This window comes from Strigops habroptila, chromosome 21 (assembly GCF_004027225.2).
Source record: "Strigops habroptila isolate Jane chromosome 21, bStrHab1.2.pri, whole genome shotgun sequence".
Lineage (NCBI taxonomy): Eukaryota > Metazoa > Chordata > Aves > Psittaciformes > Psittacidae > Strigops > Strigops habroptila.
The window spans coordinates 4579759-4651502 of NC_044297.2; the positions used below are offsets into that span (position 1 = coordinate 4579759).

At 43.3% G+C, this 71744-nt stretch overlaps 1 protein-coding gene across 2 annotated transcripts; it reads right to left on the reverse strand.

The window, feature by feature from the left end:
• Positions 1-7332: 7332 nt before the first annotated feature.
• ADAM28 (ADAM metallopeptidase domain 28) lies at positions 7333-29804 on the reverse strand. Of its 2 annotated transcripts, XM_030510171.1 has the most exons (24): positions 29642-29804; positions 26613-26713; positions 26162-26238; positions 24583-24661; positions 23511-23587; positions 22265-22460; positions 21688-21750; positions 21395-21466; positions 20690-20859; positions 19276-19360; positions 17860-17990; positions 16885-17062; positions 16035-16124; positions 15403-15598; positions 14590-14692; positions 13864-14020; positions 13137-13217; positions 12491-12569; positions 11770-11860; positions 11324-11423; positions 11005-11070; positions 10612-10689; positions 9556-9618; positions 7333-9456 (listed from the first exon to the last, which is right to left on the reverse strand). In XM_030510171.1, the coding sequence occupies exons 1-24, from the start codon at positions 29691-29693 to the stop codon at positions 9424-9426; spliced, it is 2418 nt and encodes an 805-aa protein (XP_030366031.1). In that variant the 5' UTR covers positions 29694-29804; the 3' UTR covers positions 7333-9423. The 2 variants fall into 2 exon arrangements, with proteins under 2 accessions (XP_030366031.1, XP_030366032.1); XM_030510172.1 differs by lacking the exon at positions 10612-10689.
• Positions 29805-71744: the final 41940 nt, after the last annotated feature.

Consider the following 71744-nt stretch of genomic DNA (forward strand, 5'->3'; position numbering starts at 1 on the left):
TGAATATAGTCTAAATTAATTTATCTTCATTTTTCATGTCCTTTCGAGATCCCTTCTGAAGTGGGTTTTGGAATGTATTTCTTGTTTTCAGGAGCCTGTGTCCCCACCTTCTAATGTGTTTAATACAAATTCCCTGTGTCTGTCCTTGCAGCTTACATTATGCAGTCTGGGGTTGATGGACTTCTTAATAAAGTGAGTATGGGAGACAGATTTGATAAAAGACATGCCACATCTAATGATGTTTAATGAAAATAAAAGCTTTTGGGGTTTGGTGTCCTGCCCATTAACTTAAGTGTGATTATATTTATTGTCCGTCAGGCAGCTCCAACACAAGCTAAGTCAGAAAATGAGATCTTAGTGATGCAGTAAAAATGGAAACAGGATCAATGCTCTGGTTGGGGGTTTGTGAAAGTCACGTTAGATCCATGGAGCCATTGCCACTGGCTTCAGCAGGAGTCACACTGGATTGTAAATATTGCCAGAGAAGAAACAAGAATAACCCTGCAAATATTGGTGGTTATGGTTGAAGCTGTGTGTTTGTTGTATAACCAGAACCTTATGTTTCCCCTGGTGGTCTCTACCTGTTTCTGGTGGCTAGTTCTGGATATACTGGAGTGTCTGGACATGGCTTGTTCCACTTCTCACGTTGCTTTCCCAGCTGTGATGAAGACCATGGGCTTGGCAGGTTACAGTCACAGCTGAAGGCACTCTGTAAAACAGGCAAATAAAGACAGATAAGTGAAAGCAATGGTACTACAGAGAACGAGAAGGATTTCTTATAAGTTCTAAGTATCTGCTTAAACCAAGGCCAGGTTGGACGGGGCTTGGTGCAACCTGGTCTAGTGGAAGGTGTCCCTGCCCATGGCAGGGGGTTAGAGCTAGATCATTTTGGGGAGGAGGGGAGAGGCCTGATGTGCTCTTTGTCTTTCCTCCTCCATTTTTCTTTGTGTAAAAGAAGTGATAAAACAGCACTATAGACACCAAGGAAAGGGAAATGGAGGAGCCTGGGAAACTGGGAATCGAACTGCTCTGATTGTCCCTTCAAACCAGAGAAAGTCTGCAGGAATTGAAAACGCCTCAACAATCATGTTGAAAAAAGGGACCATTTTTTCCACTGGATAAAAATGAGCATTTCAAAACTACCACAAGATGAAGTAAGTTTTGTCCAGCTGAGCATAGTGAGCCGAATCACATGCATGGGGAAAATCAGAAAAGAAAATGGTCAGGAGGTTCTCTTTGAAGTGTAACAATTATTCAGCTCATCGGGTTCAGAAGTGATGAGAGATTCTGGTTTTCAGAGAAATCAAATGCAGAGTAATTTAAAATAAACCCTGTTGAAGGCTTTTTATAAATGTCATTTACAAAACCAGGTCCCACTGGTCAGATTTCAAAGGGTTGGCTGGAAGAAATAGTAGCTGGCTATAAAGGAGGAATTAACAACTTGAATAATACATGGGATAGAAAGAAATGAGGTTGACCCAAAACTGTAACACTATAAAAACATTCTGAAATGAAGATTTCCATGTTATATTAAGTATTTTCTAAATTATTATCTTCTATACATAGAGATGGCATTAAATACCCAGTGAGTTCTACCTTCCACATGGTTTATATCGGATACCGCAGCTATAGATGAGTATGTCACACTTATCACATGCAGCAGCCTTTATTTTCATGTGCCAAAATATTCTAGGAGTGAACACAGCATGGTCTACACATATTCATACATAAATCTGAATACATATTTCACATGAATACATAAAGCACCTTTGAATCTTTCACACCGTGGGGATACACAACACTTTTCCAGAACAGAGTAATGCTTATAAATAATAAAAGCACTACCTCTTGCTTTATTCCATGAGCAAAGATAGCAGCAAGCATCTCTCAGTGTGTTCTTGCCCTTGGGTGAGCTGAGCTGGTGTCTGGCTGGTGGGTCCCACTGGCTGTGGGAGGGATGAGGATCCCTGGTGGTACCCGGGAGGGAAAGGAGATGCTTTTGTGGCTTCCTGGTAGGAAGATGAGTCAAATCAATGTCTTAGATTAGACCTGCTCCAAAATTGGGTGGATTTGCAAGGCAAACCTTGGCTGGAGGGGATGGGATGTGCCCTTAGTGACAGCCCCAGCTCACTGGAAAATGAGCAATGGCAGTGCTGCCAACTGGGTTGGTTTCTGCTGAGATTCGCAGTGACAGGACTGCACCACCCACACCTCACAGCAGGGTCAGGCACCAGCAGCTCTCACTTATGGAGTAAGGGTGGTCCAAATCACCAGCTTTTGCAAAGCCTCCCACTATCTGCGTTCTACTGCAGCTCCTGAGATACGCTTTGCATAAATACAGTTTGCTGAACACATCAAAATCAGTCCGAATGAACAATGCTGTGCAACTTTGAGACAGCTTCGTCTACCCAGGGTGATGTGACTTTCCTAATAAGACATGATGCATAAACTCAGCAGGCCAAATATTAGCACCTTTTTTCATTCTGAGTAACACTTACTAACAGGTTTATTTCTGGTGCAGAGAAGCAACTGCTGGCCCATGAATTATTTAAACTAATATTGAAGCTTCTATGCTACTCCTACGTGCTGTGGGGTACTCTGCAGATGTCAGTAGATGTATATGGGGTTTTTTCCCCCTTTCCATTAGGCGTAATATATATATTTCACAAATATATATATTTCACATACATATATTTCATAAACATCTATGCTGCTTGGCACGTTTTAAATAAGTAATGAGATGCCACCATTCTTCTGATTGCAGCATTCCTAATGATGGCAGTGATGAAGTAAATGGCTCTAACCCCATGCCAGGATGGCTTTTAAGGCAAGGAAATGGTGACATGAATAAGGAATAGGTGTGAAATTAGTAATGTGATCATTCAAGGGAAACAAAACCTGTGTGGTTGGTGTGAATTGGAGCTCTCCTTTCTGACAGAGGTTTTGTGTTTCCACTCTGGGTAAATTTACAGAGTTTTGGGTCAGGTCTTATCAGTGAGAGAGGGAAGTCTGTCTGCTGGCTTGTAATGGGTAGACAGCCACTGAGTTATCTCCATCAGTGCACAATGAGATCTCCTCCCCCTTCCCCTGCTCTATCGGCTTTGTTTGCCTTGTGCTCCTCAGACCCATAGTTAGGAAGGAGACTACTTTTGGCACAGTGGGTGCTAATCCAGGCCAAGCTATGGCTGAGAAGCTCCAGTGGCAACCAGGAAGGTTTACCTAACCCACATTGTGTGCCACAAACCAAGTGCTGAACACCCCAAAACCTGGAGCCCAGTGGTGTTCCTCCCTAGTGCCCCTGGACAGTGGGTGCTCGTGGTAACTCGCCTGTGTTTTGGACAAAGAGGGAGCAGCTCCACTGGGCTGTCTAAGGTTCCCTGTCCTCATTTGCACATCTTTGCCTGCCTGCGCTCTGCAGTGGGTCATTAATATTTCAGGTTGATTTTTCCATCTGGCTCCGTGCCTGCAGCCGATTCCAGCATGAAAAATTCACAGCAAGTTACAGCTCTCTGGAGGTGCAGAGATGGCCGGATGTGCCAGGGCCAGGCTCCCGCTGCTGCTTCTCCCTCTTCTTCTCCCCTTGTTTGGGTGCTGTGTGCTTGGACCTGTGCAAGGTTATTTGTTTGCCTTCAGCATAGGGATTGTCAAATGAAGATCAATCCCAGCAGAGTGGTGCGTCAGTAGATAGTGTGTTGAGAGGTGGTGGCATCAAAGGTTTTTAATACATGCTTTAGTGTTGTTATTGCAAGTCATTCTTGCTGTTATAGCCTGAAAAAGACCAATGCAGGCCACTTTGTGTGGGCTACTATAAATGCACAAGAAAGAGAATGGGGATCCAGAAAGGTACATATAGCATGGAGGCTGGATAACTGGTCCCAGTGGGCTCAGCCCCAAACTGGGGTTGAGCATCTCCTCTGCAGTGGAGGCAAGTGAGAGCCTCTGAGTTTTGGGAGATGAGGCAGATGGGGGGAGGAAAAATGAACCAGTGTCCTTATTTTGAGCATGCAAAGCTGAAGCACAGAGAACTCAAGGCTGGAATTGAGTTTCCAGGTGAGTGAGCTCAACGTGCTGGGTGTGTGGAAGATGCTAAACTCTCCTGAAAAGTCAACCCTTGATTCCTATGTGCTGAGAGATCTGACCACTGCTGTGGGAGTCAGTCCTGTAGCACCATCTGAGAATCAAAGAGGGACTTGCCTTGAAATCTGGTTTGAAGCTACATGAGCAATGCCACTTGGGCAGTGGGAATTCTCTTCCTGTTCTCAGGTGTGTGTGTGTGTGTCAGGAGCAGAGGTGTAGTAAGCAAAGAATGGAGAGGGATGGACTCATAACGGAGTTAGATGCCTGCAGCAAAGCGTCTCTGAAGGGAGTGAATCATGTTAATCTCTTTCAGTACCTTGACTAGGAGACTAGGCTGTGTTTTCTTTGTTTTCTCCTCTGTTCAAGTCATCTCATGGGTTTTCTACTGTTATGAAGCCTCCTCACAGATTGGGGTTGGGGAGCAGGGATTTTTGGATGAGCTAATTTATAAAACATGCCTAGAAATTCACTGCAGCACTTTGACGGGATGTACCCACTGATGGGATTCAGGGACATGTCTCTCAGTGATAGCTGCAGTAAGTAACATGGAAAATACATTACTTCAGTGCACTTCAGGACATGAAGAAGTAGAGTTAGTGTATGGCAGAGAGCTGCTCATCTCTCTGTCCATGCATGAAGATGTGAGAGAGATCTCTGTATCTGCAGCACAGAGTGAGTGCGCTTGAGCTCTGTCCTCACCTGTACTGAGGCTTGCTAGAGAAGTCCTCCAGCCTTCCGCAATGGATTTCATCTTCGGAAGGGGGATGCCTTCGCTTCCAAAGTCCTGCTGAAGTTGTGTTGTTCTTTGCATTTATCCCGTTGCCTGGTGCTGTGCGCTCAGATCTGTTTTGTCAGGCTTGTGACCCTCTGGTGCTGGGTGCAGTGGCTTAAACCAATCCCATGGGAATTGCTTTCCCTTTTTTAATAGCTCTTGCAGACACATCTATCAATATTTCAGCCTCTTTTTTTCCCCTAGACCTTCTAAAGGCCGGAGCCACGCATTATGTGGAATTATTTATGGCTCTAATGTCAGTAACAGCCTGTTAATATCTGTGCCACTTCTCTCAAGATTGCTTTCAAGTGATCCAGGGCCCAGGGTAGTTGCTGGCAACCTGAGAACCACCCCTGTCCCTTTCCCTGGCACCAGGGGAAGATGAGAATCATCCAGCAATGCTGTACTCCATAAGGTTATAAATAAACTGGTGGTTAAAGACTGGCACTTCTCAATAAGAAACTCGGAGTAGCTGATGGCTGAGGTTTGCATTTACTGATGCTATCAGATGGTAGCAAAGGCCATTGTAGGAAGAGCCATTTGTTTCCTAGCACTGGAGAGCCATTAGGTCCGTTGGGTGGTAGACAGACAGTAAGGTCTGAATCTTCAGGGCCTGTCAACTAGGAAATCTTCAGTATTTCCATGAGATTTCACTGATTTGCATAGAAGTGGATTCAGCCTGAAGCATTTTATTCACTTATTTAAGACAGTAATGATTTATGCAGTACTAGGAGGCTACGAGAGATGATAGAATCATAGAATAGTTAGGGTTGGAAGGGACCTTAAGATCATCTAGTTTCAAGCATAAGGAAGCAAAGGGGGAAGAAAATTCTTAATTCCAAGTTACAAGTGATAAATATTATTCATTTTGATAAGGGCTGGTAGGACAACAGTTTGTTTTCTGGTCAGTAAAACCCGAATCAATCAGGACTGCTTCTTGCTGCAAAAAGCTTAAAGCATGCACTGTCTGTGGTGTCATGTTGGAAGGGTTGGGTTTAGCCTATTTATTAGTTGTCTGGTGCCTTTGTGTCTGAAAAGCTGAATGTGCTCTAATCTCCCCACTCTTCCTGGCTTATGGCATCCTTGTTAATGTCTCCTGAATCTATAGCCCAAGGTCAGAGGATGCAGTAAATGCAGAATTGATTCGTTTGAGGCGATAGCAGTCATCCGATAGCAAGCAAGAGGAATTTCTTTTCTATGCCCCATTGCCCTCTAATGGCCAGTGTTGAATTTGCACAGCGAAGTGGACAATTCAGAGGGCCAGATAGGGAATGAGTGGGGAAACTGGTGTGTACTGATGATGCCTTATTTCCAAGAGCCCCCCAAAACCGTTCACAGTGAAGACTGGTTTGGGGTGAAAAGAGCAACAGATTCGCTCCTTCTTGGTAGCGCTATCCCTCAGAGACAGATGGAGGGAGGGAAAAGAGGGATGAAAGAGGATGGTAAATTCAGAGATGATTGAAAAGAAACAGGAAAAAAAGCTATTTTTGTGTTCTCATGAGTAAGGGGAGATAGAGAAGTTCTCACTCATACTAAAAAAAACACTCCACAACCAGTGGTAAACTGCTTTGTTCTTGGGATGGGAACTAAAGAAGGGTCCAGCATGCAGCTCCTGCATAGCAGATCCAAATTCAGCCAGTGTCAGTGGTGCTCGTGCTGTGTCAAAATCCCTTCTGATTCTTACTATGTGATGCTGAGAGGTGGGTTTGCTGCTCTGCTGTACCGTGTGTGTGTCAAATCCTGCTGAGCAAGGAAACCTGAACCAGAAATAAGCGAATTGCTGGACCCAGATCAAACTATTGCAATTGTGTGAGACCACAGAAGGAAATGCATCTGATGATGTACTCACCCTTTGGAGCTATGTACTGCAGGCTCCTGACAGCTGGAGTGCTGAACATGTCTTCAGTATTCGTGGGTTCACTTTTCTCTTGCAGTAGAGGCTTTTTAACAGTAGATGTCATGTTTGCATAAGGGAACAATAGATTGTAACCCCTTGTGCAAGGCCTGGCTACAGCCAAAGAACATGTGCTCCAGCGCAGAGGATGCTGTTGCCTGCCCTATGGATGCTGGGGCCAAGAGAAGCTGTAAATCATAAAATACTATAGTTGCATGTTCCTATGTATTTGTCCTAGGTTGGTACTGCAGGTCACTGCTCAGGATGGATGTGTGGTGTCAGAACAGCACTCACATTCTGCTTGGGTGCTGGAGTGCAGGCTTTACTTTCAGGAAGTGTTCAGAAACTGGATGATCTTAAGGTCCTTTCCAGCCCAAACCATTCTATGATTCTATAACCCTTATAAATCTAATTCAGCTTTCCTGGCTAACTTGGCAGGGTTTGTCAATACCTGTGAATAATCCTTTTGGTCCAACTTTAGAGTTGTAGGGATTTGGCAATGTTCTAAATGATCCCACTTTACACTGTTCTCATGTGTTTCATGTGCAAAATGCTGATCTTTAAAAAAACCACCCAACTACCTCCAGTGTAGATAGAATACTTTTAATACAGAAATCTTTGTAAATACCTTAATTACAGTCCATAAAAAATAAGTTCTGAATCTTTACACCATAGTCAAATACAGACAGACTAAAATCCATTTCTGACTCAAATAAAGAAGCATTTATCTAACGTGGAAGAAAGCTATACTCTTCCAATAAGATTTATCCTAAACCACAAAGACCCACCTCACTCCTCAAGCTGTAATTTCACCACATCAGTGTTTTGCAGCACATACAGTACTTGTTTGGCAACCTCAAAGCAATCTGGGCAAAGCAAGCCCAGAAGAAGAAATTGGGGGTTTTAATATTCATTTTGGTATTGGAGATGATGGATCTGCAGCGTGTGGCTGCAGTAACAGTGACCGTACATAGCAGGGCTCTGCATTTGAAACGTAGCTGTACAGTTGTGTGTTCAGTATCTGAACAGGATGATGTGGATCAGGGTTTCAGCAGGTGAGAGCTGGTCTGTGAACTTGTAGAAAGTGTCAGGTCCTCTAAGGATTGGGCTGGTAGGCCCTGGTGAGAACCAGGCACAGGTCAAGATTGGTGTGTGCAGTGCTGGCCCAGGGCCCCAGGTCTGCTTTGGCAGTTTGGCAGTCAAAGTGATCTTCTCCAGCAAAGCCACTACGCCCAAGGGCTGGAAACTGCCTTCCTGAGCCACCCTGTAATTGATTTGGATCTGTGTTCTGATTTTGATCCTGATCCAAACCCAAATCCAGTTCAAACTGGAATGTCTATAAAATCTGGAGCACTTTTGGTCCAGGGCAATTTTATTTTTCTCTTTTATTTCTTTTTCTTTTTTTTCCTGGTAAAATTTTTTATTCCTTGAAAAACACTTCTGTGTGCTTAAACTTAAAACTCTTGATGCCAACCACTGATGAATATCATCAGTGCCAAGGGTAACAATAGCATCAGTGCCAGCACCCTCACAGTATCATTAACATCAATGCCAACAGTATCGTGCACATCTATGCCAGCAGACCAATACTGTCAACAGTGTTGATGCCAACAGGAGTGAACGAATGAAGAACCTCTCAGTCATAAACCCTCATGCAAAGACTCATGCTGTGATGCTGTCCCATAATAACAATCCCCCGTGCCCAGCCTGGTTCTCATTAGCAACTTTACAATAACACACACTGGCACAAGAGCAATTAGACGAGAACACCAAGGTGTGTATATCCTGGAAGGGAGAAATACTCAGATATTTCTGGAGCCGAGGGGCAAATGAACTCAATGATGAAGGAGTTTGTTGACTCTGCTTTTCTAAACCCTTCTGTCCAAGTGCAGTGGTGGCAGCTGGAGCTCTTTTTCAACTGGCACAGCCAGAACGCTGGGAGCACTTGCAAGCAGCAAGTGGTTTGACTCCTGCGTGCTTTGCTTTGGAGCACGTCTCCAGCTCTACCTACTTAACAGAGGAATCTTGTTTCACAGGTAATCTAAGGGATTAATAAAAGAATTCAATCCAAAAGGATCTTTCCAGAATCAGTGCGTTTCCAGTGCATAATCTCATTATTCCAAGGCTAGTTCAGGTTTGAGGACACAAACTATTCTCCGAAGAGGGCAAGAGGGATTTTTCTTTTCTCAGAACTTGCAACTTGCACTTGAAGGACAAGGTCTGGTCTGATGCTGAAAAGCAGGCTGTAAAGATCCAGAAATGGAGCAAAGAGTTTACAATTTACAAGCCTGGAGTATCTATACTTCCCTGATCTTCTCAGGTCTGTACCCAGGAAAGCTGTGTAGGTGCAGAGCATCCCAGTGCAGCCACATCTTGCAGCGGTGGCCTAGGAGTTAGAATGTGCTAAGCAGCTTTCATAACTTACTCCCAGTCTACACCTCAGTGCAAGTAGCGATTCTGCTTCCGTTTCCTTTTGGACAGTAGCTTGGTGTCATCACCAAAGAGTTCCTTGCTCTTTGCAAACCAGACCTGTTCTTTCAAAGCTGTCAGTCAGTTGTTCTTCTATTAAAGAGAACAGGAAGACATTCTTGTTTGTCTTTGCCAGAAGTGGAGGAATGAAGGGACAAAAAACTTGCCCCTGAGAATTTCAGGTATCTCGATCAGCCCAACTTCAGAAGCTTCATACTCTGGGGTTAATTGGAGGTTTTAAAGCCTACATGAAAAAGAAAAGAGTTAAATCACAATGTGCCTGGTGCTGTTTCAATGAATTACATCCCAAAAGAACAGCTGTTCACAGTGAAACTCAGGTTACCTTTGGTGGAGGTGGAGGTTTGCCTTTGGGAACTGGAAGATGAGCCGGTTTTCTCTCTGGTGCCTGAACAAAAATGTAGTTTAAATGTCACTAGGCTTCCCTGTCTGAGCAGCTGTAGAACCTCCACAGAGTTCTGCTCCTACTATTCTCTCATGTATTTTCTACAGCATTTTCCTAGTGGAAAAGCTAGGGGTCAACTAGATTAATCTGTCCACATACAAGATGTCAACCATAATGCACAAGGGGTATAGAGCTCCTGTTCCAGAAGACCACGGAGCTACTCTTAGTGTTTGGATTCATGTGTATCTAATATCCATGCTCTGCTTGGGAAGTTAAAGCTGGTCACATGCTCAAGGTGCATGTTGAGGAAAACATCTCCAAAGACAGGGGGATTTAAACGTCTTTTTATAATCCAGCTGATATGTGGTGTTTAGTCCTGATCCATCATTCTTTAGGCAGGCAGTACCATGCAATTACGTTTCTGGTATGAAGATGGTTTCTGTACCCTTCTATCAGATGGCCAGGGGGCTCAAATGAGATGGTAGATATTTGAGGGAGGCATTTTCATTTTAGTAGGATGCATTAGGTTGATTAATGGCAAATATTTGCATTTTCCTGGTTTCCAAATTTTTGTAAGAATTTAAAATACATATATATATACACACACACATACATTGATGGAGATCCTCTCACAGGTGGCATCTTTAGAGAACTGCCTCAATACAGGGGCCATTGCAGGCATCTGCAGTAGCAAAGATGCTCATCATTTGCATTGTGTTTACACCTGAAATCCCTGTTGGTTTGGACTCTATGTACTATTGCTCGTGAGATGTTCTTGTGACAGTTTACAGGACCCCTTGGCACAGATTAAGAGTATCTAGTGCAGTTTAGGATCACGTGGCAAAAAAGGTGACTCCTACCCTAAAGAATATGTGGTTTGAATGTCTGTGAGTTATGGGGTGTTTAATCAGAGTCAGAAAATGAAAATCCTAATGACATCTGATAGTCCTTTGCAACTCAGATGGAAGGTGTGAAAAGTTACAGGGTTATACTTACAAAGATCTCTTCAGTGTGAAAAGAGGCTGGTTTCATAGAAGGAACAGGAGGTGGGGGACCTCTTGGCCTTTTGGCAGGCTGTGGAGGCAGAGAATATAGAACATATTGACCCTATATACATACTGTGAATGTATGCATCTGTGAGTTCCCATGGGAATGTGCAGGCTTGTGTTCTGTATAAAAAGTGCATTAATAGGGACAAAAGGATTCATTCTTTTCAGAAGCAGGGATGCTTTATGCTATCTGGCCCTGAGAAAGCACTCAGGGTCTTATTGGGAGTGCAGGGATTTCTCCAGCCTTCGGGGTTGGGGTTCTCCACCATGGCATGAAATGGTGTGTGCTGTCTTCCCCAAAGACAGTGTGGAAGCAAAGACATTGTTGGGAAGCACTTACGATCTGGAGGTGTGGTTTGTTCTCTTGCAGTGGAGGTACAGGAAGGAGAAGTTTCTTATCGTTCATCTGAAAACAGGGAACAGTTAAATCCCATGGAGCCTTTGTCTTGTTCATTATCTTTGCATGCTGCTTTACTACACACAGATTGCTCTGGGACTTAGTGCCATGTTCTTTCCCCATGCTGGGATTCACAGCACTGTCCTCAGCCCCAGAGAAGCGTTTTGAAACCCTCGTAGAAGTGTAGCACACTTTGATGAGTTTTGATGTTCCAACCCCTCCGTTACAGTCCATAGGAGACCAGAGCTGACCCAGCTTTTACCTTCTGGGCAGGTACAGCCAGGACAGGGTGTTCTCTGTGTCGTTGTTCTTGATCTGCAAAGACTTGGTTTGTGGCTCCAGGTCCCCTTCTGGTCTGGCAGCTAAACAAAGATTACATATAACTGTAAATCTTAACCTGACTGAAGTGACAAGAACTTGCTGAAGTAAATTGAATTTGCTGCCTTATTCCTATTGGTCTGTTATGTAGCCATGTCCTTTCTTCCCCTTATTTTAATTATTTAGGATTAATCTTGAGAGCTAGAGTTTCAAGTCTTCAGTCCTCTCCCAACTATGAGATTTCTGTCATGGATCAACTTCCTTGGCTTTCCAGTGTCCAATTCCCTCTACCCCCTTTGAAAATCTTTGCTTAAAACCTGTCCAGGAGTTGCTTGGCTTTAGGTTTTGGTTGCGTGGGGTTTTTTGACTCAGTGGGGGTAAGTGTTTTACCTTTTCTTGAACACTCGGAAACGGATAAGGAACACTGCTCCTGTTGCTGTGACAGCAAGGACAACCAGCACACCAGCAACTATAGCAAAACCTGCCAGGGAGAGAAAACACAAGGTGCTATTTCTTAAAAGATCTGCTATTACGAAGCAGTTTCCCATCATACTGGCAAAGTAATATTTGTCACAAGGCCTAGAGCCTATTTGTCCTCACTATTGCTCAAGCTTATGGCTGCTTCTCCTTTCCATGGTGATGGAAAGAGATGTGTTCTTGCCATTTTTGCTGTATTTGAAGACTGTGGTTGTTGCTTGAGCTGTCCTGGGGCTAAGTAAACCTAGCCCTTGCCATCCATCCATCCATCCATCCATCCATCCATCCACCCACCCTCAAAGACCATTTCATTGTCATTCCTCTCCTCTTCCTCAAAGATTATTACCCAAAACTGGGTGCATCCCTTTGGCATTGTATACAAGTAAGGCTTCACAATTTTCCTTCAACAAAGCTATTGTAAAGCCTCAATCAAGCCACAAAGTTGAGAACTGATGGTGCTTTAGTGAGGGCAGAGAGAGGACAAAAATATGTAGTAAATAACTTGCTCTAGTTGTTCATACAAGCTGCAGCAACTTAAAGATGTGCAGAAATCAGAGACCTTGACATGCAAGGCAGGGTTTTTCACTCGGGTTGAAGGATAACAGTACCCAGTGTGAGGCTATGCAGCACTTACTGGTAACTGCTGAGGAGCTGTCACAGGTTGGTGGTGCCCATCCTTCCTCACACTGGCATTGCAGCTCGTGGTCACACACCTGGGGAAGCACAAAGCCAGGAATAACTTCAGGATGGGGATATGAGTGAAGCTGTCAGTGGCTCCTGATAAGCTTATTGAAGCTAGGTCTGGAAACCCTCTCATTTTACTTGCACTAAGATTTAGCGCAGAGAATAGGGTTTGTACAGTAAGGGATAGGCCTGGTTGTCTGCTACCATGTGCCTTTTGCAGGTGTTTCTGCAGTAAAAGCTACAGTACAAGGCACAAAGCAGCAGTTATTCTTGTAGGTCTCTATATGTTCAAATGGGATGAGCACAATTATCTTCCTAAAACAGAAGACCTGAAAGAGAATAGTTGTGATACTGTGGCTTAGAGGCAGGGCCAGGCACAGAATCTTTGTCCATCTCTTGTTGTCTCCTTAGCAAAAACATTGATGCTCTATCAGTTTAGATTTACTTTCATAAAAATATAGAAAGCTTCTGATTCCACAGCTTTTGCAAATCCCTATCCCAGTGATCTAAATACTGTCATCAGTAAGTTCTGTAGCTGACATGCATGATTTTCGTGGGGTATTCTAAGATAATAGCATCAAACACTGGTATCTTACAGCATGTCCGGGACACTTGGCAGAGCAGTTGGTTGATCTAAAGACATCTTCAATGTAGACACATTCTCCATTGCTGCACACCTGAAATGCACAGAGCAAATGGTAACAAAGTGATTTACAGCTTTCAGAACACACAGAGCTTGCACTTCTTTGCGTGGAGTGATGAAGAGTAAAAGGAGGCATAGAAGCAGGTCTGCAAATCACTTAAACCTACACTAGAAGCTTGATATGTGGATGTAATGGTGTGACCTTTGGGTGTTTTACAGCAAAGGGGAGTGACAAAGATGTCCAGACATCACTGCTTTCCACTCCTTTGCAATCCTTCACCCTTCGTGGCCTTTGCTATATAGAAATATATAGCAAAGAAATTGGGAATAGCACTCGGTGACACCTAGCACACCCATTATGGAAAGAATTAAAAACATAATACAAATATGACCTTTTAGCCTTCATACAAAGGTTTGTTCCTATTGCCATGTGTATTCTGTCAGTAAAAAATAAGACAGCTGTCAAGTGTAAGGAAATGGGAAAGATAGCAGTTCTGTTTGTTTTGCTGCTGGTTTGTGATGGATGTAAGGCAGAAGATATGGCAAATTGGATCAGCAGAAGTTTAGGGTCTACTTCAGCCTTCCCAATTTAAAATGTCTCTTGTCTGGTAACAGAGCTGAGGATGTAAGCAAGATTGAAAGAGGGGAAACAATAAGGAGAAAAGCTATTCCCTACTAACCATCCCATTCCCGCACTTAGTTCCATTGAGAATCATCCCTTGGTCTGGTTCTCCATTTCTAGGAAAACTTGCTTTGCAGGACTCAAAAGTCACCAGGCTCCCATCGCGAGGCATCTCATTCCCTCCAGCACAGAACAACTTCCCACACATTATATCTCTGGAAAGAGAACAAGAGCTGCTATAGAACAACGGTACGGCACAGCAGAACTATTTGAGTTGGTTTCTCCTCCAGCCTGAATTTGTTGTGTGCAGGAACTCCAACGATAAAGCTGCAGAAAGGGATTTTGGTTTGTGGTGTTTCCAGGTTGGTTTGTGAGCAGAAGGTGGCAGGTTCTTAATTCCTCTTGAGATTATTAGGGAGCCCACAATGATTTGCAGAAATGAGTATTTAACTGTCCTCGACTTTGGAGGTTCACCTGCAGTGCAAGTTCCCTATCCAAAAATCCCTTCCCTGTACGCACCTGCACATGCATGAACATGCACGCGGGCTTGCATGTATATATATATGCACACATACATATGCACTAGCTCTTTCTCAGATTGATTTCATGATTTGGAAACCAGTTTTCTTAGAATTGGCTTTACCACAACATTTAAACTGAACCAGATGGGACACATGGACATCAGTGCAATCTAAAACAGTGTACTCTTTGCTTCTGTCTCTTAACTGGAATAGGAATGGTCTCTCTTCCCAGATCCCAGCAGATTCTGTAACACAGTGCTTACTTTTTTTTACATGGGACGTGACTACCTTTTTCTTTTCCGCAGTATCCATAATATACCCCTTTCTCGTTCATTCGGTAACAGGACGCTGCACCGTCAGTGGCCTCTGCGAAAGAGGAAAATTCAGTGGGATTAGTTTAGGTTCTCTGCCTGTGAGAACTCACAACATTCAGTTTCCTTTACCTGGTTAGGAAATAGCCTTTCCCAGTGAAGTTACCCATGGGCATAAATGATGCTCTGGCACTTCATGCATTAATGCTTGCAGTGCTGCTCTGTGCACTAAGCAGAACCTGTCCTGTGTGTTCTCCCTATGAACAATCAGACCTCGCCTAAGAGAAGGGACATAGTCAGGACTGGAGATGGTTTAGGACTGGGAAGAGGATAAGCCACCACACGCCTTCAGAAACATAAAGGCATGACAAATTTGGACATTAATTTAAAATACAGACATTTCCTCTTCCTAACAAGCAAAGAACCAGCTCCATTCCAAAGTTCTCTTAAAAGCATTGTGTGAAAGAGGAATACACTTACCACTTCCCATTTCTCTAGAAATACTTGGCATTGTAAGCTCTGCACTTCAGCTCAGTGATTATAACCACTTACTGTTACATATAAATATAAAAATTGAGTAGATGTTACAAGCTAGAAATCATATACACTATATAAAGCATAAGTAGCATATATGCTATATAAAGCATAAAGATGCACTGTTCCTGCTTTGCAAAAGGTCTTTGATTTGCTTGCAAACAAAGCCTTTCCCTTTATCTCTCCTTTGACCTATGCAAACTGTTTTTCCCAGTCCCCAGTTGTACTCACCTGATCCAAAAGCAGCTTTGCACTGGTTTTCCCGGGTGGGACAGTGTCCCATGTAGCAGTAGCCCTCGCCATTGTTGCAGGGATATCCATTCACACGGAATCGATCCGCTGGGCAGTGTTCAGAGAAGCCAGTGCACATCTCAGCCAGGTCACAGTCATGCTTAACTGCTCTGCAGATAGCTCCTGATTTCTTATACTGCAATGGGGGGGAAGGCAATGCCACACTTTAACATGTGCTCCTCCATCCTGTTTAAAAATCACACTGAACCAGAGGTTAAACCAAGGGAGACAAATCTCAACCTCACTGTGCAGGATGCATGGGGAGCCAGATCCGTATCTAAGATCAGTTATGTCAATTGACAAGGTTTTTACCTGGTTGTGCCTCAGCTTTTCTTTCCAGGAGAAAATGGATAATCAAAGCGCTCATTTCTCCAGGATGTTGAAAGATTGAGTGAATTGGTAGTTGTGGTGTGGTTTGGGATAGACAAAGTGCTCTTTGATTACAGGGCTGGGTCAGTAATCACAGTTAAAGGGGATTGGCTCTTTTGAGAGGTGTATTACTGCTTTCTCACGGGGGGAAAAATACTGTACCCTCGAAAATACGAGAAGCTGGAGATGAGAAGGAGTCTTACCTGGCAGTTTTCACAGCACTCTCCATGTGCACACGTGGAACCTGCTGTCAGTTTGCATGACTCGGCGTGGCAGCACTCATTTGTGCACTCCTGTGACAGAATCAGTAATCAGAGGTCTGGTATGTGCTTCAGGGTTTGGTCCTCTCTGCACTGCATTCCCAATGATCCACCCTGCACTTGGTTACTGAGGGAGGGAGGGATACATTGGACTTGCACTTGGGTTTTCTGAGAACCATTTTCACTAGAAGCCAGGCCAGCCATCGTGAGTGAGCACGTAAAGAATACCAAGTGTGTTGGATTGTGCAAGTGATGATAGAAGTTGTGCAGGGAACTTGCTTATTTCTGCTCAGACAGTTTCATATGTGTGGCTTTTCCTCACTCTCAGTTCCTCTGTTACAGAATCATAGAAATGTGTAGGTTGGAAAAGACCTTTGAGATCATTGAGTCCAACCACTAACCCAGCACTGCCAAGCGCCACATCCACAGGTCTTTTAAATCTCTCCAGGGACAGTGACTCCACCACTGCCTGGGCAGCCTGTTCCAATGCCTGAAAACCCTTTGGGGAAGAAGTTTTCCCTAATATGCAGTCTAAACCTCCCGTGGTGTAACTTGAGGCCATTTACACAACAGCACAACAAACCATGCAGTCATCTTTCCCACCATTTGGCACGTACTGTATAGGGGTGACTACACTGAAGATCAGCAATTTGGTAGCCACAGTTTCTACCACAATATTTCAGCTAGCTTTGAACTGGCTACTTGAGAAACTAACAGAAACCAGCTCCTAAACAGCCTGAATAAAGCTCTTTGCCTCTTCCAAGTATTGTTTTATTCCCATTTATACTGATACCTCAGGAGTACCACAGTCGCATTCCTCTCCTTTCTCCACAAAGCCATTCCCACAGGATGGAGGTGCTATGATGCTGTTTTTATCTGGGATGTTAGTTAAGCATTTGGGCATGTCACTCAGCATGTATTTCTCAAAACTTTGGAGGCTGCAAGAGCTGAATTTCTTGGGGATGATGGAACTATATTGAGAAAGTAGGAAGGTTTACGTTAGGGTGAGTGTAGGCAAGGAGAAGCAATACTCTTTACAAGAGAAATTAAACAAGTGACCATCCCCTTAACTACTAGGTGCAGCCATTTTTATATATATATATTAATAAGTACAGTGGCTATCTCCTATGGGAAAACAAAGTGGAAACAGACAGATGAGAAATAGTTAATGTACTAAATGTAAAGATTGCATGTAATAAATGTAAAGATTTAAGCCTGATCTATGCAGACTGTGCTTGGATGCTTCAGGCATTAGGAGTTTTCCACTAGGACATCCAGCAGAGGCTCAGGATGTTCAACTGGAGGTGAAAATTGAGCTAAATTCCTGTCTAATGGGTGTTTATTGCAGGTACGAACACTTGACGTGGCTTTCACAGGAGTCATCAGGGTAGAGAATGAAAACATACTGTAGGTTAATCTTGGGGAAGCTCTGTCATCTGAGATCCCACAGCCAGTATGTGCTGTCCTCATTTTAAGGGAAAAATGCTGTAATGTGAAGGCCTTCACCTCATGTGCAAAGCTAATGTTACCCAAAAGTGACTAAAGTTGGTTTTGGTTTGCGTTGGGATTTTTTTGAACGGGGTGTGTCTGCCTGGGAATATCTTACAAGGGCCTGGAATTTCTTCATTTTTCTGTTTGTATAATTTGAATGGAATAATCTTAGACGAAACAATAATTACTAGTCCATTTGGAAACTGGCAGCTTGTCCAAAGCCCACCATGAACTGCCCCATGTGTTAGTGCCCTCACCTTTTCATCCTAACTCCTACCTGACAGTGTCTGTCATGATACAAACTTCAGCACTGCATGTGCAGGCTTTGGTGTCATGACTCATGCCAAGGTTGTGTCCCATCTCGTGTGCCATGGTCGCTGCAACTGCAATTTCATTTCTGTTATGATCCTGGAGAGATAAGAACAAAGTATTATTTCCAAATAATACTTTTAGAACAAGTATTCTTGTTTACTAATACTTTAGAACAAGTATTTAGAACAAGAACAATAACGCATTTCAGAACAAGTAGGAACATCTGAGAAACCACGTGGCTAAGAAAAGGACAATTCAAGTGCAGCTATACTCGCTGCTACATAAGGATTGATGTAGTGTTCAACCCATGAATGCATCTACTCCACGCTTTATGCTCTACTATGTTGTAATAGCAATGAGATGATACCAGTAATGAACATGAGTAAATTGGTATAACTAGTGTTTAGATCAGCAGGAGGAAGTTAGGCTGCCAAGTAACAGTGTTAAGGGGAACTGAACATCTGAAACCCTTCATCCTCTTTCTGGATAGATGCCTCTGTGCTTAGGGCAATTATGTGGGTGCGATATAATTATTACTCATTACACCAAGGTAACTATTGTGTACAGTGCTGTGCATGCATGGTAAGGAAAGGCAGATGCTGTGCTCCATCTTTGCTCTTAGCTTGGCGTTTTGTGCCACTTGGAGAGAGGAAAGGAAAAGCTCTGTTCTTTTAAGCAAAATCCAGAGGTATAAACCCCAGGTGATAGCGGAAAGGCATAAAGCACACGACAGTGTACTGGCCATGCTCTTCCAGCACAGCGCTGCAGATCATGCTGCTCTCAAATGTATCCCTGCACCCTGTGAAGCATTCCGGTTTTATGTCCATCCTAGGATTTCCTAATGCTGTGGGAAAGCTGGAATTTCTTGTGGGTAATTCCTCTCAGAAACAGGCCCAGCCTCTGAAGCTGGGTGCAGCAGCTGAGTTCCCGGTGCTGTTGGTGAAGTTTGGGATTTGTGTTCCTATTTAGGCTGAAGTTCACATACAGTGGTTCAGTCAGGTGAAATTTGGTGGCTAAACTGATGATATTAATTATGACAGAAACAATTTCCCATTCAAAACAGGGAACCTTAAGGTAGAGGCACAAACCCACTTATTTCTCTCTTCTAACTCTAATGGAGCCTGGTATTCCAAATACCAGGCTGTATTTGTGTGTCTGAGTTTGATGCTGGTATTTAGGTAACACAGACACTTTGTGCTTTGTGTGTGCTTCCTTTATCCTCTGCACCTAATTTCAAATAAAATCTGACTGTGTATTTCTACAGTCTCATAAAATAATGACACGCACTGAAAGTGTTGTACACCCCACAGTGTTCACGAGCATTCTTTGCTGGTTGAGTAAGAAAACCTTTAAGAATAATATAAACAAAAAGAAATCAGACCTGAATAATACCTGCAGAATATATATCACTGCAGATGGATTTTAGAAAGGCTAATCCAATCGTTGTCCCCTCAAAGTCATAGCCTCTGTAAGGAAGAAGAAAGAGTGAAATGCAACGCTGTGACCAGGGAGCAGATCTGAAGTCAAGTTGGCTTTATTAAAAACAGGCTGAAGGCTTTAAGCATATTCTCATTTTCAGCTCTGGTTTTCATCCCTGATTTAATACAATATTTGAAAATGTGTTTAAAATCACTGCAAATAGAACAGAATTGAACAGTCTTTTCATTTTAATTTTTAACTTAAAATATGTTGCAGTTATCAGGCTTAAGGCATCTGTTTGAGTGTAAAGAGCTTGATGAAGTGCTCTAAATGCAGCAAAGTGCTCGGATGAATCAGGGCCACTGAACGTGAGCCAGAAGAGCCAAGTGAGTGCTGGTTTAGTTTGGCCATGTGCATTTCCCAGCTGCTAAACTTCATGTCATGGCTCTGGAGGTGTTAGACCATGCTGCAATCTTCAGGGCACTCAGCTGTGCCAGAGCAGGGAAAAGGGAGAGACTGAGATGGAGCACAAGTGTTTGCAAGGATTCACATAGAAAGGGGAGATTCTGTGTCTTAACTGGTGATTGTGCTCCAGAAGGAAAGTAAAGGTAAGAAAAGAGAGCTTGCATTTCTTATTTTTTTTTTTTTGCCTTAGAATTAGTACAACCTGGTATTGAAAAGCATAAAATCCGGTTCAGTATTTCAGTATAGGCAGAGCCTCTGACTGGTTGGGAACAGTTTTTAAAGGACCAATTCCTTGAAGGTATATCAAAAGAAGCGTGAGCAGCAGGTCGAAGGAGGTGATCCTGCCCCTCTGCTCTTGTGAGACCCCACTTGAAGCACTGTGTGCAATTCTGGTGTCCTCAAGATAAGAAGGACATGGAGCTGTTGGAGCAAGTCCAGAGGAGGCCATGGGGATGATAAGGGAGCTGGAGCACCTCCTGTATAGAGACAGGCTGAGAACACTGGAGCTGTTCAGCCTGGAGAAGAGAAGCTGCGTGGAGACCTCAGAGCAGCTTCCAGTGTCTGAAGGGGGCTACAAGGGTGCTGGAGAGGGACTCTTCATTGGGGACTGTAGCGATAGGACAAGGGGTGATGGGTTCAAACTGAAACAGGGGAAATTCAGGTTAGTGTAAGGAAGAAGTTCTTTACTGTGAGGGTGGTGAGGCACTGTCACAGGTTGCCCAAGGATGTTGTGAATGCTCCATCCCCAGCAGTGTTCAAGGCCAGGTTGGATGGAGTCTTGGGCGACATGGTTTAGTGTGTGGTGCTCCTGCCCATGGCAGGCGGGTTGGAACTAGATGAACTTAAGGTCCTTTCCAACCCTAACTATTCTATGATTTGGAAATGTGAATGGGAAGGGGAATGATACGCACGTGATCAGCTGAGCATTGTCATTTCTTTTCCTCTTTAACAAATCTGAGAGCCTCCACTTTGAGAAACTGTCCAGTGTGAATCCTGCCGCGTGGCTCAGGAGGCATTTGTCACCGTCTGTCCAGATTTCCAGGCCTATTAAAGCCACATAGATGTTTATGGCCTTATAAACCTGCAGAAGAGAAACAGTGTTGCTGTAAAAATGAAGGATGTTACAAAGACGTCTGAAACAAACACTTATCCTGGTAGTTGGTTCCATTTGTCACTTGCAAGAGTCCACTCCAGGCCTGATTTCAGCTTTTCCACGCTTTAAAGTTGCAAAAAATCTCAACAAACAGAACATGAAATCTTTTTTTTCTCCACATTTAAAGCAACTACAAAAATTGGCTTTAAAGTATTTGGAAATTCCAGCAATATTTTGAAAGAAATTTGACTTGCAAAAGAAATCAAGAATCACTGAAGTTGTTTTGATAGATTTCAATCATTTTAACAAGTGTTAAGAAAATACAGTATAAATCTTTATCAAAATCTCATATGTGAAGGCAAAGAGCAGGATAATGTGAACATGTGTGTTAAAATTGTTTCATAAATGATAATTTTCAGTTCAGTTTTCTTTCTTGTCTGTAATAATGGAAATTCATGATGCAAAAGAAAAGAAATTATTAATCGCTTGTATTTTAGTCTCATTTTGCCATGTTTGCTCTTACCGTGTTGATGTAATTGACTATTCCAAATATCCTTTGTCTTATAGTTTTCACGTTTTCGTCATACTTCTTATACTAGAAAAGTAAACGTAGTGTGTTAGGAAAAGGAGAGGTAAAAAATGATGAATCAGAACTAGCCCACAGAAGATTGCCTTGCAAACCACCCCATGCCTGGCTACTTGCTGTTATCTTTTCAATGTAGTGTTTTATCAGATAATGTGTTTTAAGATCAGGCCCTTTTCAAACGTGTATCTATGAGTAGGATGCAGAAGAGGACAAGTCATTTCAATACTCACCAGACTGTTGTCTGCAACTATGTAGACTTCCAGATACTTTTTTGCTTTCAGGTATGCTTTCATCTAGAGAAAAGAGACATTTCAATGGCTTGTAAGACCTGTTTCAGTCTCAACCTTTGCAATTTCAAACCTGAATCGTAAAATGGTCTGGGTTGGAATAGACCTTACAGATCATCTAGTTATGAGGGTATTTCAGATCATCTAGTTATGAGGGTGTTTCTTTAGCCTAGCCATTTAGAATGGGACTGCCTTGTTTAAAAATGATGAAAGGTAGGCTGGATATTAAAATGATTAAGATTATGAAAGATAGGCTAGATATCAAGAAGTATTTAGCTGTTGAAGGATGCACATGGGCCCCTATTAGTACATGCAGGAGGGCTTAGCTCAAGTGGTGACTCTGAAATCAAGATCTGTGAGATTTTGCACTGGTTCTACAAGATCTGATTATGCTTCACTGTTTGCGATTGTGAGGTGCCAGCAGAAAAGGTGGGACTTCTGCTACTCATAGAGTTTCTCTATGGCCACGGTTTCTTTCCTTACATGTACTTAAGGGACTGTTGCTTGACTAAGTACTTACTTCTGGGCTGTTGCTGGATTTGAAGATGTGATCAATGGGGTCATTTGAATCTTCTTCCCAGGTATTATTGACTAGACCACAGGTTTTGATGGACTTCTGTTTGAGTTTCTCATACTTGTAGACCGCATGTTCGTCTCTGTCTGAGGTTCCCAAGGGTTCAATGAGGTACTTCTGACCACGGGTCTCAAAATATCCACTAAGAAAAGGAGTTAAACTGTCACCTTTTGAATCCGCAGGGCTGAATCAAGACAACAATGTTATCTCTAACAGCATTTAGCTCAGGCATACACACCACTGCCCACACTGACACAACAGAATGGTTTGGTAGCGTGCAGGCAAAGGGTACAGCAATTTAAAAGCAGAAATCAAAGCGGCTGAGTCAATTGGAAGATTTGGCTGGTCAGTGCATCTCCGAGTAGGAGACGGTCAGTCAAAAATAAACTGGTTTAGCAATTAATTACATTTAAATTTGGGGCTTTCGTGCTTAACAGATGTGACTGAAAAGTGAATTTCACTTCAGTGGGGAATTCAAATGTGTATTTTCATCTTTCACTGAGATGAAAAGCTGAAGTATTGAAAGGAATTAAGAGTTCTGAATCATTTTGAGCAGCAAATGTCAAAATAAGTGCTTCATGTTCACATGTAAACACCACAAGACATGCAAGAATTGTTCAGAGACAGTCTGGGGTTTGGCCACATGCCACTAACCATGGGGAAAATGTTCTGCTGCAGCTTCTCAGACTTGAAAGCCATCCTCTTCCCTTTTTATATTGCACTGCTGTGTCTTCAGGGATTAGAAAAGAGCAGATTCTCCTAACTGAGCTTTTAATATAAAAGCTTGAGCTTCCTGACCCTGTAACTGCTGTGGCACTGAAAATTGTGCAGCCTTCTCTCGAAGTGTCAGTGGAGCTTCCTACAGCTTAGAAGCATCAATCCCAAATGTTAATTGTGAGCACCACCAAGTGCTGTGAGTCCTAATCTAATATGGAATCTGTTATATAGATTTATTGTTACAGATGTTTCTTCAGCTTCGAATTTAGAAACTCTGAAAGCTTAGAAAGGCAATTTTTTTTCTCCCTTTTTTCCTTTTTCTTTTTTGGTAGTTCCCTTACAGGCATGAATAAAAGGTAACACCACTTATTTACTTATATGCTGATACACACATATCCTGATTCTTTTTATACTGGAAAATCTATCCTCATAGAGAATGCACATTCTGCCATTGGGAATTAAACCTCCAACTTACCTTAGGCCATTGCAAGCACTGATGCTCGCTATGGAATCAGCATCATTCTGAATGTAACCTTCATAATAACAGTGATCCTGTTTAGAAAGAAAAGATATATTGAAATCATTGGATTCAGGCCAATTCATTGCAGTCAATGAGACACAGCCCAATTTGACAGATGATGAACCACATTAGCTACAAGCTACAACAAACTATGAATTAAGGTCCATACAGAATAGGTGCTGTTTGCTTTTCACAGGATCCATTCAGGGGGTAAAAGTAATTGGAGCAGTTGGAAATGGCATCTTTTCCCACCAAAAAACACCCAACCTATAATTCTTTATGCACATTTATTTCACTCAGGATCCTCCTGTTCTTGTTACTAGCTCCGTTACAAAGAATATTAGACCTTGTATTCCAAAGCACATGTGTTAAAACACGTTGGACACTGGACAAAGAGCTTCAGGTGAGAGCTTTGTTGAAGATAAGACCCATGAGTGCACACTTAACTAAAACATAACGAGTACAGTGACTTCCTTTGTGTCTGCATCTGAATGCCTCATTTGTCATGGCTCAGAGAAACCACCTGGGGTGACCGGCAGTGCATTTGTGGGGAGCGTGGGTGCTAACAGGAACCAGTGAGGAGATGTGTCTTTATCAGGATCTATGATCTCACCGAGATTAAGGGGAAAAAGCAAGTCATGGAGTTGTGCAGAATAAGCATAGTCAGGAGAGCAAAGTCAGAAGGTAGAAAGCAATGGAATGGCCCTGGTTCTGCTCCCTTTTCTGACAAAAGAGGGAAATTTGGCTCAGCAAATGTGTTTATCAGCCATTAAGGTAAATGGTGGTTGTCTTTTGAAAGGCAAACTGTGTGTCTGATTGGCAACAGGTATAAATCAGTGCAGCTCTGCCAAAGTCACAAGTTGCATCTCCTCTGTCCCTTCAGAGGCATCCTGAATTACAGTGCTTAAACCTTGCTTTAAAATCTTTTCTTTCTGACTCATACCTGCTATTATTTTATGGACCCATGAATCTCACATTGACCTCCTCAAGACTGCAAGCATGAAGGAAGGAAACCTTTCTTTATTACCTTGATCTGAGGACTTGTGGTTATTTGTTGACCGTCATCAGAATAAACTGTTTCAGTGTAGTCTCTAGCCAATAGGTGCCTGCAAAGAGTCAAGTGTAGTTATTATTCAAAATGAATTGTAGTCATCTAGAAATGAGGCAATTACGTAGCACACGAAGTATGGAGGGAATTCAAATGGTTACTCAGGGTATTATTAGGATGATAAAAAACTAGGGAAGCAAAGCTGCTGGGTGGGGAATTCTGCCTGTTTGTAATCCTTACTCAAACAAAGGGACGGTTCTAAAATAAGCAGGCAATTAAAGCCTACTTATTTCATTGCTATAAACTAATCTCCTTGTAGATCTGAAAGTAAATGCATAATTACATAGGCAGTATTGATCCTTTTTTGGCTTCTAATTTGTGTAGGCATTTCCACCACTCCACGTGTGAAGTGGTGTTGCTCTGGTGTCTGCCCACTTCACCTCTACTGATTTTAAATAGCAAAGATCCAGGTGAACGATTTTCTGTCTAAAGAAAGCTCTTTTTGTTCACATACGTGTTGCTGAACTGCCAAAGACAGACATCATGACTACAGAAGAAATGACTGTATTTCTGCTGGGAAAGGTGCTTTGGGTTTCTTGTTTGCAGACACCTTTATGATTTGCCATGGAAGGCCAGATCCTGCAAGGCTCTGTGCACTCAGACTCCTGCGCAGGAGAGCACTAAGCAGGTGCTTAACTTTAAGCCAGGTCTGTAGTATTACTAAACCTAGCAGCAAAGCAAGTCTACATTCACTTCTGTTTGGGCAACTACTGCAAATTGCCCCAATCCTGTTTCTTTTTAGAGTGGGATTTAGTCCAATATAATTCCCTCCTCCCCCAAATATTTAGATTAGATTGAAACAGGAGTGAACAGTTAATTATAGTCTCTATTTAACATGAACTGATTATAGTACTATTGTATTTACACAACCATTTGAAAAGTACCTATTACAGCAGATTTGTTTGATCCCATGTTAAATATTATGGTGGAGCCAGCAAGCAGAAAATCATGGGTATGCATTCGGTCAATGCCAGTGTACATTTGGTTACTCGAAGTCCAGCAGCATTAGTGTTAAGGTAGGCAAGGCTGGAAGCTGAATTATTAAGGATTTTACATTTATTATTACTATTTTCCATTTTTGCTAAGCATACAGAGCCAACACAGCCCCATTGCGTGGATATCTTGTTCTTCTCTGTAGTTTCTCCCAGCATAGAGCAAATAAATATAACCCATAGGCACAGAAAACATGTGAAATACTATTAAAGCATTAAATGTTCGGTGGATTTAGCCATTTAGGAAATAAACAGGAGAGCAGTTAGCAGTATAGACAGGTCACTCCATCATGGTAACATTGTGTGCATGTGTAGTTATTCACACTATCAGAACAGTGACATGATGCTTTATCCCCCCTCTTCTTGCATTGGAGGTGAAAAGTTGCCTTTACCAAAACACCTCTGTCTTACAGGAGCCAAAGTGCTGTTTCTTTATATCCCCAATGCCCTACAGAGCCATTGACAGTGAGGAATAATGCTCAAGGAAAATGTTAAACTGAACCTACTTATTTTTTTGTAAATGCAGTATGACTTCCTCTCCATTGGCTTTGATTCCATACTCCATTGTGTCATCATATTTGGTCTGTAAACAGAGTGAAGTGTTAGAGTGTGTACTGTTACAATTTATGGCTCTTACCAAGTTGCCAACTGCCTCCTTTTCTCCTCTTCCCACCAAAAATAAGTATTCTGGCAGTTCTAGAATAAGCAGGAGGTCACTGTGCTTCATATATTTGAATTAGAGGAACAAATTCAACTTTGCAAATGCATTTCCACAAGCATGAGCACATATCCAGCTTTACCCAACATGAGATCACTCTTCTAGCTCTTCTCTTTCATTTCCTTTTGCAAAATCAAGTGTCTGGCTCCAAATTCTTTTACCCTTGAAAACCAAGGGCACTCTGACTCCAGAAAACCTTCCCCATCTCCCAGCAAGAAAAATGGTATCTCTTTCAATACCTCTTTATTTCTCTCTACGTCTCTTTTATGTACTGTGTGCAGTTTCCGTGGATAAACTATTTCATATTGCTCAACTTCAGGTAGTTTCTTGCTCGTGCTCCCTAGGGAGAAACAAATGTATATTTAGGAAAACACAGGATTAACTTCTTAAACACTGTATTTCATGTCTGTCAACACTGATCCTTTTGGGCTATATGGTCATTCATCTGCTGCACCACTCGTTTCCCATGTGTTCTCTGCATGTGCTCATCTGCTCTGCTAAGCAGTCACCCCCATTACGTGGCCTAAAGTGAGGTTTGTTGCAGCCTGGATTTCAGGTGTTGACATACCCGGCTATTTCCAGGAGTCAAAATATTTATGCAATTCACTTGGGTTTCTTTCCCCAGCATCAGTTGGTGATTCCAACAGGCCAGACCAGCAATGCAAGGTGCAACCTTTGCCTTTGCATTTTGCAGATGAAATGATAAACTGACAGAGGGGAGATTGAGTTGAGCTCTTAGGCAGAAGCTCTTCCCTGTGAGGGTGCTGAGGCGCTGGCACAGGGTGCCCAGAGAAGCTGTGGCTGCCCCATCCCTGGCAGTGTTCAAGGCCAGGTTGGACACAGGGGCTTGGAGCAACCTGCTCTAGTGGAAGGTGTCCCTGCCCGGGGCAGGGGGTTGGAACTGGTTGGGCTTTAATGTCCCTCTCACCCAAACCGTTCCATGACTCTATGATTCTATTACTTGAATTAAATTCCACAGATCTGTGGAATTAGTGGTCTCCAAACCTTATCACATGATAACATACAAGTTAAGACTGCCTCTAGATAAGCAAATAAACTCATACAAGTCACCACAAGTCTGGAATGAGCCTAGATTTCTGCTTTAGAAAGCTTTGCATCCAGTTTTCTCATGTAAATACTTGTGACAGTAATTTAATAGACACATTCTTACCTATTGAGTTAGATCAAAGCGTGACAGCAGGGGAGCTGGAGAAGGCATTTGAACAAGGCTGGGTAAAATACTACGAGACAGGCAGTAAAGCGGGAAAATCCTGAAGGTGGTGAGGAATCCAGGCAATTCCTTAACTCACATCACCTTTTTTGCTGGTCTGTCTGTGCCTACAGTGGCTCTAAGAACTCATTGAGGAAATACAGTGCTGGTAAAAACCATTTCTTTTTGTTTTCTGTTTCGAAGTCTGAGTGAATCCTGACAAAAGTGAACTTGTGGCATCACTTGCACGGGGGTGGTCAGCACACGTTGCATCCTTTGAAGTTAATAATAGCTGGTGTACAGCGTTTGGGAAAACAGGGATGTGTTAGTTTTTGACAAGGCAGCAGCAGGTTTTTTCTGCCTCCTAAGCTCTTTAATGCCCTACAAAAGGTCATTTCATCTGAACTAGCAAATTCTTGAGCACTCAACACTAAGCACAAGAGCCTGTAGTTATAAAAACCCAAAAGAAACCACCGAGGACAAACGGAGAGTGCAACTCTCATTTTAATTGTCTGCCTCAAGGTCAGGTTTTTACAGGACTGGGGAATCCAATTACTGTGATTTTCTGCATCTGGAACAACAGAGCACATCCTCGTGCAAACTGTTCCACTAAAATGAAGATTAATTCTTCAAACTGGTTTACTTGCTAAACCCTTTCCAAAAATAATTGCAGAATAAAGTTGGTTGCATGCTGACAGAGCTGAGTGCTGGAGTATGTTAGTAAGCATGATTGATAGTATAATGGGAATAAGTCCCAAGAAGTTGTCTTACATCAGCTGAGCACAGTGCACAGTGACTATACATGTACAATACTCAGTGCATGGCGACTATACATGCATATGCTGTTAGCAACCACCAAGTGCAAGTTTGTTACTGTAATTCACAATGGTATATTTTATATCCCAATAATATTTTAGGCCTCTCAGAAGAGTTCTGTGCTCTAAGTTTATCTATGTACTCCCTTTGCCGACTCTTTTTACCAGGCCAGCTGTAGCCCAGATGGTTTAAGTTCAGGCTGGATTTTAATGGAGATTCAGAACTAAACTTAGCCTTTTCCCGCAGTGTGGCACAAACAGCATTTCGAGGAAAATGGGTGGGTTTTGTTCCGGAACAAATTGTTTCTTAGAGGTAGTTTTTGAATCAACTCAGTTTATTGTCTTTGTCTGGCTTCAGGCATTGTCTTGAGTCAGTAGCTTCGTGGAAGGAAATTCCTTGGGCTTTGTACAACGGCTGGAAAAAGTGCTAACAAGGAGCAAATCATTATGTCCTTTTCCAAGAGCCTGAATCAGGAAGAAAAATCACTAGTGGGGATTTCATTGACAATGAAGATTTGGTTTTGTCAAGAAACAAACTACGTAACACCTGAAGCATTACTCCTGTGCCCATCTTCAGATATTCTGTGCAACTAATGAAATCCTAAAGATACCTGTCTGAATAGGAATGCCGTGGCTCTCTATAGCCATGAAACTCATGCATGCTTGTGCGTGCCAAGCTCTGAAAAACTCTGTTCCCTGTTAACACGAACTGAAAGAAACAATGCACGTGGAAACTACAGGGCTGTTAAGGGTAAGGCAAATGAATATACACAACCTGAAGTATCACACAGCTGATAAGAGTACTACCTGTTTGAATTCAGGTAATGTCATTAACTGAATTCAAATAGAAGTCTTCTGTAATGTATCTGCAATACAAATGTATATAAAAATACAAAATGCTGTCAGTGTAATAAGTTGTCCCAGTCGGATAAATTGTCTACTCACTTGCAGAGGAAGTTATCTCCTAACTGGCTCACAAAACTAACCAGTTCTGGGTCTTTAGGCAATCCATGGCCAGTTTTTCCACAAGTAAATACTTCTCTAACTAAAGAATTTTAGGTAATTGCTTTGAACAGAAAGAGAAAAAAGCAAACATCCTGACCTGCAGCAGGCCCACTCTTTCTATGCCTTTAATCCACTGCTCTTCCGTATTAGCTACATGTTAATAATTAAAAATTCATAAAAGCTGTACAAAGATCCATAGCAACCACTGGTAAAGGGTTTAAAACCATAGAATCCATACCTTGTTGGAGAAAATGTAGCAAAACAACAGAAAGAAACAGTGTGAGAGTCATCTCAGTTGTGCTTGGCTAGCGGTGGTCGCCGCACTCGGGAACGCCGGGTTCCCAGGCTGTGAGCAGTCCTAGTCCTCTCTCGGGCACTGAACGAGAGGGAGCGAGTTGTTCAGCTTGATTCTTGTTCCTATATGAGGAAGTGTTTACTAAAGGTGTTGCACAATTTTCAAGTCACAGACTGTTACAGCAAGCGGAAGTTCCTGCTGGTTAGTTAATGTCACATGAATTGTGATATATTGATTACTCCTTTGAAATAGATTCCCTAAAAGTCTTCATCAGAAAAATAAATAAAGAGGGAGATTGGAGTGGTCCTAAAGTTCTCTTTTTATAGTCTGACTGGTAAAAAGCTACAATAGAAACAGTGGGTACCATGCGAGGAATGGGAAGGTTTTCAAGAGGTTTAGGATAAAAGAGGTATGTGGGGCTGGCATTAAAGATGTGTTTCAGTTCTTGCTGGTGACCCTTAGATCTGTGTCTGTGAATCATACAGTGCAAACACTGAGTGGGTGCTTCTCTGCCCTTTCTATATTAGTAATGTTTGCTTGAGGTTTGTGTGATAACATCTCAATAAAAGGGGATGCAGACAAGTGAGCCATCAAGGTGGTATCTGTCAAATAATGTTCTAAAAATCTGTGCTAGAAACTTACCACATGGACATAGCCACTTGTAATAAAATAGTACTGTGTGCTGCTTAGGGCCACAGCTATCAATGTAGAGCCATTTTATAGAAGTTTAACTTCTTATATGTTAGAGTAGGTGTTACAGAGTACATAGCACTAGAACGGATCATGCTGTATATTTCAGTATATGAATATAAATTCGTATTAGCAATACACATGACAGTTTTATATATTCATTTATTATATTCACGTATAAATACAGATAAATTTAGAGGAGAATTTTTACTGCCATAGCTAACAGAAGTTCACACTTATATTAGAAGTACTATTGGATAACTGTGGAGTATTGCACCCAGGCATGTTGTTTTGGCTTGGGTTGCTCTGAGGGATGCTGAGCTGCATGCACATATAAACCCTTTGTGCAGCTTCTCTTGCCATTTAGCTCTTGACCTTCAGGCTTTGCAATTTATGGATCAATTATTCCAGTCTGTTGAAGGCTATGCTCTGCTGTGGAGTAGCACAATGTTTTTACAGGGATGTGGAAGTGTAAAATATTCCTTCACAGGAGTGAAGTGTAGACCAGACACATTGGCCTCCAAGCCTGCTCCAAGATGTGCTAGTGCAAACACTGTGGTCTTCATGAGTAATGTTGGGTTAGAACAGTCTCTGCAAGTGTTGGAGAGGAGGATTGAGTGGGCATCTGAGAGAGGAAAGGGGCATCTGTCTGCCAGAGTCCTGGTAACTACCCTCAAACATGGGTATGTTGGGCTGCATCCCCAGAGCACGAACAGCAGGTCAAGGGAAGGGATTCTCCCCCTCTGCTGTGCTTTGAGGAGACCCCTCCTGCAGTCCTGCATCCAGCTCTGGGGCCTTCCAGTGACTAATGCTGGAGAGAGGGGCTTTGGACAAGGGCCTGTAGGGACAGGACAAGGGGAATGGCTTTAACCTGCCAGAGGGGAGATTGAGATAAGCTCTGAGGCAGAAGCTCTTCCCTGTGAGGGTGCTGAGGCGCTGGCACAGGGTGCCCAGAGAAGCTGTGGCTGCCCCATCCCTGGCAGTGTTCAAGGCCAGGTTGGACACAGGGGCTTGGAGCAACCTGCTCTAGTGGAAGGTGTCCCTGCCTGTGACAGGGGGTTGGAACTGGATGAGCTTTAAGGTCCCTTCCAACCCAAACCAGTCTGGGATTCTCTGAAACCTCTTCTCTCCTGTAGAGCCGGAACCCAGGAGTTCAGGTGAGCTGCAGCAATGTTATCATAGCTCAGGGCAATATTAATCTCCCACCTCTTATTATAACAAGCCTCGTTTTAGCTAGCACTGTGCTTTGACAAAGGACACCTTTCTAGATGGTTCTTCTATCTCTGAGTGCCTCAGGATGCGAGCCTTCCCAGGACAGAGCTGCAACCTAACCCTCCTGGGACAGGAATGTGGTTTTGGCAGCAGCTTCTTCTAGAGGGACACTCTAGCTTGGAGACAGAGCGAGTGTGCATTCTGTAAGAAAAGTCACATACCATGGGAAACCGTGTTGCCATCCTGGGTTAGGAAAGAGCACTTCAGGCAAAGAACCCATGAAGCACCCTTGTGAAGGGTTTGGACGTCTCCCTGCCAAGGTGTTTGTTTCATCAGAGAGGAGTCATTTCATCTATGCCAGTATCTTTTTAGTTCTAATATGATAAAGCTTAGTCTAAAAGGTAGACAATTTAGTATTTGAAATGTTATATGGATGGAAATAAGCAGTGCAGTCTTGGACTAAATCTTACAAAGATAATTAAGATAACTGAACAACTGGCTTTGAAAATGAGTGGCTGCTATCCAAGCATTCATCTCAGCTCATTCTCTCTGCATGACGCACTTGAAAACCATGCGCTTACCCTACCAATCTCCTAAACTAATGTTCTTATTAAGCTGTGCTTTCATACAGTATAGAACAGAGAGTTACTTAATGAATACACACCACATACCGACCGAGAGCTGGCATTAGGAAGAGAATGTGATGTGGTGAAGGTCTTGGGTAGACTTGAAAGGGAATTGGATGTAATTTCCTCCTGCGAATTGAGAAGCATTTGGTGTTTCTGCCCTTGCTTCAGCGATTCCGTAACAGTCTGATGGTGGCTTCTTCCACCGGAGGTGGTCAGGGAGGTACCTGACAGGAAAACTGCTTCTGGCTCTTTGTAACCCCTTTACAATTGTGCAATGTCTTAGTGAGCATTTTTCATGCTCGTGGCAGGGTAAAACTTGATGATGAGATTGTCTCAGCATTTAGTAACTTCAATATCAGTGTTTTTAACTCAAGTGTGATCTGCTCAACGAAAAGAAGGAAGCAGCAGAGGGTGAAATTCACTCCTATACTGAGGGTCTGCACAAACACTGAGATTAATCTGAGTCTTAAAATTAAAATGATAGTTGTGTGCTGGGCACTAGACTGAGCTCAGGAAAAATCAGGGTTTGAAGCACTTCTCTGCTTCTGCCTTGTCCTAAAGTCCACTTTGAACCGGGTTTGCAAAGGTACTAATGCACCTAAGAGGGATTTTCAGGAGTGTGTAAACAACAGGTATGTTTCTCCTGCGCTCCAATAGGTACATGTAAGGACACCCATAGAACTACTACAGACAGAGATAAGCAGTTGAAAGAGGTAATTTAGTTCTTCCATCTATCTCCATTTGTTCCCTTCTGCATTCCCCCATCTGACCCTGGGACAAACAGCTCAGCAGCTCTGCCTCTTAGCTCAGCATCTGCATCCTGTTCCTCCTGGGAGCAAGATTAGAGAAAGAATGTGGTATTCCACACACCACAGCCACCAGGCCAAGCATGGGTCTCTTGGTTCAGCTCACATAGTAACCTGTCCTCTGCCTTCCTTCATTTTCTTCTCCCAAGCTTCAACCAAGCCAACCTGCAGGTTATTTTTCTCTGATACACAAACAGAACCATATGGCTTTTGCATCCGAGTTCCAGCCCTATGCTCCTCGTTGCTTCCTCTGTCTATTCGCAGCTGCATTCCAGTCTCCCCACAACCTGCCTCTCCGTGCCAGCCCCAGCCCTTCCCCTCCATTTCCAGGGCTGATCCAAAACTCATTGAAGTCAACAGAAGACCTTCTATTGCCTTCCAGGGCCCTTGGATCAGCTCTACAGTTCCTCTTTAAAACCTACTCTTTGCATAAAGCTTTTTCTTGTGCTTGCCTCTGTTGTCTCATACATTCCCAAAGTCAGTCATCCTGCTTTTCCTCAGCTACCAGTCTTCAGCGTTTTGTCCTTATTTTCTGGGTTCCTGTTGAAGGCTATCATCGGACCACTGCTTTATACCTATTTGGAGTATCTGGAAAAGTTATTTCCCTTCTAGCTATTAGTTACCTGCTCCTCGGCTTATGTGCAGCACTTGGCTACAGTTAATACAGGGTTTAATGTAAAGTAAAATGCTTTCAACTCAACTGTGGTTGAAACTCACTTAGCAAGCACCAGCCAAGTTATTTTTGGTGTGGCTTTAGGCAGATCGCAGACAGTCATCTGATTTTGACTAATGAAAGCTCATTGTAAACTTCTGTCTGTCACACTTTCTTGCCTTGGAGAAGATTGTAGACATATATGGTATGTTACAAGTGTGTTCTTCCTTCCTTTTTCTTCCAAACGTAACACAAGAAATGGTTGCTTCATCTTCTTTCTGTATCAATCTTTGTTAGCTGCATTTTGCTTCAGTCTCCTGCGTCAATATCATGTAGTATATAGAGTAGCAATGTCATGCAGGCTGAAGGTGCTTGAAGGTCTTGTGGGTGCTTGTAGATACTGGAGGTACAGACCTTTGACATATTTCTTAAGAACTTGTCATAACTTCTCAATGTGATTAAGGTGATTTTTTGAAGGTTCATGCTTCTCAGAAAACACGTTTCTGGCTGTGCCATGTGTTGTGCAATTGTGTGCACACGTACAAGCTGTTTAATGTTCTCCATCTGTATAGCAGGAGTGACAATGCAGATCATTGTGAATTAAGGGCTGTGGGCTCTTAGTTCCCCTTTAAGGTGTTGCTTATTGTATTGTTTGCACTTGTAGTATGTGAGGTCTGGCTCGATTTTCCCAAGGGACCAGGGCATCCTGCGTGCTGCGACGTGGTGTCTAGCACGATTCTTTGCTGGCTGGCATCCACCCAGGGCTCTGCTTGCTGTGCGTGAGGGCAAAGAGTGGCTCAATTCTCAGAGTAGGGTTTTAGGAGGGAGGAGGCTGTGGGGACACCCACTATGTTGCGTTAGAGCTGTGCAAGGCAATGTGCATGCAATGGATCCACACCTTAGACCTCCATGAACTAAACCTCATGTCTGCCCATCCTCTCCCTCCTTCACCCCTGCATTGTCCATGCAAAGTCCTGCACCTGCCTGCCTTCCTGCTGTCCTGCCAGTTCTGTCACAATCCGGCCTTTCAGCTCAAATCCTTTCCCTTTGGAGAGAGCTGGCAAGACATCCAGCTCTTTTCTGGCCAACAAGAAAGGGGAAGCAGGACTGTTTTACCTGGATGACCTGTCCTAGTGTCTCCAGTCTGATGGACTCCAATTGCTTCCCACACACATAGAGAACATTTTATTGAGTCATCTTTCTCCATGCTTGAGGCAAGAACATGAACAAAGAAGCAACTGTCCAACCTGAGCTCCCTCTGCAGCAGGAGATTTTTCCTGGCATAGGAAACTTGATGTAGTTACTGACAAAGAGCTCCCAGTGTGGACAGGGCTGTCCACCAGCCAAGCTGTGCTTTGGACCAGCAGAGTAAAGGCGCCTTCCATTCCTAAACAAGCCTTATGGGTACAGGTACAATTGTGTCTGCATCAGGATGCCATGTCTAGCACATTCTTCCGTGGTACCAACTACATCCTGCAAATATGCTGGGCTTTTACATCAAATGCAGCTTCTCTGTCTCTAGCCCAAGAGCTCACCTTGGCCCAGTCTGCCAAGGGTGGTTTTTCATACTGTTTTGATGTGAGCAACTGTAATGAAAGTGGAAAAGGAAAAAAACCCAATAACCCACTGATGAGCTGGAGCATTTGTGGATCCTTTGGCTATAGGGGATTGCAGCATTCAAATGTGTTTCATTACCTTTCATGTTATCTTCATTAAATAGGCCTTGAAAGTGCTTATTGACAACAGGCAACCCCTAGTAAATGTGATAGGATAGACCAGGGGATGGAACTGCACTGTTTCCTTAAAGATGGACATCTCTTATTCATATCATCTCATTTTACTTGTCCAGACTGCTGTGCATACTTCAGCTGCTCTCAAGCAGTACCTGAACCTCTTCTTAGGTATGAATATGATGTATTTGAAATGCTGGACTAAGGTGGGGATTTTGGGTTCTTGTGCATTTCTAGTGGACTGTGTGAAGGGTGTTGCTTCCAGTGCTGGTACTGAAGGGTCAGATGTGTCTTTCAATGATATTCCTGCTGGGACGACTCCAACGTAGAACTTCTAAATGGCTCTGTTTACTGAGGCCTCCTCCTGATAGACATGAGGCATAGAGGGCCTGCCAACTCACATGGTTTTATGATGAGTCTCAGTATATTTATTGCTTTCCCTGAAGCCTTGACCCCTGGAGTCATCTCAATAGTTTGTAGTCTCAGCTTTCAGTTGTTATTCTTGTTATTTTAATGAAAAAGAAAGCAGTTTTCTAGGTCTTGGGGATTTTGAAAATCCGAACCTGAGCAACGCAAACTGAGAAAGCAAATAAAAAGAACTCAAATACATCATTTATTGCTTTTAATCTCCTGGTCTCTTTGTTATTTGTTTAGGCTTGGCTGATGGTTTTGAATGCTTGGAGTTGGCAGTCCTGAGTCCTCATCTGAGCCTTCCCTTTTACTAAGAAGCTGCAAGCTGCCACAAGACAAAAGGTAAATTAATGCATCTATTTAGTCCGGCTTTGCAGATGTAGGAGAGTTTGGGATTAAGGATTCAAGGGCTCATAGGAGGTCTCTGGTGACATCAAGAAACAATTTCAGATCCTCTAAGCCTCAGTGTCTTCTGCAGCAAAGTAGCCTAGAGCCTCCACTAATGATGCTGTGTTGCTTCTGAGCAGCCCAGAGTAAGCTATTTCTAATGTTTTTTTTATATATATATATATATATAAAATTCAAATAGTTCTTGACTGCGTGTAAATGAGGAGAGCTGCAGTGATTCGGTCATGGAGGGGTCAGTTCTAAAAGGATCATTCCTGGACCCAAAATAAAGTTCTTTTAGAAGTGATCCCTACCTACCAGCTCCTCTTGGGATCAGGAACTCCTGTTGTATGGATCGTGTTCCTTCTGCTACCCTCCACAGGCCCTATGAGAAGGACAGGCACTGAGCATAGGAGAGAAGAAACAAAGGCAAGGCCCAGCGTGGCTGTTTGCTCACGCCATGCACTGTTGTCTTTCATCAGATAAGCCTGTGGCCACACGGTGGAATATTTCCAGATCCAAACCAGACAGAAAAAAAGCGAGACTACAGGACAAACACCAGACTTCTTGAGATTCATCTGCCCCAGGTATGTACCTGCCCCATCGAGTCATATGATAGGGAACTGGCTGTGATTCCCATGCAGAGAAGGCCTTCTAGTTTCATCCTGCTCTACGGTGTGCCTCATGCTGCAGGTAGATTTTACCCACTAAGCAAGGACAACTGGTGAGGGGGGGATGAAGGAATCTGGTATCAGGATTAAAACGGCAAGCAACATATAGTAGGTAGGTTGTTGCTTACAACATGAGACACAGGAGGGCTGCAAGAGACAGGAGCCAACCATGTGAATGACATTTCTGGTGGCTGGGGACGGGCAGGTTGGTAAACTCTTGTGTTCACTCTCCACAACTGCATCTTCAGAGGCACCAGGTTAGTCCATTGGCCTGACCTGTCCACACTCAGCATATAAACCTCAGCTAATTTGGAATGAACTGACTTGCATTTATTTCCCTTTCTAAGCTGGAACACAGCCAGGCTTTAATTAATATCATCCAGCCAAAACTTATTTACCACCTTTTCCTGGTTTCCGTGTGACTTTTGGCCTGTTGGAGTATTTTAATTGGAGGCAAAGCAAAGACTGCTTCAAAATTACATTTGTATGGGGGTTGTTTTGAACCGTCCTGTTTGAAGAGCACATCTGCTGTGTGCCAAACCAAATGTACACAGGTCCATTCAATAGAAAAGGTCCTTTCAAATGATTAACCTGCAAAAAGTGAAATGAAATCAAGTAAAACAAACTTCCAAATACATTTAATTGAAAATCAGCTTTACAGAATACTGTACGTTTATTACCCGAGTGTTTTTGAGCTGCTAATCCACACTTTCCTCTATTATTGCTGTTTTAATCCTGAGAAAACAATTAAAACCTTTTTTAAAGAACACACTTGGTAACATATGTCATAGAGAAGATAGCAAAGAGCAGCAATGTGCACTCCAGCTTAGCACTGTCTGAAACACTGCGTCTGCACAATGGCAGGAGTCCCAGCGTTAACGCTGACAGGCAGCTGCTTGTGGAGTGACACTTGTTGTGGTCTTCCCTTTTATTCTTACAGCTTTTGGCTTTGGGTGAATTTTCTAAGCTACCGCTCTTCCTCACCTCATTTAGTTGAGGTACTGACAGCACTGATAGTATCAGTAAAGATTCCCCAAATCCCTGTGCTGTATTAGTGTGCGGTGAGCAATTACTTAGGTTAGTAAATAGGGGCGGAGATACTTAAGTGTTTGCTAATACCATTCAAACACAGGCAGAAAAGCATTAATATAAATGAGAGATAAGACCTCAGCAATTCCTTTTCTACTGCCTCAACTCCATTCAAATGGGGTGATGGTTTTGAATTTGTGCCACTTTAAAGAAGTAACGGGAGAATGACTCTTGCATTTTGCACAAGAGTTTTACCTGTTCCCTGTGTCCCTAACCTGAGCTACTTCATAGAATCACAGCCTGGTTTGGGTCGGAAGGGACCTTAAAGCTAATCCAGCTCCAACCCCTGCCCCGGGCAGGGACACCTTCCACCAGAGCAGGTTGCTCCAAGCCCCTGTGTCCAACCTGGCCTTGAACACTGCCAGGGATGGGGCAGCCACAGCTTCTCTGGGCACCCTGTGCCAGCGCCTCAGCACCCTCACAGGGAAGAGCTTCTGCCTCAGAGCTCATCTCAATCTCCCCTCTGGCAGGTTAAAGCCATTCCCCTTGTCCTGTCCCTCCATCCCTTGTCCAAAGCCACTCTCCAGGTTTCTTGTAGTGTAGAAATACAGAATTGTAGAGCTCATGTACAAATGCAGGAAGAAATATTAAAACAACCCCCCAAATTCTGCTGTGAATTTGAACGTGTGGCCCCTCACCTGAGCCTTCATTTATTTAGCATTTAGAGTCTTGATTTGTGTGTCTGGCTGTAGATGAGAGGAGGAGAACATGCATGGGCACCAAGGAGATTACAAAACCTTTAGGTAAATACCCCATGTAATCACTGCTTTTGTGTGGGGGGCAATTTCTACAGTGGGTTTAGTTAAACATTCCCAAGCTCCTTTCTTAAAATAAATCTGGTAGATATTTTTGAGCTCTGATCTGATGCTTAGGAAAATGAAGGTGACTTTTTTCCTCTCTCTTTTTGTTTTCAATCATAAAAGTTTTGGAAGGGCCAGAGTAACCTTGGAATCTGGCTAAAATAATAATCGGGAGCCAGAGTTTTGGGGTGTATTTTTGACATTTCATAAAACTTTGGGGAAATATTGAGAAAAACTGAAGTGTTTTCTTCTGAGCATCCTGGCCTGGGTCAGTTCAGTGCAAAAAGTGCCAAAATGCCCCAAGAAAGGTGGATTTTGCAGCATTTCCAAGCTCACTGGTGCCACGAGTAGTAAAACAAAATGCATGAGAAAGAAATGTTACAAGATCGCAGGAATAAAATGTTTGGGGATGCAATTTCCCAGTATTCTACTAAATGAACTCTGTAACATTTAAGGACTTTTGTCAGCTATAGAACAGAGCAAAAGATTGAATAAAAACCCTTTATAATTCATGCTAAAGTCACAAAATTGATGAAATATTTTAGGATGAGTCCTATAGGGAGATGAGTAAAAGTGGAAAGATATAAAGCTGCTCTAAGGTCTCCCTGGAGCCTTCTCTTCTCCAGGCTGAACAAGCCCAGCTCTCTCAGCCTGTCTCCACAGGAAAGCTTCTCCATCCCCCTGATTACCCTCATGGTCTCCTCTGGACTTGCTCTAACAGCTCCATGTCCCTCTTGTGTTGGGGCTGTTTCAAGAGCTCTTTCTTAGCTTCATTGAAGAACAGTTACCACTGGTTCCAAAGAAGCTGGAGGCATAAAGCAAAGGGGCTTGTGGAAAGGATAGGATCTTCCCCAGGTAGTTTATATCCATATTTTTTAAAGATCCTAGGATTTCTATGTATTCAACCTTCCACTTCTTTATGTGAAAGCCAGATACGCAGTTCACATATGGCTCTCTGGTTTGTACTTTAGGGAGGCTTTCTGCTTACTGCTAAGAGAAGGACTTTGGTGTGGTAGACAGCTCCTGCAGCAAACACTCTGTCTGGTTCAGACCAGAGCTCACAGGTCAATGCTGTTCCATGGGAGAGTTTCCAAGTTGAATTAAGAGTTGCTCTATATCATTATTCTTTGACCATGCAAGAACATACGGGGCTGGAGGAAGAGCCCAAGGCTAGTCACCTACTTCTAAGCTCATATAATATGCTTTTTGTTGGTGCCACTAATTCCATATAATCTTGTACCCTGGCAACCCACCTCTATCCTGAGGAAAGGATAGTGCTCTTCTTAGAAGAATGAGTACTCTAATGAACAATGCAAAATGATGTCTGTGTTCAATATGTCTATTGATAGCTGCAAAATGTAAAACAAAAGCTTCTCTGTGATGTGTGTGAGAAAACCTTGTGCTTGTGGTGACTTTTGGATAGCAAACATATGGCAGTTTACCCTGTAAATGAAGCAGGAACATCCCTGGAGTGAGATTTTCTGCTCTTTGTCCTTTTTACACTGGTTAGGGCAGAAATACCATCTGCAGATCATGGCTTGGTTTGCACTGTTGATCGTTTTCTCCCATTTTCCATCTTGTGGAGCTGGAACTGGCATCCCAGGGGATGCTGCAGCACAACCTCTCTGACCTGCAAGGCCCATGAGCATGCAGTGTATTGGCAGGCACAGTTACACATCCCTCAGAAGCTGTCTGAAGGTGGCATTGGACAGCGGACAGGCAGGACATGGAGCTCACCAGGCCTGAAGCTGTTCTAGAGACCTCTCTTTCCATGCAGGGTACGTTCTACTATCAATTCTCCTTGACAGAAACCCCTTGGACCGGCAGCCAGCTTCTGATGGAAGGAAGAAGGCGAGAGCCAGGTCACTAAGACATCTGCCAAGATAACAGCTTATCCAAACAGGTTTGTTTATTCTGCAATTTAGTCAGTAAATGGCCCTGTCTAAATGAAATTTGATGGGAAATTATTCTGGGCATGGAACATAGTTTACAATATGTCCACAGCTTCCGGGTATCTCCCTATTTGAATTAGAGCAAACCTCATCCTTAGAAGATATTACTGTTGAAATCTGTCCTGTTGCTCAATGCCATGAAAGCAAATTTCTACAATATCAGCATTTGCTGCAAAGATTTAGGCTAGGAAATCTCTGCCACATCATTGTTATTTGCATTCATTAGAGTCTTATTAGATTCACATATTCTTCAAAAGATTCTAGTATAAATTGAATTCTTGCCACAGAGGTAGAAACAATGAATCTGTCATTCTCTCTATTAAAATCTTAAACTTGAATCTCCCGTACTGTGCCCTGTTTAAAATGAACCTGGTCACTTTATACTTCCAAAGCTTTGGATAGTCACAAACTTGGGTAACAGGTGGAATAAGTGTAGAGGGTGAAGCCATAAAAGAGCTTCTTGTTAGAGTTTGGTAGCCTGATCTTGCTGACTTGTCCTGCTAAATACTGCCCAGAGACCCACCTGCCTATATGGCAACAGCAGTTCCTCTGCAAGTAAGGCAGCTTTGCACTTTGAAATCCATTTTTGGCTGGGATGCATTTCCTGAACGTTTCCTTCCAGCTTCTTGCTCAGACACAATGCAGGTATACATGAGCACATGTTCCCTCACCCGTCCCTGTAGTGCTCCACTTCTTGTACAGACTCAGCCTTTCTGCACCACTCTGTAAGGGGAAATGAGTTGGCCATGGATTAGAGTCACCTCTTCCTTAGCTCTGCATTGCAAACAGCCGCTGCCGTCCTGGGTTGTAGGAGATGCAGTGTGAACTGAGGGGACATTGGAGAAACCCACATGTAGGTACACAGAGACAAGTAGGCTTCTGTGCATAGAATCATGGAATGGTTTGGGTTGGAAGGGCCTTAAAGCTCAGCTAGTTTGAACTCCCTGCTCATGCTGCTGGTGATGAAGCCCAAGGACATGGGTGGTTTCTGGGCTGCATGTATATGCAGAGAAGGTATTCATTATCTTGATAGAGAAAGCTCTAATTTCTAGGACAAAAAAGACTAAATAGGGCTTTTCTTCCCTTCAGAAATGTATGTTTTACCCCTTGTCCTATGATCATTTTCTGAACTTCTCACTCATGGGACCGGATAGCATTGAGGTCTCCAACTGCTCAACCACCTCAGCAAAGCTTTTAGATTCAGGCTCTTCAAAGAGTCCATGAGAATACAATGCCTGAATGCCAAGGAAGTGCAAGCTAAGCTGTAATGACTGGGGAAAAGAGAGGAGGGGCAATTAGGTGTGATTTAGAAGCCACATCATCCTTCTCTTTCCCCAAAGCGAAAGTAGGATTTTAGGCTTCTCATTGCAGCACACTATTAGAAATGTTACCATTAGAAACTGTTGTTGTTTGGGAACGCAAGTGATACTCAAGCAGGTCAGAGAAGAACAGCTCTGCAAAATTGAAGACTACCCTCTAAAACATTTGGAGCCTTTCAAAACGTGCTCCAGACTGCAACTTCCCTTTCTATGTATGATTTTGTTCAGTATGTCCCATGCCAAACTAAAGCAGGGAAAGTGGAGAGTAAGATGCAGAAGTGATTAAAGAGTGAATAAAGGCAGTCCCTGCTCTCTAGAGCATTAAACATTGTAAAGAAGTACTTAAGATAAGGATTTATTGCTGAACAGCCTGTCGGGCTGTGCCTTGCCAGGTTTCACATCGCTGACTAAACAAGCCAGTGACTGTATATTTGCGTCATCAAAACCCAAATCAGTGTGTAGGAATTCAGGTCTGAAGGATTCAGCAGAAAACCTTATGGAAGGGAAGGACTTTTACTTAATTTTTCTAAGTGGTATCTGTGTATTCACATTCTCACACCTGCAGAGGCATATCCAAGTAGCCTGGGCAGGATTACTTGCACTAGGACAGAGAAAAAGAGATGCCAGCTACTGTGTCCCCATTACATCTGCTGTGTTCCTCTTGAATAGTGACAATGAATTGGGTTTTCAATAGGTCTTTTAATACCCTTTTGAAGTCAGCAGTTATTATGGCAAGGAGAATCTTGTTTACCTTCCCTCCATCGTAGGCATTTGTCTCTTGTTTCCTCATTTCGGGTATCTTACAGCAACAGCCTGTTTTCCTGCTAGGAAAGAGGTAGCAGAAAAGAGGTACCATCTATATGGCTCTCTTCTTGCTCATTCTCCTGAAGCACAGGTCTTCTCTCACACTTCATCTGTGCTGTGTCCTTGATGCAGCAAACACTGCCCTTGATGTCTGCCAACACAACTGCACTCAGTTGTATCCTTAGCTGTCCATGAATGCCAGTTTCTTAACTGCTGCTTATAGCTTTTTCTGGTGCTTTCACAAAAGCACATCTACATTCCCACCTCACTGTTACCTATGGCAAAGTTTCTGACACTAAACTCTACAAGTGGTACCTACTGCAAGGCTGCAAGAGTAAAAAGGGAGCACCAGGAAATGCTCTGGGATTACTAAAAATAGAATAGTCAGAAGAGAGGAAGGATGTGGGAGGAGAAGGAAGATGCAAGAGAGCCTCCCAGAGCTTTTTGTCAGACTTATGAGCATTAAAGGCAAGAGATGAGAGCACCTACTCAGGTCTGTAGCACCATTTCCATTTATTCCAAGATGAGTCACTCTGTTATTTGTGCCCTCAGGTGTAGAGACAAGTGAATCAGTGCTGTTAAAAAACCCCACAACACAAATACCATGGGTCCTTCCAATCCTACTCAGTGTGACAACTTGGAACCAGCTGCCTTTGGAAACCTAACAAGTATAACTGATGTTAGATAAGTTTCTTCTCAACTTCCCAGCGTGCTTCTGGGTTTCACATTACTGAGGAAGATTTAAAGCACTCATAAAAGGTCATTTCTCATTAAGATATTTCAAGCAAGGAGAGTTGGATTCATTTGCAAAGGGCAAACTTTTGACCATTGCATAAAAGCAGAACTGAAATAGTTTTGTGGAGCGTGAGTTCTGCCTTCAAGCAACCTGAGCATATCAGAGAGATTTGATATAAACTTTATCACAGTGTAACAGGAGTTGATCCTCATTGGAGACATTCCTGTTATTTCACTCCTTACTCAGTTTTTATTAGCTGGCGTTTGTGACCAGAGCTAGATGGAAACCTGCTGATGGCTCATAGGAGCCTTCCCAGAAACAGTTGTTGAACTGTGTTTGAAAAACATGTGTGGAAAACACATTTAAAAATCAAATTATAGATTAGTCATCTTTGGTTCAACTGCCTTGAGAATAGAGGGTAGTAAAGCAGAGAATATTCCCTTTGAGCAAGTAGCTGTGTGATTGTAGTACAAAAGCCTTGCATATTAGTTCTATTTGGTAGGTTGGGGGCAGGCGATGTGGTTGGAAGATGGAACTTGAAGCTTGTGCTGTTGAGATGGCTTGAAAATCTCTTGGTTTGTATGATGATGCACGTGTGAGGGCTGGGGATGCACTGCCTTGCACTGTAAGTGGCTGCTTTTTATAATATATGTCTAAAGTTAGTGAGAGTGGTGTTTCTTACAGTGGCTTTGCACAGCAGGGGAAGAATAGTCTCTCCATTGCCCCTTCAGGTGTCATTTCTCATAATCATAGAATGGTTTGTGTTGGAAGGGACCTTAATGTTCATCCAGTCCCAATCCCCCGCCACAGGCAGGGACACCTTCCACTAGAGCAGGTTGCTCCAAGCCCCTGTGTCCAACCTGGCCTTGAACACTGCCAGGGATGGGGCAGCCACAGCTTCTCTGGGCACCCTGTGCCAGCGCCTCAGCACCCTCACAGGGAAGAGCTTCTGCCTCAGAGCTCATCTCAGTCTCCCCTCTGGCAGGTTAAAGCCATTCCCCTTGGCCTGTCCCTACAGGCCCTTGTCCAAAGCCCCTCTCCAGGTTTCCTGGAGCCCCTTTAGGCACTGGAGCTGCTCTAAAGTCTCCCCTTAAGGAGCCTTCTCTTCTCCAGGCTGAACAAGACCAACACTAGCAAGGTTGTTCAGGAAGTTGCAAGCCCATCAGGGATTGCAAAGGCAAGGTGAAGCTGTTGCATTCAGTTGGGCTCATGCTGGGGTCCTGTCCCAGTGCTCTGGCAAAGGATGGGAATTTACACCTCTAGCACTGGGGCCAATGCTTCTGTGTTGTGTGTTGCTGCCATCCAGAGCCCACTGGGGTGAGGTGCATTTGAAGAAAATGGTTCTACACATGCAAGGTAAAGGCAATAAATAATAAATGCCGTGAATTAAGAATGATGTTCCAAAATAGCTTCAGTTTCCAGCAAGAACTGGAAGCTGCATCTGCCACATCTGGAGCAAGCCTGTTTGCATTTCATTTTCATTCTTCCCCAAGACATGGGCTTCAATGAGAACATGGTCTCTTCAAAAGAACCTGCAGGACACCAGTGTTCATAGATCAGCATTTCTATAAGCTTATTCAGTTACTCTTAAATGACTCTTGATAGTTCTGTATAAAAAATGAGGTGTAATTTTGGCTGCTGCTTATTACAGTGATTTATCTCACAAATGAGGAGAAGCACAGATCTACCATTTGCGTTATTGTATGAAGCCTTCTTACTTCTTGTTTCAAGGAGAACAGAGATGATGCGAGATGTATCCCTGGGAATTGCTGTGGGGTCAGACATGGATACTTGGAACTAAGGGTGTAGCACTGTGGCCCTCATTTCAGACATCAGTTATCTGAGACGTGGTTGTGTTGTCAAGATATAACAAGGAAAGAGGCCAAGTAAAAGCATCCCAGGAGGTTTGTGGCAGGTGAACTGCTTGTGCCTTGGGACATCTTTGTGAGCTCTTGTCATGTCCAGCATTGGAATGAACCATCTTCTTGTCAGCTCTGTTTTTTCAGGGGGTGTTTTCTTTCCTACTTATTTTTCAAGTGCTGTTTTTAAGTGGAGGGAGGGGAGGTCGTGCTCTGATTCCTGTACACCCAGCACACAGAAATTCACGTTCTGTTCTCTTGCTTCTCCCCACCCCATCCACATGAAAGAAGGGGCAGATCCTTGGCTGGCATCAGGCAGCACAAGTCTGTTGAAATCAGTGCAAATGACCCAAGGATATTGCCTGGAGTGTTTACTGCGGCATTACCAGATTATACCTGCACAAAGAGGCACTTGTGACCCACTTGCTGGTTAATCTTAAAGCTACTGCTTTGGAGTAAGAGAAAGTTCAGCTGCTTTACCAGAGAGCAGGACTTGGTGGTGAGAGCGTGCTTGGGGAATGGGGAGCAGAGGCAGCCGGGGAAAACAAATACCGAGCAAGTGAGTCATGGCTCTTTACTTGAAAGCTCCACACTCCCCCTGGAGCAATATTCCAGCTCAAATCCAGACTGTAAATCACTACCTGTGTGAACTCGTGGATTACTCATTCATCATGTGTCCAGCCAAGTTGTGCCAGGCTCCATTGTTTGAAGTGTTAACCCCCTCGCCCAGGCTGGAGCCAGACCCCTAGGGCTCCGCTTGGACTCAAGGGAACTGCATGGAAAGCCTTGGCCTTCAGATAGTCTGGGAATGCAAACAGAGCCCTATCAGAGGCTGAAGGTTACTGGCTGTGTTGTAGCTGTACAGGAGGTGCCTTTGGATTGACAGGTCAATCATTCACAGCTCAAGGGACTGATGAATTGGAAGAGCTTTGCCAATTGAGATGATGTAACTTGGAGATGATCTGGTTTTCTGCTTCACTTGCACTTTTGTACTGATCAGGACTGTCTCATCTCATTTCCATTTCAGTTTGAGGCGAGGCAATAGGAGCAACTGACTGAGTGTCATAAGGAGCAGACGTCTCCCACCTTGTCTGGGAGATTCGGGTTCACTCCAAATCTTATTCCCTGAACTGTCCATGAGTTCAAAGAGGGATCTAGAGCTGTGCAGAGCAGCACATGGGCACTTCAGCATGGTAGGACAGCCATGGAGACACGAAGCTTTACTGTTAGACAAGACTAGAGGTTTGAAGGACCTGCTTTCTTCCTCTCTATGAAGGGTGTGAGGTGGAAGCAGGTCAGCCTTCCACCCCCCTAAAATGACAGGGATCAGCCAAGGCTGTTGTGTTAAAACTGGGATGATGCAGGTGTGAGTGGTGGCATTGATAATCCGAGAGGCTGATCCAGATGCACTCAGGCTTGTTTTGCAGTGAAGGAACGGGAGAGGGCAGCAGCAATACTCGTGTCCTGGACCACAGTCTCCATCCTCAGCCTGCCCAGCTTGTGGGGTACCAGGACTCCTTAGCTGTGATGTTCACCTGCAGTTGGTCCTTCTCCACAACTCAGAGATGCAGAGATGCAGCTCAGAGATCTTCTCCGCATCTCCAGAGCTGTTTAGGCTCTGCTGCCTGCTCTCTTTGGGTACTTTCTGTTCTCTGTTACCCATCACAGGGGCAAACCCCCCCATTTTTGAGGCAGGGATTAAAAAACTTCCTAGCTGCTGCAGGAAACAAGTTTGAGAGGGGGTCAGAGCAGTGAAAACTGCTTCAGACATGCTCCCTTGGACCTGCTTTCCAGTGCAGTGATGGGGATAAGGGAGAGGTGAGGTTTATGTGAGCTCTGGGTGCCTGTTGGGCTGCCTGTATGGTGATGTCTGGTGCCATAGAAGTGCAATTGGGAGTGATCTCAGCATTTTCCATCTTTTGAGCTTCCTGGCCCTAGAACCTCGAACAGCATTAGCTATCTATGTCATGCCAACTGTTCTTCTAGACAAAATCTGCTATAAAACAACACCGATACCTCCCATACACCCCAAATTCCCTTTGTAGCTGTAGAAGCCATGGATCTGGAGCTGGGAACACTTATTCTCCTATAAAAACTTCCTGATATAGAAGAAAAGGAGTGAGGGTTGGAGGAAAGTCTCCAGAGAAGCCTGAGGGAGAGCTACGGAGAATGCTGTTCACCTGCACACTCATGATTTCTGTGCTGGCTGGCAACTAAAACAGATCAAGCAACTAATCCTGGGAAAAATTAACATTTTTAAGGATTAAGCAATACAGAGACAGTATTAAGCTGTTGTTTTTAATGGTTTGCATGATGTATTAGCCTTGCAGTGGCCTGGAGTTTTTGCTTTGTGGGATGTTCTTGGAGGAAAAACAGGAGAGAAACAGCAGTTCCTATGTCTGCGGAGAGGAGCCGGTGTTGGTTTGGGCTCACACTGGGAATATCGAGGCTGAGATCTGAAGAACTTGCAGATATTCCTATTTTTTTGAGTATTTAGTAAGGATAGCAAACAAAGAGAGTTAAAACTTCCCAAGTTGATTCCATTTGGTAGTTGCATCCTGAATAGGAAATAATCCTGGAAGGTTGAGTTGAACTCCCATGGAGAGATGATAGAAAACTACATGGTAACACTGGAAGCCAGTGAACTGCTTCCACCCAGGCAATAAAGCGTATACTCATATTTAAACCAGAAGGATTTACATGCTTTGGTTCATTCCTGCACAGTTCTCTTGGTTTAGAAGTGCCCTGTTCCATTTGCACATCTCTGTGGTATTGCTGGGAATGCTTAAGCTTAGGAAAATTGTTGTTGGCCAAGTCAGCACAGGACTCTGCCAGGGAAAGGGAGGATTGAGCTGCAGCATTAGCTGGTGAGATTGTCTTGTTTCAATCAGATATTCTGGAAGATGAGCAACGCTGGTGCCCACAGGAGGGAGCCAAATACATTGCTCACAAGAAAGAGACAAAACCCCACCTTTGTCTTCAGTGTGAAGAGGTATAAAGGGCAATGGCCACCTCTAAATAGACCAGTGGAGCTTCATAAACCATCTAAAAGGGAACTCAAACTTATCTGAGAGATTAGCTGAAAGTACTTAAGGGTAAAAGCATTGTGCTGAGACACATCCCAAAGCTGTAATACCCACTCCTAATGATGGAGCGCTCTCACGAGAAGTCTTTTCTCTAACCTGAGCAGGAGTATCATGATGGAAAGAAATCTCTACTGGAAATCTGATGTGCTCTCACTGAGGCGGGGAGGACTGAGCCTCTGTGAATATTTGTAACCAGGGTAAGCCTGTTTCCTCCACTGCTTATCCCAGAGCCTGGCCATTGGAGAGGGAACTGGGATGCTGAGGAGCAAAGAAAACCCTCCTTAAGGGTGCCTGTGCTGGAGGCAGTGCCCTTGGCCTGAGTTCCATGAACCTCTTCCTGTGGCATGTTTTTAGTTTTCCCTCTAAACAAAACTTCAGCTTTGGTATGTGGCCCGCTGCAGAATGAGGAAAATAGAGGGAAAAGCAAGCTTTGGGCTGACTAAAAATAAACAGTGTTTTTATGGATATGCTGGCCAATTTCTCTGAAGGATGAGATTTCTTAATCTTCAGCTACATTAGAGACACTGGGGGTAACTTTTCCATATTAAAAGGAATAAATTGTTATTGGAGTTTTTTGGGATTTGCTGGATTCCGTGAGTTTTTGAGCTGTTTGCTGACATCTGACATTGTTTTGTGATTGCTCTTGGAGATGAGGTAGTGCACACATTTGCTTTTGCTTTGGGATGGAGTGACCTTTTGCAGCTCACTGAGGGCTGCAGCCTGGTTCCTTTTATCTGCATCCCAAAATGATAACACCAACAGACAAGCCATCCTGCCAACCCACAACAGTCGTGCAAGCGATGAGCTGTTGCTGTTTGTTGTCACCATAACAGAGGTGGTTTGAGTTGGGCACTGGAAGTTGGCAAACCTGGTTCTTTCCTTCCGAAGTCATCCGGAGGGCGGTGAGGAGTATTTTATAACATCTCTGCTGCCTGTGCAATGCTGGTAGGAGCTAATTCAACATGCCATTTTCCCTTAAGTTGAATGAGGAATGGGTTTGTGTCTCTCGTGTGGATGATGCTGGTTAACAGCAAAACCCTATTGCTGCACTTTTGCTGACGGGGTATCAGTAGGACAGGAACACAATGCTACCATGGGATCCTGGAGAGACAAAACAAATGTGTTTCATACAGTTATATGATCAATGATAAGCGAAAAATTTAGAACAGCCAAAGTACCCCCACACACAAAAAGGCACAAGAACAAACGATGGCTAAATCTGCTGTATGTAATTCATAACAGCTCCGGGACTGAAGGGAAAATAGACATGTCATGAGCAATGTTTTCTCATATGTTAAAAGAATACATTCCTTTCCCCTGTGCTGTAGTTATGAATTTGTCAGGGTTCACGTTTTTCCTCTTATTTCTCATTGTTAAAGGTCATTGGACTTTAAAAATATGGATAGCCTGCGTCGTTGCTCTAATCCGTCTAATGCACTGTATCCAAAGATCAAATCCCCGACAGAATAGTGCCAGATCAATCCTGGAGACACTGGCACAGGTTGTCCAGGGAAGCTGTGGCTGCCCATTCCTGGCAGCGTTCAAGGCCAGGTTGGATGGGGCATGATTCTCCTCTACCCCCAAGTTCTCTGCGAGTGGCAGGATAGATTCTGCTGACAACAGAGCCAAGACTTCATAAAACACTTCACTGGTTATGGTAGTTGTGTGCAAGGAACAGAAGTGTTTGCTTACCTCCGTACTGCTGATGGGCCATCTTTGACAAGACAGCAGAGACCAAACCAGCATCCCAAAGCTGGAAAGTAAAGCTACCAGGCAGGACTCTCTAGCTGCAGGTGCCTAAAACACAGTTCTCTCTGATGGCAGTAGGTGGCTTCATAGGAAAGGCCATGAACTAACTAGGTGGTACCACTTCAGTGGTGGCTGATGCTGGCTCTCTGTCCACCATGCTGACTTGCTGTAGATGATGTACCTTCAGTCTGCAATGCCCCATCCTGACCCCAAGCATCATAACCCTACAGACTGCCATTAACCAGGATTGTTTGTCAAGGTCATGTCAGTGGTGGCTTTGCCTTGGAGCTGATTCTCCACTGTTCATATTCCACTCTGACACCAGCACTCTTCTACTGATCTTTTTAACAGTCCCAGTGGGGTAAGACAGTGGGTTTTAGGAAAATGTAGGTCCTTTGGAGCATCTCAATGAGGGATTGACATTCCAGCGCACTCAGGTCCCACTGTGTACACATTATACTGACTCTGATTGCAGCCCTAGCCTGGAGTAACTCTTTACTAAATCTCTTGTGGCTGGAGTACCTGATGTCTTCCCCTCTGACTGTGAGGAAGACTTCTGTGTGGCTTGGTTGGACATCTTTTTTATTCTAAGTGAGTGTAAGCAGTTTATTTGGCTTTCAGGTAGCATCGCCCTGTACAAAGCTCTTCTGCGTTGTGGTTGACACCACAACAGTACTGGTTAGGGTTGGTCTCCAGGTACTTTCTAGCCCGAGCGTAGGGACATCTACACCAATGTCCATTCCTGTGCTTACTGCAGTCAAATGTTGCTCTGGTTTGAGCTGAGCTTGCCTGTGGCGGTGAAGGGGGATACTACATTCTCCAGCATGGTCTGAATAAGCCCTCGGGGACGCTGGCATCTTACTCTGTTTGCTAAGCGGAGTCTGCCTAATGAAATCTGTGCTGTACTGTCCTTCACTTGTTATTAATAAGCTGTCTGACTCAGAGCTGGTAACTTTGAGTCTTTACTATGACAACAGATAAAGGGACAAGCTTGAAAAGAAAGAGCTTGTGTAAGAGGAGGAGGGATTTGGGAACCTTTTGGCCAGGCTGCTCGTTGATTTGTCCAAGCAACTGTTTTGTACCAGAAAATCTCAGGCAAATGTTGCCTTCTGGCCCATGCCCCTAACCAAGCTGGTTATGCACAGCTCCCTGAGCTGAAAGCTAAAGCCAGAAAGTGCCAATGCTGAGCTCTTATCTTCAGTGGTGGAGTAGCTGGATGCAGGTTTCATTGTACATCTACAGGTCCAGGAGTCTCCATCTTGTTATGATTTACATACCAGGGAAATACTTACAAACTTGGAGAGGGAATCGTGTTCATACGAATGGGGTCATATTTGTTATTTGAAGCTGGCTAAAGTACACTGCAATTCATTTGCTTTATTGTTCTGGGGTTTTTTTGCCTTGTTTTTGTTAATCCCCCCCAAGAAAAAGCCAACACTTGCACTGCTGGGTATGGAAATGAGAATGTCCTGATCCCCGAAGGCATAAATATGACCAAGATTAATTGTGTACTGACTCTGCAGAGCCATGGGCCCACAAGACATGTTTGGTTGGGTAGCCAATTTGTAGCCACACAGGCTGTCTAGCAAGGTGTGGCCAAGCCTGAAGTAACTGTTTTACCGCAGGTCTGAAGCTGTGCAGTCTTCTGTGTGCTAGAGCAAGAAGATGGGCTCAGTCCCCTCTTTGCTTTGGGACTGACTAGATACTCTCCCAAGAGGACCAGCTGTAGGAGTGGCCCCGGCCCAGATTATAGAATCATTGAATCACTGACTGGTTCTGGTTGGAACGGACCTTAAAGCTCATCCAGTTCCAACCCCCTGCCACGGGCAGGGACACCTTCCACTGGAACAGGTTGCTCCAAGCCCCTGTGTCCAACCTGGCCTTGAACACTGCCAGGGATGGGGCAGCCACAGCTTCTTTTAGATACTGGACAGTGCAGTGAACTGGGGTCTGGTACACTCTCATATGACTGCTCTGTGCCTCCTGGGCGCTACAGAGCACCACATGAAGCATTCCACTACCAGAGCTTCTTCCCTGCTTTGTCCCTAATCATAAACCCTTGCATGAAAGGGGTAGAAATTGCTTCATTATTTAGTACAGATAGAAATTGCTTCGGGACAGCTGAAGTAAAACCCTGTGCTTGCTCCTAAGCTGCCCCATCCCCTTTAATACCCCACAGAGAGAGCACCTGGCTCAGCTTTCACATAAACTGCTAATTTCTCATTTAGTATCCCCAGTGGAAGCAGTATGGATGGTAAAGAATGTTGAAGCCAACTTTTGGTTGATGGCAAACTGCCTGTAGCCTTCAATAGCTCAAGAATTGGCCCTAAACCGGTCACAGCTGAAGAAGAGATTTGAGTTGTAGTTACAACAGGAAAGCAATTGGCTGAATCTCAGTGGCAGCGTTCATGGGGGCTGGCAGAGCTGCTGCAAACGTGCTTCAGACATGGGGATGCATTCATGTGTGGAGGGGGGTAGGTTGCTCTTGGGAAGCTCAGCTGTTCACAGTGACTGCACAGGTTCCGTATCTTGTGTCTCAAGATGTGCTGTCATTTGCTTGGGTCAGGGAAATACATCTCATCATATGTTACCCACTCATAAGCTACACCTGCTAATAGAGGGGACTGACAAGGACAAAGCATTCCCATTCCTAACACCTTGAAGTGCAGGGAAGATTAGCCAAAGTCACTAAGAAAATCAATGGCAACAGCTAGATTCTCGTACATTTTTTCTCCTTCAAATGCTGGTTTGAAACTGGTAGAGCTCTTAAGAAGTTTCTCTTCTGCTTTAGAAGTTAGGATTGGGAGGGAGGAGTGTGAAAAATGAGAAATAAATGAGGAGAGGAATCTAAATCCTCCAGTATAATTTTTATACTTCTCTGTGGGTTTTAAGGACGTAGTTAAACAAAAAGCTTTTATACTAGAGGCCATAATGTAAGATACAAAGATGATCCAAAGAATAAAATAAGACGATGGATTAAATGGAGAATTAAAAGGGAAATAAATGAAGAAGTTTTGTGGTTAAGTGCTAGGAGCTTTGGAAAATAATGCTCAAATTGGAAGCATCTGCTCTAGAAAGTTACAACATAGGTATTGCAAAAAATGCATTCTTCCCAGAGGATGGGGAGGAGTAAGGATTCAGCATTATGAAATGGACTGGGGAAACAAAATGGCATAGGGAAACAAAAGGTAGATGTAGATCAAATGTAGGTTACATAGGTAATTGCCAATCAGAATACATGAAGGAAGAGTACTTGTGGAACTCCAGTGGGTAATGTGGTGTTCACTTCCATGAAATATGAAAGGACTGGAATAGAGATGGTCTCGACTTCAGGATTCAAGGGAGCAATTCCTTGGCTGATTAGATTTGCACAGCTTAGAGGTTGAGAGACAATCCTGATTCCATTAGCTGAGAAGATGTCCTGCTAAAGGTGGGAGTGGGCACAAATGAAGTGTAGATGGTTGTGGGTACTCTTGTGGTTATTCCTTTGGTCTAATGTGTTCAGTAAACTTCCTGCACGTGGATGGAGGATGTACATTAATGGGGGAAAAGAGAGTTTATGGCTTATGGATGTGGAGGACCTGTGTCTGGGAAGGGGGCCCTCTTTCTACTTGTCAAAGAAAGGCCAAAATCATCATACCTAGATCCGGGACAAATTCTTTGCTGAAATTTGCAGTGAGCTGCAGCGATTTCCCAGGTGGAGAATTAAGGAAGGAGAAGAGAATGCAGAACTGGAGCCTGGAGGTTAAAAACATTAATTAGAAACCTCTGCATGTGGCTATCTCATCCCTGCCCCTATATGTAGAGCTGAAACAGATGCAAAAGCTTATTCTTGTGTCTCTGTCCAGCACTGCTCTCACAGCACGGATATTCTTGCTGTGCTTTAACAACCAAGTCTCTGTGATATTTTATGTTGTTAACTGGACTGATCCTGCACTCTGAAACCTTCAGCAACTCACCCATCCTGTAATATACAACCTTGGAGTGTAATCTTGCTGCCCAGAGGATGATGCACTTTCCAACTGGCTCATTTGCAAGAGACACAACACAGAAGGGAGACAAGCGCTATTCCCAACCTGAAGGAGCCAGCTGGGTTCAAACGAGTAAGGAAGGTTGAAAGCATTATGACCAGATTTTCTGGATAAATATATACTTAAATATATACAGACAGATCATCAGCTCATGTAAGTCATCCTTTCTCTAGTGAAACCAGCAAAACCAGATTTACACCAGCTGAAAACCTGGCCATGGGGTCTCATGTAAACTAACAGTCTCAAAAATGCAGGTGACAGAGGTTTGTTAAGGAAGTGACAGAGAGGAAGATGGAAAGGGATATACTCTCCTATATAGACAGTAGTAAAGGAGAAAAAAGAACAAAGGAAACAGGCAGAAACCAAAGTAAAAGGGGGAAAAGGGTTGGAAATACTCAGAGTATAACTATTGCTTCAAAGTGTTACAACCGTCCTTCATTGCAGCAGAGTCCTCCACTCCTTCAGTGGAGTTGATGCCATGAAAAAGCAGAATACTGTAGTGTGCCCAGCTTCCAACTGCACAGTGTTAACGTCAATCAAAATTCGGAGCAATGAATAGGTAAGAATGTTCATTTCATTTGTACATTCAAAGCTGTTCTTAAAATAGAGCGAATTATGCACACAACCGTGGCCACACAGACTTCGTCAGTGCCGTGGTTGACACTGAGGTATTGCTCTTACAACCATTTAAATGTTTCCAGCTTCATCTCGGAAGTGAGATCTATCCGTGATGTAACCTGTGAGTAACTGTCAGACCTTTGAGTCCTGGAGGAAGAAAAACCCTAAGACACTGCTGTGGTTCCAGTTCTATGAACGCTGTTACTGACTTCACCATGTACAAGTCCTGGGATGCATATAGGTCTTTCTAATTTTATCCCTGTGGAATTCCTAGAAGCCAGACAAAATTGACTTTCACACAAGAATCTCCATTGTTTACACACCCGAGTGCTCGGTTCAGTCAACAAAACATGTTTTTTATTAGATTTCCCGTGGAAAAAAAGAGACATTTTAAATTAAGGGAAAAAATGTTTGTTTTGGGGTTTTTGGTGAAGTTTGGGGGCGGGATGCTGGTGAGTAGGGAATGCTCATGCAAGGCCAAAGCTGGGTTATTTTACCATTCAAAGGTTATCAAGTGGTCCAGAGCATCCTCAGCTGAGCATCACAGAGTACCTCAGGTAGGAAGGGACCTGGGCAGTTCTCTAGTCCCACGCTGTGCACAGAGAAGGACAAGCTGCAAAGTTAGTCAGGTTGAAGTTCAAACTTTCCCTTGGGTTTGGGTGTGACTGGTGTGATTTGTGCTGTAGCTTTAACTCATAGCAGGGTCACTATCGTCCAGTTAATGTACTGATTTATGTTTAAATTCGTATTACACAGAGAGCATTTCTATGGCTGTTTACAGGCACTTAAAAAGGGAGGATAGAAGAGAATTTTCAAGGATATGCCTGGCTCTAAACGAGTATGAGGGAAGTGCGTTTGAATGCTGTTACACCAGTGTGAATGAGTCCAGAAGACAAAAAGCAATGGGGGGATCTAGTTCGTTAGTCCCATGTGGAGCGAGACAAGGGGAAAAAGGCTAATGAACCCATGAGGTTATGAATGCATACATATCCTGGCCTGATACTGAAATTAGTGTTGCTGTTCCTAGGGTATGGATTTACTGCTGCTGGCTTCCCTCGTGGGAGCAAAATGAACTCGGCCACTGCTGTGCTGGAACTGGAAGCAAAGTAGCAAGTGAAGTATCTGGGTGGAAGGAAATAAATAAAATAATAGTACTCTGGGAGTAAATTTAACGTCTAGATAAAGAAAATGCAGTTTGCTTTAAATACCTACCTTGGTGATTCCTATCTGCAATCTGGGAGAGTCAAAAACGTCACTTCTCTGACATTAGAACCCAGGCAACTAAAGATCAATTACCTGTGTATGTCTAATTGCAGGGGTCATAGTCAACTCTGTGCTTTAATTTTCCACCAAGTTGTTATTTCTGTCTCTCCCTTTTTTTTCCCTTTCTCCTTCAGCAATGACATTTGCATTCCTTTTAGCAAAATACCAAGGTTAAGCTAAAAATAATTCTGCCCATCAGTTTTAGATTAGGACTAGAGCAGGCACAGATTTACTGTAAATGTGTACGTAGGGATTGCTGCATGCACTGCCAGGAAATTGCTACACTCAGGCATTTGAGGAAATAGATTAATGTTTCTTAACATAAACTGAAGTTAGTGTTGATGGCCAAGTGGTAACTGCTGTTAATATCTGTGTGAATCCACCTTCCTTCATGGGCAACGAAGATACATAAATTCCTCTCCTGAAACGGAGGAGGTTTTGAAACTTGTACCATTCCCACTGGAAGTATTCTGGGAAAAGCAGCTGAATCCCAGCACCCTTGAAATCAGTAACTTAATACTTATTAAACTGCTTTGTGTTCACAAGGTTTCTATCTCTGGTTGTGAACAGGAGTTACCTAATGCAGTTTTATAAATATGCTCTGAGTTTTCCCTAGTGAAAACCCAGATTTGGGGGTTTAAAAGCTCAGTTGGTGTGTTTGCAGGGCTGGACACAGGAGGCCATGTAGGGAAGTGTTAATCCTCCCTCTTCCAAAATGCAGAGGTTTAAAGGAAGGTGTTACAATATGCAGTCCCACGCTGTCATTAGAACCAGCTCTACTGATGAAATCAGATTCTCCTTCAAAGTCCTATTGCCCCGGAAGGCTGAAGTCTGTGGAAAGTAATCTGTTTCTGTTATGCTTTCAAAAGGTCTCAAGGTCCAAAGTATGAGATCAGTTTTGATCCCTGTGGCCGAGATCAAATCCATTGCTTGCTTTCCCTGTCATTTGAAAGGGTTGAGTGAGATCATCAGCGAAGTCAGAATTGTCTTTCCCTCCTCAGTTTATCCATTGACTGTATTGCGGTCGTCTTGACAGCTGTAACTTGAACAAACTCATTTTGATGTAATGGCATCTAGTGAAGTGGATCTACATAGGATCTTGATACTCTACCGAGATGTATTTTCGCAGCGTGACCCCACCATATAACACCATGTTAACACTAAAAACCACCACCCCAATGCATTAGCTTGAATTGAACAATATTCCTGTGACACACTGTATGTTCTGCTCTCCAGACAGCCACAGTATTAATTTCCCTAACACTAGCAGTATACTCGGGGGACAAAACCGGCCTCTGAACAGATGTTGACTCTTCAGGCTTGAGTGGGATAGAGCATCATTGATGCTGAAGTGTTTTGGCTTGGTATCTGAAATTAAAAGAGCTTCCCATGGCCCAAGATTTAGAAGTCCTGCTTGCTCCAAGCAGCAGCTCAAGGCTTTGATTTATGAGCAGCAACAGCTTGTCTTGGGGCAGTGGTGTGGATCTTTCCCTTCCTCTCTCTGTCCATGAGTATTCCTACTTCACGTACAGATGTCTTGACTCCCTGCATTGCTGCTACTGAAGGGCCAGCTCACTGCTTGGCACAGGCAGCACGAGGGCAGTGCTCCTTCTCCCACCTTTCTTTCCTGGCTCATAAACCAGCTGAGCACCTGACACATCAGGTGTGTTCATCCCAAGCTATGCACAATTTCTGAGAGTGCAAATGTTGCCGCAACTGCTGGTACGGATGGGTGAGTTACCACGTATCTGAGAAAAGTCACTGTACACATTCCCAGTTGTAGCCTCTACTCACTAAAATTTATCACAGACCTTAAGGAAAGACAGTAAAATTTGTTCAACGTTTATTACTGTGGCTATAAAACGTCAACCTTGCTTGCAATGGCTTCGGCGAATAACAGTGGGTATTTCAAATAGAGACATGTAGCTGGAACAAAGACAGTCTGGGAGATGTTCTCTCTCTGTCTTGTTTATTTTAGCAGTCTTTCCTTTCTTCACTGTAGGTGGTAGAGTATTTTTACACCCACTTGCAAATAGATCTGAGTATTTAGATTTTTCCCAGTGTAATGGGGCCATGTGTAAATTTGTGAATTGATTTCTTAATCCTGAAAGCACTACAGCCTGCAAAATCCCCAAATCCCCATACTAAACTCCTCTCTAGAACTGCCTGTCCTTCTTTGGAGACTAATGGCTTCTCCTTCCTTCTGTAATTGGTCCTGGGTTGGCCGGATTTGTGTCCTTCATCTCATTTGACTGACCAGTGACACTTGTTGCTTTAGGGTGGTGGTGCTTGCATTCTCTGATGGTATGTGATTGCATTCCCTGTGTTGCATCTCCTTTGTATCTCCCCCAGTCACAGTTTTTAACATTGCTACCACAGCTATGCTATTCTGAGTTACAAAAATGCAGTAATCCATGTGGTACCTCTGTAGGCTCAATGCTTACAGTGTATATTCATCATCATCTTGGTAATGTTGAGTATTGAGATTATACTTACACAGGGGTTATAGAGTTAAAGGCATGCTAACAACTGATCAACTACTTTTAATCCTGGAAGGCAATTAATCACCTAAAGCTACTGGCGATACTTGCGGCAATGTGTTTATGATCATTAATAACATCTTGAAGGGATGTGTTCTTAGCGTGTGATGTATATTGGTGTCTTTAATGGGCTTATCTTCAGTTATTAACATTTTGCAAAGCACTTCCCCATGCAACTGTAATATAAAATATGGCTGAAATAATATGCGGTCAAAATCACCTCCTGTAATATGTCCTAAGACAAGCTGAAATACTCTGCTCTGTCAAACAGAGCTTTTAAAGAATTCCTCACTTCCTTTGGCTTTGAGGAAGGGAAGTTGTAAATTTGATTTTGGAGTTGTTCAGCTCTGGAACTTTTTAAACATTTACTTAAGGTTAAAAAAAGTTCCAGTGTAGAGCTATTGTGATTGCTTTTGCATACTCTTGCATCTGTGTGCTGCTTCCTTAGGAGTATGGAATGAAGAGTGGAGAAGATACATCATAAAATGGATTTATGTTTTCAAAGCTCTTCTCCTCTAATAAAAAATGGAGCGTAAAAAAAGGTCCCTCAAAAGTATCTGCCAAGGAAAAAGCTTTCCATTCATGCAGGTTTCAACACATGCTTTTTCATTTACTGGCCCCAACAGCTGACTTTATCTCTTAGCTAATTACTTAGTGACATTTAATTGAAACCTAAAAAAAGCCCAAGGGGCTAAAAATAATCGCAAACCAAAAGTGAACACACCACTTGTTTGACATTAACACAGAGCAGAGGAGCAATTCCTAGCATACACTGATGGTAACAACGGGGGTTTGGAATCTCATGAGGTAGCAAATATCTCTCTACCTTTCTGGGATCATCTTGTTGGGGTACCTTGGGCTTAGTCATGTAAGGCCTGTAAGTGTTCGGGATCGTGCTTGGGATCAGGCTTCCAGTGGTCCTACGAGCTTTGCTCATCAAATGTGTTCTTCAGCACTTTCTTGAATCTTTCTCTTGCTTATGGAGGGAGGACTTGACATCCTGGAGATGTTGCTCCATGTGCCGACCTTTGTGAAGTGAGTTCTGCCTTCTATTGCTAGGATTGATTCAAAGCATGTGTAGTCTTGTAGGATCAGAACTAAACACTGAAATATATGCATGTCTTTGTCTCTTTTTCCCCCCTCCATTTCTAAAAAACCCCAGCTTTTTGACGAATTGGTAGGGCCTTTGTTGTATCTGAGTTCGTGTATAGAATTTGTACTGTTGTACTGATTTTAAAGTCATATCTCAAGCATGTAGAATGAACCAGGGCCCATCATAACACTGCTCACCAACAGAGCTCGCAAAGGTGGTGGTTGCCAATGCAGCCCAAAGACAGAGAAGAAGGGCTGTACCCAGGTGCTTCAAGCTGAAGGATGACATTCAGGCTTTAGTCTTAATGTGCCTTTCCTAAAGTGCTAGAGCAAGAATACTGGGGCTGTGCCAAAATAGGAGAAAAAAATCAAGATCATTTCTTCCTTCAGTTTGGGGCTGTCTGTACACTTTGGGGACCTGGTGAACCTTTCCAAGAGAAGTTGTTAATCTTTCTGATGTCGTGCCTGTTACATCTTACCTACTATACACAGACAAGTATTTATTTCCCAGTTTCTTCCCAATGGCATTAGAGCAGCAGAATGCATACTCTAGCTCTAATAATAGAAACAAAGTGAGCTGGACCATCAGCTTTAAAGGTCTGGTACAGTAGGCAGGAGTCTAACAGGAAGCAATGACACAAAAATGGCATCTTCTCAAGCAACACTATCTGCTCTCTGTTGCACCTTTCTGGTTCAGTCCCTGCTCCCAGATACTCAGAGTACATCAGGAATTTGATTTGAGCTCCTACAGGATGTTCACCACATCGGTATCTGTTTTTCATAGTGGCTGCCTTGGCAAGTCCTCAGTGCAGAGCAGGAATTCAATGCGCTATATACTTCATAAGCATAAATCAAGGCAGTGGCCTCCACGCCAGGGAGATTAGCTGCAACAATGGATGGCAGATGGATGCAAGCAGGCAGAAAAACACAAGGAAACAATTGTGCACTGGTGCTCGGTCTCATGGCCAGTGGTCTCAGCCCAACAGCTGCCTGCCTGGCTCTATGAGGAGAGCTACTTGTATGCTTCTGTATCCACAAGGTCAAGGCCTGCCTTCTCAAAGGAAGTTTTCACTCCCACCAACCTTGCAAAGCCAACTCCACTTGAGAGAGAACCCCTCAAGGCCGTTCTAGTTAATACCTCACTGACAAACAGCGTCAGCAAAGTCCCGTCATCACACGCTCTCATTTAGTAACAATAGAGATGGAAAGATGCTGCTCTGCTTGGGCAACACTTGCTCTGACGGAGAGGATGTGATGAAATAGCTATCTGATTTGTAAACTAACCCAAGGAGAACTGGAATTACGGAAGAAGAAGAAGTATGAGTGGCCCTGAACAGTGCCACTTGGCTGAATATAACCAGACTTGGAGCTGTTGTGCTGAGATCCTCCTTGCACATTTCTATCTGCATAGACAGGGCACATCAGGAAATAGAGCTGGGGAGGAAATAGCTTTCCTGTTCTGCAAAATGAAGATTTCAACCTTTTTCTCTTTCGCAACAGGATGAAACTGAGATATTTTGAAATATTTCATGGAAAAAACTGAGAGAGATTCCAAATGAAATAATAGTTCAGGGACGAGATCACCTGGGATGTAGAAAACCCACATCCCGCTTTTGCCTGGAATATACGAGGAACCTGAACCCACACTGTGCGTCTGAGTTGAATATTCAAACTCCTTACCTGCATAACCCACTGGTCACCCTCTTGCCTTGAGTCTTCTTGATCTGGGGCAACAAAGGAATGTCCTTAGTGTGTCATTTGTCAGATGATGATCTTTGCAGACACCATGGATTAACTGCAACTGAAAGGTTTGCGCTGAAATGTGAGAGATTATCCAACGTCAGGCTAAAGCATCCACCTTGAATCACTCCATGTTCAAATAATGGCCATGCTTTACTTCTGAATCCTGTCCTTTGACACGTGTCATGCCACCAACCTCCTGTAATCTAGTACCTTTTAAAATGAAGAGCTGTTCTATGCTTGAGGCTGTGTAAGTATCGATGTATCTAAGGCAAACCAGTGGATCCTGCTACAGGAGAAGAATATGAAAGCTTACAGGTATCTTTTAGGCATGCAGTCTTGTACTTATGCTTTCCCATCTAGTCTGAATTACAGGTGAACTCTATTGCTCGGAGCCAAGAGTGTGAAACAGGACACAGTAGTGTATGTTAGGTCACCCAGGATAACCAGATGAACTTTGACTGGTCATCTGGTGCCCTGAGTTACCTTTGAAGTCCAAAGAAGTGGTATAAGCAAAAGCCAGATTTTCTGGCCAACAAGGTCTCTTGTGTGTATGTTTGTGGTAGGGACAATGTGTGAGTACTTTGCAAGCATGTTCAGTCTGAAGGGAACATAATGTAATTTTTTAATCCTACAGAACTCATTGCTTCAAAATGGCATTGATTCAGACCAGGCAGGGGCTGAGGTTTCAGATCCTTCAAACAATGCTGTCAGATGATTTGCCATTTTTGATTTTTCCACTTGCCTGGACGGAGGATTAAAGGGACTTTCCTCCCTCCTCAGCTTCAGGTTTGCAAAAGGCAACATTCTCTTTATAGATAGGACGTCAAGGACAGAGGTCCAGTTTGAGCTATTTCCTTTCATGCAGCATCACTAACTTTATAGTTTGCTCTGAAAGCAATATGCTTTTTAACTTGATCCACAAGACAGCTAATGAGCTATAGGCATGCAACCCAAGCTGGCCTGAATATGAAAACCAGACACCCCAGCAGAAAGCTCCCAGGGTTTCAAGCCTGCAGAACCTATTTACTCCTCTGAAATTTATATTTACACTTCTTCTGCCCTTCACCCATCCCTTTTGCAAATGAAGGACATGTAAGGGCTGTGTGTGGCACTGCATGTTAGGAGTTAGATGTATTTTCAGCCATTTGTGGCCCTCTGCAAAGATAATAATTGCACCCATAGAGCATAATTTGCTTTAGTGGTAGTTAATGAATGAGGCTTGGGCCATTTCCATAATTAGCTTTGGGTTTAATCCTTGTTCAGTTTCTGCATCTGGTCTGAGACTTCAAGTGCTTTCTGACTTTTGCCACTGCCTACTCAAAATAGAACAGTATCAATCAGCCAAGATGGTGGGACAGTGTTGGTTAAATTCCCAAGTCCTCCTTGATGCAGAATATATTATCAATAGGAGAAGGGAAAAGTAACCACCATGTTGTCTGGGACAAACATCTTAGCCTGTGATTTAAACATGGAGCTTGGAAAAGCTCCGTTTTGAATCAGAACCTCTAATGCAGATAAATGGCAGCTTATTCCTAGCAAACTTCAAGTTCCTGCGTTCCCAAGCAGAACACCCTCTTCTCTGTCCTTCAATGCTTCATTGCAGGTTTGAATTCAATACACAAAGAATTCCGTCTTGGCCACCTCAAAAGAGCTGTGAGCTCCCTTTTACATTGCAGGCAGAGGAATTGTTGGGCTAAAGTATTAGAGATACAAGGAGTTACCTGAATTCTGCCAAGCTTCTGTTATATTACTGGCTACAGGATAAGAAAATTGGTGTCCATTTTAGAGACTCCATATGCCCCAGCATATTAAAGAGTAGAGTGAGTGCGGTGGAGCACCAGGCATGTGTCTTCCAAAGCAGATCAGCCACTTCTAGGTCATTTTAACCTATGTCCATTGTTAATTGTTGTTTGTGCTTTTCATTTGCCCGTTTCTCTGCGGGTTATGAGAATGGCTGGTATCTCCAGCCCATTTCAGTCTGTGTCTGGCTCTCTCTAGTCAACAACCCAGCTGGTTTTTACCATAAGCATTTTATAAAAGCCTAAAACAAATAAATACATGGCCCTATCCCTTCACCTCTCTTAGGATTCAATATTCCCAGGGCATTATTGAGGCTAATGCATGTTTTCGTCTCTCAAACAGCAGCCTCAGTGAACGGCAAATTCACACAGATCCCATTGCAGGCTTGTACATACCAATGCTTGAGAATCATGGTTGTAACACACTCTGGACTCTGCATCCTCTGTCCCCCACGGGGACCCTGCCCCAGTGTGTGTCTCACAGCTGATGTAAGGGGCCAGTGTGTCAGCTTGGAAACTGCTGCGCCAGAGCCCTCGGCCAGGCTGGATGTGCAGCACATCAAGTAAACAAGATCTTCCCTCCCTCCTCTGCATCCCCTTCCCACCACCAGTAACCAGCATTTACAAACGAGATGATTTGTAGCTGCATCAGTGGAACTTTAAAACAAGCATTTCCCTGGCAGAACCCTTTGAAATACCAAGTGGTTTTATAATGGGAAAAATTAACCAAGAGGTCTTACATTTCTGTTGTTGTTTATAATCGTGGCCGACAGAAACGTCATCTTGTAATACTTCGCCCACTTATCTTGCCACACGCTTATTCATACCAGAAGTGGGGATGGGAGGAAAAGAGGCTTCTGTGATTGTTGTTTTGTAACCTCTTCCTATTTTTAAAAGCAATAGCATCCACAAACCAAACTGTATGGGTTTAACTCAGCCCAACGTCACCTCATTCCCACCAGAACCTTTGTTAACGCTCACAGGTTTTTTGTGTATAGTTAAAATAGCCTTGGAGCTGTGATCCTAGGGAATTAATGGTGCAGGGCTCTGCCAGGCTTGCAGCATTGTGCTGCCCTCTCCGGCCAAACTGTCTGTGCTGGGAAGAGACTGGGCTATTCTCTATCTTTTTCCCAGGGAGGAACTGCGTTGCACCAGCTCAGGCTAAAGCTACAAGTCTAGTCCTACATCATCCTATGCCTGATTGATTCAGTTATATGGACAATGCTAGGAATGTGACGAGTCCTTTTTAACGATGGGTGAGAGAGTAACAGAAATGAAGTAGGAGATTAAGGCAACTCTTGTGGTAAATATTAATGAGTGCAGTCTCATGACCAGAGTTATCTGCTCATACAAAGAATAAGGGGAATGGTTCACTGTCATGGCCTAACAGCCCACCCCAGGGGTCACCTTTAGGCTTGGAAACTTAGAATCTGATTCATCCATACGTTGCTCTGATGCAGCCCAAATTCTGGTCTTGTTTTCTAAGGAATCCTGCACCAACCAGTCACTGAGCACTTAAGGGCTGTTGAGCCCCATTTCTGAGCTGCACAAGATGGTAAAAAGAGAGGCAAGACTCGTTACACCACAAACGTGGGATATGCTAATGTTGAATCAAGTCCTCAGTCTTCATTTATTTTGTTCTGGGTCTCATCTACAACAATCAACCAGGGTCCTCATTAGTGCCAGTGGAAAAAAAGAGCTTCAATGCCCACTGAACCACACAAATAGATTGAGCTTTCCCAAACAAATTAAAGGAAAGCCAGTGAGTATAAATCAGTTGTTGGAAAGTTTAGCCAAGTGAAGTGGGAATTGCTTTAAAGTCAGTGTATATAAACAAACATATATACATCATTATTTACCACCACGTTCTTCAGGAATTCGCATGTAAGAGAACACCGAGCTATTCAAAACACATTTCTTCCACTTTATTCTTGTTTATAAATATCCCCTCAAGTTCCCAGGCAAACTAAAACCCCATCACAGCAGGGATCGTGTAACTAGATAGAAGGAGCACTCCGGTTAGGCAGATAGGTATAACATGGGAGAGGAGCAAGTATGAAATGAAGTCACACACTTAATCAGTTGCAGACTCATTAATGCAGCTCATTCCCATTAGTGTCTTTCTATTGAGAAATTCTTCTTGTGGCTGCATTTACAGACATGGGCAGCCTTCAAGCTTCAGCCTGTAGGCTTCCATCACCTAGCAAAGTCGATCATTTTGCTGAGCCAGCAGTCCTTGAGAGGTCAAGGAGAAGAATTAGGCTGTGTGCTTTGATATCTCCCCTTGAGGGACAGTGGTGGGACTGTTCCCAGAACTTTGAGGGGGGTTGTGTTGCCTCTGAACACTGAATAATCTCTGTTTTACTGTGCTGTGAGGGTCATTTCTATGGGATTTGTTGCTTTATGCGTGCCAGTTTACGCCTCTGCACCTCTTGTGAGCATACAGTCCCCACACAAGTTACTAATCAGTGTTTCTTGCTCCAGGCAACTCTGTGGCTTTGCAGTTCTTATACACCTGGTAATTCTCAACAGCAGCATCCAGCTATCTGCAGTGGGGTTTAATGTCTTGTGTATAAATCTATTCTTAAATTACACCAACCATCCACCTTCCAATAAGAAATGAGACCAGTGCATTATCTGTGTTCTGTGCAAAGGACGGAGTCTAATGTCTCCAGTGATACAGAACAGCCACGGCTCTGTCGTGCTACTGCACCAGACAGATGTGATTGGGGCATCATTACTGGACAACCAAGAAGGCACAAAAAGGTAATTAAGGGAATCTGGAACAAATTCTCCCCATAGGACTGATGATGTGATGGCGACTTAGGCCAGCAGAAAAGCTCATCTAAGATTTTGGGGTTATTGAGTTAAAATCTACTAACGGTGTATTTTCACCTCCAGCTGATAAGGAGATGGATGCTCTGGCTATAATTGTCCTGACTGAAGAGCTAGTTTGGAATAAATAAATGAGCTTTCATAAATCTGGAGTTACGTGTGATAGGACCGACACTGGGGCACTTGAAAGATTATGTTTTGAGCATTTTAAAGTATCTTGCTTTGATTTCATAGTAAAGGTTTTGAAAACGTGTTTTAGTGGAAATTAACATTTCTTCAGTACTCCAGTTCTGGGGGGGAAAAAAAGGAAATTTATGTTCAGTTTGAAAAACTGTAAAGAGAAAATTCAGAAATTGTGGGTTTTTTCAGACAAAGAAGTAAAATGAAGAAAAGATTTGAAACCAGAAATGTAGTAAAAATGTTTTCCATTATGTTTGCATATGTGCTGAAAGCCAAATTTCCTGAGTTTTTAACCTGAAGGGAACATGGTAAATGCACACTGTCCCAGCCAGACTGTTATATGAATCTGTAATTATTAAATGGAAATCCATTGTAGCCTGAATTCTGAGAAAGGAAAGGATGCTGTCTCGCAAGCAGGACATTGTTGTTCCATTGGAGAGAAGAAAATTACTGAAAGACCTCCAGCAAAAGACACTTATTAAGATTTTACATGTAGTAGGAAACATTGCACATTTTTTAACAGGGCACAGTTGTAGTGGCTTAATGACAAAGACCTTTGGGTTTGTGAGGAGGCACATTTAAGTGAGACATGGAGAGAGGATTCCTTCAAAATCTTACAGAGGTTGTGACCTGCAGAGTCAATGCCAAACTCCTCTTGTAAGGTGTGGTGCCCCCTTCCTGTTTTCTAGTTAAATTGCATCTGAAAAATCATAGAATCATGGAATGGTTTGGGTTGGAAGGGACCTTAAAGCTCCTCCAGCTCCAACCCCTGCCACGGGCAGGGACACCTTCCACTAGAGCAGGTTGCTCCAAGCCCCTGTGTCCAACCTGGCCTTGAACACTGCCAGGGATGGGGCAGCCACAGCTCCTCTGGGCACCCTGTGCCAGTGTCATCTGAGCCGCAGGTAACTGTGAATAAGTTGCCACATGTGCTTATTGCTGCTGTCACCCACCACCACTCTTGTATTTTTAAGTAATAAATAAAACTGTGGCTTCCACCAATGCTCTAGATGCTGGTATCAGAGCCAGTGCTCCCTAGACCTCTTCAGACTTGCACTGCATTTACTAAAGCTCCTGTGTTTTTCCATCAGTGGAGGTGGGATTAGCTTTTCAACTTTTCAGCTTTTAGTAGTAGCACCAACACTTTTCTACCAGGGAAGCACCCTGGTCTTTCCATTCAATGGTATTATTTGTAAATAGACAGTTTCGTCTGGGTTTGCATTGTGGATTTAAAGAACTTCACCAGATGAACTGGAACTGTTTCTCATTTTCGTTTCTGCCAGGAATCACAACCATCTCTCTGAATGTTCAGCCTGAAGGAAGTTGGAGGGATCCCACATCGTGAACTAAACCACCAGGACGATATACATCATGCATGCTCTGAAAGGTAACGTTAAGATGTAGCTTAAAGCACTGTCAGCAAATGGCTTTTGCAATGTACAACTTTCATCAGGTCTACAAAACACAGGGGTTTGATGCTTCTATCACTCTACTAAACTAGACAATAGCAAGTTAAGTGCTGTAAAACTGCAGTGCTCTGCTTTTACTCCTTCTACCTCTTTTTCAACTTTCCTCTGTGTTGTCACCACCCAGGGAAGGAAACACCTAAATTTAACTTGCCACCTCCTAAAATAATTTCCAAGACTGAAAGAGGGAACTACAATAACTACCATCAAAATAACCTTCTCAGGAAAAGAAATGCTTTAGCCTTCTTTCCAAAGGTTTCCAAATGATACCTAACTGATGCTTTGCTTGGAAGGGATGTTGGGTTCATTGGTTCTTTCTTTCCTGCCTCTGTGTTCTTCACGCTAAAGGTAGATCTGATGCCTGGGTGAGGTCACGGAGCTTCTTCAATTCAGAAGGATAAGTTAATTGTCTGTTTCTTCCCAATGCTACTTCATGCATCATATGACAAGGCACATCTGTTCAGTGACTAATATAAAGAGAATATCCCATGCGTGTAAGCGGCACAAGCCTGCCTCACACTCAACCCTTCTGAGTCTTTTTCGAGGGCTGGTTATGCAATAAATAAAAGGGGACAAATTCATCCCAGGGAAGAACTTTTAGTCAGCTTTGAAAGCAATAATTTGCCTTGGAAAAATAGCCAACATCAAAATAATAATGAGCGCATGTTACTGCTGACAGTCCTGGAGACAAGAATTCTCCATGCATCCAGAGCCAACTTCTCCAGTCCTCTCTCCTTCATATCTTAGCTCTTACATATGGAAAACCCTCAGCAGAGGAGGCGGAGAAAGGGAGTGGGAAGGATTTATAAGGCTAAATGCCTCAAGATTTGGCTTTCAGTGAACAGGCATGCCAAGCCTTGATAAGCAGCAATGAGGGCATCGATGGCTCCCTTTGCTGTGTGCTCCAGTGCTGAGCTCAAGGTATTCCATATAGAAAGAGCAGGGTAGGGAAGAGAGGCCATCAACATCTTCATGCTGGCTCGGGTGCCAACAGAACACCAGTCATCTGCCTTTTGCAATCCGTATGCTGGTTCTGTAGGACCTCCCTTTAGGCCACTGAGCTGAAGTGAAGGGCATTTGGTCTGTGTCATCTGGAGTTGTCAGTTTAATGATGTAGGGCTCATGGAACAGATTAATACATAAATCTAGCCAGTAGCCCCAGTAGTCCTTAGAGCTTTGCAATATTTTGAAACAGTTGTGCAATAAAGAGGAAAATAAGAACGTATTGAAAAGGAGTATTTAATCAACTGGAGGCTGGGGTATAAATCAGAGAAAACCATGTACTGAAAGTAATATATCTGCTGGATTTGGCTGGGCTTTGGGATTTGTTTTCCATCTTTTTTCTAGTCACAAGTCGTTCATCTGCAAATTGCAGCTTCAAATGGGGTAGAACTGCATCATGCCGTTAAAGTTTATGAACCAGTGTCACCAGTGGAGCTCAGTTACTTCCACCAGCTGAATTGTTGGCCTTACGTATGTTTTTATGACCTTTTTCATTATTCTCAATTGTTTAATGATGACAATATATTCCTTCCTTTATGTAAGTGACCTGCAATGTCTTTTGTTCTCCTTTTTAACAAGTTAAAATTCAGAACAGAAGTCATCACTGGCCTAGCAGTTCTCTTGGGATAAGGGAGGGGAGTACTTCAGGGAGAGAGAACAGTTATGGAATCACAGAGTCATTGGATTGTTTAGGTTAGAAAAGACCTTTAAGATCACGGAGTCCAACCATTAACCCAGCCCTGCCAAGCCCGCCACTAAACCGTGTCCCTAAGCACCACAAACAGGCTTAGCTCATCGCTGGGTGTTCTGCACATGAATCCCCATCCATTGCATGAGGAACTGGATCTTTGGGGTCCATCTCCACCATCTCACCCTCTGTACCACTGGGAACTCAATGAGCACCAGGGTGGTATTGCTGGTGGTAATGGCAAAAGCAGAAGAGAGTAACTATTTTCTAACAGTCTGCAATCAGCTCTAATCATTATCAGCACAAGCTTTAGATTAAGCAACTGCCATTCCTGTGTTAGCCTTTGACTGAAGCTATAGCTCAGTATTTGCTGATCAGCACTATGGAGTTATCCTGCCTGGACACTCCTTGGAAGCACGCAGGCAGCTTCACCGCGTCAGTGGAAAGATGAGGGTAATATTGTGAATGGCAAGATTCCAGTTCTTCATAACTGCAGCCGTGGGATGATTGCCTTTTGTTTAAATGTCAGAGGATCAGAGATGTCAGAGACGAGAAACGGCCTTTTAGATCATCAAATCTGCATCACAGCATGGAAGTCATAGAAAACTGAGGCAAGAGTAGCATTGTGTGAGCATCAGTGTTATCCCATCAGTTTTACAGTGTATTAGCACTTCTGCCTGACATCCCAACTGAACCCAAGTGATGGAGGGGCACATGGCATGAGGTATTCACTGAAGAATTTGACTGCAAAACACATATGGCCATACTTTATATTTCACGGTTAAAGTAATATGAAATATGTTAGGAATGAACATGAAGGAACTTTGGAGGCCAAGCTAATCACAATTATTTCAAGTATAGGCAATGAACCAGAACCTGGATATAAAATATTTCCCAATAGCTATTGTAATACAACCAGCTGTACTCTGATTCACTTGCACTGGTTAGTTCCTGCACTGAAAATAGCTTTAAGATCGATGCTACTGCTCAGGAAGGAAAGGACTGTGTTAGGTACTAACCAGCACAGCTCTGTTGGCAGCAACACAACATCCACTTCTACCAGCTGAGAATCCAGCCAGTATTTCTTTAATACTGATATGTAACCCAGAATAACTGTCACTCCTCTTTCCTTAATTTTACAAACCAAGAATATATCTGTATCTTTATCTTCCTGGGCATTGATCAAGTACAGTCTAGATTATGAAACTCAAGTTGCTTCAAGCAGATGAAGACCTAAAGCAGCCCTGTGTGGCTGCGAAGTTCTTCCGTCCCTGTTGCAGAGATGGTAAAAAGGAAGCACTAGAGAGTTAAATTGATTCAGTTTGTGAGTTCTCTGGCAGAGCAGGAGAGAGAAATTACCCTTCCTGACACCTTAGTTTACCACCAGGTGAGCCTCTCCCTGTTGCACGAGGATGTATGCTCTTTATTTTTCCCTGTTGTTGGTTTTTTTTTTTTTCCATGGGTTAAATCTATTTGATTTTTTTTTTTTTTCATTTTCATTTTGTGTTTTTTAAAAATGTGCTTTGGCAGGAGCTGTGATTTTTTGGTTAGTAATCCACTTATTTTGTGGTCGAGAAAATAGCTCAGCTAACAACTTGGACACGTTGTTCACTGTCATTGTTGGCCGCTCATGTGGCACGAGGAACATGCAAGGAAACATGTCCTTTTGTGTTTAACCCCCCCTTCCCAAACGGAAAAGTGACCCACTTCCTACCATGTGCATACCTTTAGGCTTGGAGAGAGGCTGCAAATTTCATATAAGGATACTTACAGGTATGTAGCCTTGACACATACAACCACAAACACATGCATATCATTGTCTTTGTCTCTCTGTGTCTGAGTTTCTGTAGATGTAGGTGTAGATCTCCGTGTCCCAATCAGACATCAAAAGCTTTTAACTGAAGGTATATTTATTCCTGTAAATAGACTGCATTTTCATACACTTGATCTGCCACATAGCTCAAGTACTGGTTAGGTAAAAGCTCACTTTTTCTTTTCTCTCAACTTGCGAACTGATGGGAACATTCTTTTCATAACCCATAGATTAAGTCAATATGCCTTTTCCTCAAGGATGAGGAAAAGAAGCTGAACAAATAGCAGCTGTCTGTCAATACAATGCACATGATGGCTGTAGGGTGTTTAAGGATGTCAAATTTCATTGGAAAGAACAAGTTTATTTGTGTACGTTGGTTTGTGCTTGTGTTTAC

Coding starts and splice junctions, on each gene's coding strand:
- ADAM28 (XM_030510171.1), bottom strand. CDS start 29,693: ATGACTCTCACACTGTTTCTTTCTGTTGTTTTGCTACATTTTCTCCAA. Junction 21,467..21,687: donor TAGTTGCAGACAACAGTCTG/GTGAGTATTGAA, acceptor TTACTTTTCTAG/TATAAGAAGTATGACGAAAA. Junction 14,693..15,402: donor CAAAGCTGCTTTTGGATCAG/GTGAGTACAACT, acceptor CCTCTTTCGCAG/AGGCCACTGACGGTGCAGCG.